Source organism: Mya arenaria, chromosome 4, assembly GCF_026914265.1.
Source record: "Mya arenaria isolate MELC-2E11 chromosome 4, ASM2691426v1".
NCBI classification, from domain to species: Eukaryota; Metazoa; Mollusca; class Bivalvia; order Myida; family Myidae; genus Mya; species Mya arenaria.
In genome coordinates this window covers 2,797,247-2,869,335 of record NC_069125.1, presented here as the reverse complement: position 1 = coordinate 2,869,335, position 72,089 = coordinate 2,797,247, and the positions used below count along the sequence as shown (strand labels likewise).

Here is a 72,089-nt window from a genome sequence, read left to right as displayed (position 1 = left end):
TTTTATTGGACGTCATTTCCAAGTAAACATACTTCATACAATGACCTGTGACGATACGATGTTGTTCAGAGAATATAACAATTAAAAGCCAATACCAAACACTTCTTTAACCAGATAACTGTTAAGTTTTCTCTTTATATTGGAATTAAATCCCAACCCTGGCCGACAAAAGGACTGTCACAGGGCGAGGAAAAACAGAATCGTGTTGATAATGGATATATCCCCGGCGACCCTCCGGATCGCTGGCTCGCTGTTTAAACTAAGTTGTTCCTAATTTGGTTCGTAAAGCGAACTGTGTTTGATAACTTGTCATTGATGTCAGTTCAAAATCTATTACATCGATCATTTTTCATCTCCAATAGTCGAGAGAGTTAGACAGAAAAGCTGCTCTGAAATTTTTTATTTTTAATAGTTCAACACCATTGGGCAAGACATATTAAATGCTGAAATACATTGTTACTTTATTTCGTGAAATAATTCTTCCAAAATAACCGAAAATGGAATTCCTCTTCCAAGGATTTTTGGTGCTTATATTCTTTCTAGACATGGGATATTCGGAGTTTACTGGTACGGATTTTATTTACTTTCTTAAAAAAATGAAAATAAACTTGAAAATATATACACATATTGTAACGTTTATAGGTAACGTGGACGTTTTTACAACTAAGCTTTATATAGAAACATCCCGTTGTCCCTGCCTTAGGACTAAAATAATCCTTGTCTTAGAGCTGACCTGATTTTCATATTTGGAGCATGAAAAAGGGTGAAACATTCACGAATGTTCAACGATATGTGTTACCTGAGATATAGTGTATAAGCAAACCACTATGGTTGGCGTTAAGAGCCATGTGGAGGCTGACAAAAAATCCCCGTACTTCGTCCATAGTGTAGTTGTTCATATCATATACATTACCATATCTTAAATATTATATTTGTATTTTTCGGGATTCTTGAATATGACTTATTGATAAGTGAATGTAGACAAACGTCTGAGCCATTGTTAAAAGCCGTTGTTGCGATCCTAGCTTCTGTGATTTGATAAAGGATTTGCATATCTCATCAGAATTCTACAGTGATAATACACTACATCAGAACAGGGTTATTTTTTTATTGGACCTTCGCCTATTTTTTTTTAATTACTTGTCTGACCCAATGTTGTTTTGTGTTAGGAAAGGACAGCGAAACAAAACACACAAACAAAATAATGGCCTAAAACTGATTCTCATAAATGCTTTGTAATTCTACGAATATAACATGAATGCTTTTTGGTTAAATACAATTATGATCAAAACCTCCTTACGTGCATGAGCGGCAAAGGAATCTGGACACTAACAATGCAAATCTGGCTAAAACGTGGTCTACATAATTGATATTGATGATTGATTTCTGTTCCTCTCATTTAGTTAACATTAAAATGAACATGTACTACAAAGAGTATGTCCATCTATCATGTGACAGTTTTCAAAGTTCAATTAGCATTTTAAGTTCGTTTATTTAAAAAAGGCACTCCATTCTTTTGTCGGCATCGTCACTTCACTCCGCTTATATTTGAAAGCTGTATCTATAGGTTCTATTTTTTCCTGGGTAGTTATTGACTGAGGACAATGCAACGTTTATTTAAACATTACAAGACCACAGAAGTGTTCTAAAATCAACAATGAGTTTAAAAGCATCGCTCAATTTACAGCTATTAGACTGAATTTTGCAATCGGAAACTCTGAACACACCCAATGATTACATTCAATATGAAATATACAGACAGGAAAATAAAGATTTAAAGTTTAGCATACGTCATTTATATTTAAATGAACTCACTCCTAGCTTTCGATCAAAATATTGTTTTACCAGTTATGAATCTGAAATCTCGTATTTTATCATTTTTACTCTATGTTTTAAAAACTGCAGAACAAAATAATAGTGGGAGGACTTAGTGCTTGTTTTACAGAATAAAATGATACAGACTACTTCGGATCTCCTGACTTATAGTAACCTAGCAGTCAGCCAGAAAACGTTCAATGTTTGTAGCCTGACTGCGAGGTCACAATAATGCAAGGTGGTCCTCAGTGGTCTGTATACGATTTCTTAAATAAGGCCAGCTCAATGCTAGTTGTGTGTTACAGCTAAGGAGACTCTAATTAAGCGTATCAGTACAAAACCAGACTGTCGTTTGAATTAGCTTGTTTGACAGATAAAGATGTCTTTTCATGTAGAAAAATATTTCATATTTGTTTTCAAAGCAATAAAGAGCTGTTTGATAAAACATAGTACAGGCCATTCCGGACCTCCTGACACTATACTGACCGCCCAGTCCGCCCACAAACATATAATGGATTTCGGCCTTTGGCTTCTGTCCGATCAATGTGAGTGGACTGACTGGTCGGTCACCTTTCTGTAAGGACACACTCAGTGGTATTTACTGTTTTAGGTAGTGTGATCACGTACGTGGGCTTAGTTGTAAAATCAAAGTGTTTAAGGCGTTGAAATGCTTTCGGCCTGCTACGTACGCATATATATACGTTTAGTTTTTTTTCATTCAGTACGCGTTCATTTTGAACCTTTTTGCGTATTCTGCTTTTTATGTTACGTTTTGTTACTGTTCGATAATTGCGTTTTCTATGATTTTAATTGCGTAATTACACAAAAACGCAGCTTATTCGCACTATATTAATCGCATCATATATCGAATATTCATTTCAGCGCTACTTTAAGCAGACTTGTAATTAGATAATTTAAATGTAAATGTAAACGTAAAAAAAGGCGTTGACCATCGCAGTTCGTTCAGCGTTGGGGTCGATACGCCCGTGTGCGCATTATTTCGGCATATATAAAAGATGCGATGTCGACCTGCCGATGATAGATTCCGAGTTACGATGATAAAGTCTACAGAAAAGCCTAAAAGGTCATCTTTGTCTTTCATGGCTAAATTATTCGTTATAAGTATATATAAGTAATTTTTGTTTCATTCTACGATCAAACCTTACGACCCCTTTCCTCCGTTTTGTTTTATGAACCAACCTTGTTTCACTTGTTGTTGCATGAATAGGATTATGATTAGAATATCATCTTACTGCTTTATCAAATATCTGACACAACAATTAAGGAACGAATTGCATGATTGATGTTATTATCGGGGTAGGAATGCAGTTAGGCTGGTTCGAATTCGGACTCCACGCGTCCATCAACCAGCCCAACTGCGTTCATATCCCCGATCATGACATCAATCACGCGTTTCATTACTTTTACTTACACCAATAGTTCATTTTCTTCTTTCCAAAATTGTTATTGAATACTTTATTTCATTAAAAAACATGACAGTACTCCTTGTCACCATGCTTTAAGTGAAACAACTTAACGAGTTTACATATTATATTGCTACAAACAAAAACAGTAGCTTTAAATCACGCTCATAAAGACGCGGTGAAAATGTGATCCATCCGAAGAGTCAAACCAAGTCTTCAGGCTGTATCTTCGGTATAATTTTGATTTTGCGGTCTTGCTTTGTTGGACTGATTCGGTTAGGTTTAAAACAAACAATGTCATTATTGTTATACTGATTGCTAATATGGAATAAAAACTGAATGACAATACTGCCAATATACAAGTCAATGTTTATCGTTTGCGATCGATCTGTTCCTGTGCACTTTTGTCCACGATGATATTGCAGATGCATACCGGGTCGTATTACAATTCCACGCAAACATTCACTATACTTAGCAGGTCCAATTGGGCAATCAGGCTTCTGTCTAAATTAATCAATCGTCTCATTAATATCATCTCCAAAAACACAATATTTATCAAATCGTCATGGGTTATTTCAAGACACTCGTGGCATAAGAATGATTTTCAACCGGAACCATTTATTAATAGGAAATATTCAAATGTAATAAAGTATTATAAAACACAATGTGCTTAAGAATCGACGTAATTGCGGATTACATTATTTAAGTATTATTTTTATTTTTTATGCTGTTCTTTAATATTCATTGATTGATCCGGGCGTCTTGAAATATGGGCCTCTTAATTGAAAAATTCACTTTTTTTCGACAATAAATAACATAGATCCCTTCAGTCTACACATTTGTTTACATGCACACAAAACTTTAACAATTTGAATTTGTTCTCAACTGACGAATGGGCCAATTTCCAATTCTGTTTAACGTTTAGTCTTAGTTGTTTTATGAATACGCCTTTGATTTAATATGTCGTTTCAAAAGTGGGACAAACGGCACATCGTGGGAGGTCGGTGTCTCCTTAAAATATAAGCAATTTTCAACTAACTCTTGTTCTTGTTTTGGTGAGCAGCCTACCGCATTTAAACATTTCCTACCGGAAAACGGCATTGACGGCCAATTGAGGTCCCAATTACATAGAATTTCAACCCGACACCATTTTAATTAGATGGCTTAACAAAGTTGGTGCAATTTATACAAGCAACGACCTGTTCTTTCAGTACAGCACAAACTATTCTTCTCTGCGAGCTCACCGGACTTATGAATGATGATATTTATTTACTGAAACTCAATGATCGAAGATTTCTGAATGGAGCTATTTAATACTCTTTGATCATCAGAGCTTAAAATCCCTTACTCGTTTGAAATCGGATATCGGCAAAAAGAAGGTGCGACCTTATACCGTTTGAACATTTGTTTTCTTCAAAAGTGAAGGTTCTAAGATATTACAGTAGACTCTGTGTGGGCTAATTAGCATTCTGTTATCAGGTACAAACGTCTTCTGATACCCTGTATCTTTGGTTAAAAGCACATTTTATTGGACGTCATTTCCAAGTAAACATACTTCATACAATGACCTGTGATGGTACGATGTTGTTCAGAGAATATAACAATTAAAAGCCAATATCAAACACTTATTTAACCAGATAACCGTTAAGTTTGCTCTTTATATTGGAATTAAACCCTAACCCTGGCCGACAAAAGGACTGTCACGGGGCGAGGAAAAACAGAATCGTGTTGATAATTGATACATCCCCTGCGAACCTCCGGTTCGCTAGCTCGCTGGTAAAACTGAGTTATTCCTAATATGGTTCGTAAAGCGAACTCTGTTAGATAACTTGTCATTCATGTCAGTTCAAAATCAACTACATCGATCATTTTTCATCTCCAATAACAAAGGCAGTTGGACAAAAACGTTGCTCTGAAAAGGTTGTTCTTTAATAGTTTAACACCATTGGGAGAAGACCTATTAAATGCTGAAAACATGGCTACTATATTTCGTGGAATAATTCTGCCAAAATAATTAAAAATGGAATTCCTCTTCCAAGGATTTTCGGTGCTAATATTTTTTCTAGACAAGGGATATTCGGAGTTTACCGGTACGGACTTTTAATTTACTTTCTTGTAAATTAATAATAATCTTGAAAATATGTTTATAAATTGTTACGCTAATTGGTCACATTGACTTTTATATTACCTAACTTTAATTAAACTTTCCTTTATCCTTTTCTTAGCACTAAACTGATGTTTGTCTTAGAACTGAACTTGAATTTCATATTTTCATGAAAAAAGTGGAACGTTCACGAATTGTCGAAGATAGTGTAGTAATATATATTGAGATATTGATACTCGCATTTAAAAATAATACATACACATGAATAGCAACCATAAATTTTAAGTGATGAACCTTTAACTACGTACTAAATAATGCATTTATGGAAAATAATAATGATAAGAATATTGTAACCATGGATTTAATAGTTGAAAACGCTTAATATTAATTGACTGGTGGGTTATAAAGGATTTACAGTGATCAACTATCGTCTCATTAGGTAGAAAAACCGTGTTTTCTGCACCTACCTTTCAAAACCAACAGGGTCTTCTTCACAGGAACCATTGTTTTCAACATTTATTTATCTTTTTTGGTATTATTAATCAATTATGTTAATAATTAAGTTACATCATATTTAGGAGTAAGAGTGAATCTTTAAGAGCCATGTGGCGGCTGATAAAAAATCACCGAACGTTGTCGTCCACGGTGTAGTTATTTATATTCTGGTCCTTCGTGATCCTTACATATAGACTAATGTTCGAGGCATTGTTAATGACCTTTGAATTTTTGATAGCTTCTGTCATATGAAAGAAGAATTGCAGACCTCATGTGAGTTCTAATGGAATTCGAAGTGATCATACACTACATCAGAATAGTTTTGTTTTATTGGACTTAAAAAAAATCCTTGTCTGACCCAAGATTTGTTTTTTTAGGAAAGGACAGCGAGACAGAAAAACACACACACACACAAAAATAGTGGCATTAATACTGTTTCTCAAAAATGCTTTGTAATATATCAATATTATAAGACTGCTCTTTGATTGAATACAATTATGATCAGAACCACCTAACGTGCATGCTAAAATTCGTTAGCAGGGAAAAAACTGGACACAAACTTTTAAAATCTGTCTAAAATGTGTTCTACATTTATTGATGAATAATTTCTGTTCTTCTCATTTAGTTCACATAAAAATGAACATGTACTTCAATTTTTTTCTCTGGCAAGTTATTGACCGGGGACAATGCAGCGTTTATTTAAACATTAAAAGACCACAGACGCGTCCTATAATCAACAATGATTTTAAAGTATCGTTCAATTTACAACTACAACAGCTATTCGACTTAATTTGGCAATCGGAAACTCTGAACACACTCAATGATTACATTCAATATGACACATACTGCAAGGAAAATAAAGATTGTTTATCTTACGCCATATATATTTATAAGAACTCACTCCCAGCTTTCGACCAAAATTTTGTTTTACCGGTTATGAATCTGAAAAGTCGTATTTTATCATTATTTTACTCTATGTTTTAAAAACTGCAGAACAAAATTATAGTTGGCGGGCTTAGTGTTTGTTTTACAGAATTAAATGTATTAAAATGTAGAAAAAAACTTCCACACACAGCTTGGAAAAATAAGATCTCATTTGTCACACATTTTGAAAATACATGTCACAGCTCCTTGGAAATTTGTGATCGAAGCCGGTTTTTTATGTACCATGATTATTTTTATGTTTGTTTGTTTGTCTGTTTATTCCTTTATGTTTTATTTTTATTTTATCTTATTATTATTTTTTCTTTCATGCTTTTCGAAGAAATATGGAGTTTTAACAGTGAAATGTGAATTTGATATTTTCACTGCATTGCCTGCAGTGAAAATATCAACTTTTGGGACAACTTTTTTCATCAATTGTAGTAACTTCCATTGGGTCTCAGTAAAACTGAATTACCTCCCTTGCCGATATACATGTACATTAAGTTGCGTCTGCAACACTTTTGACAACAGACAGAAGGTAAAGCAAATAATAATTTGTGATTTATTTCATTATCAACACAGAAAAAAAGTAAAAATGGATGAAATTAACGAAAATGACTTAGATCTCTTGTTAGTAAACATTTTTGATGCGTATGCATTTTTAAATAGTGATTTTGAAATTGAACCAGTTGATGAACACAAAGCTAGAGAATTCGTTCAAAATAATGCTGACAGATCCATGGCAGAAGAACATTCCCAAATGTCAGAAATAGTGAGTGTAAGAGAATTCAGAAATGTGAATGTTGATCATTTTCTCGAAGAAAACGTAAACAAAAATACAGTAAAAAAAACAACAGAAAGTGATCTTAAAAGTTTTTCGCCAATTTCTTTATCACAGGGGAGAACAACACAACCTTCAATTTTTCCCACCTGATCAACTAAATGACTTGATCGGCATTTTTTTGCAATCTGTAACAAAAAAATGGGGAAGAATATGAACCGACAAGTTTGAGAAGCTTTGTCAGTTCCATAGACAGACACTTGAAGGTATCACAATAAAAATTATGCATCGTAAACGACATAGAGTTTGCAAAATGCCGAAATGTGCTAAAAAGTAATCAGAAATCACTGAAAAAGCAAGGGCTTGGAAACAAACCAAAGGCCGCAGAATCCCTGACAGATCAGCACATTGAAGAAATGTATGAGGCAAAAACCCTTGGATATTTCACTGCCAAGTCATTAATTCACTCCATGTGGTTCATATGTGTCACTTTCTTCGGGATGCGCACTGGCACTGAGATCCATAATCTTAAGTGGGGTGATGTTTCTGTTGATCTCGATGAAGGCTCCGGACACGAATTCTTGCAGCTGTCTACAGAAAGACAAACAAAGACCCGTACTGGGGCAAATGCACGCGACATAAGGTATTTACATAACAGTGCCAGTCATATCATAGCTAAGAAATAAATTATATTTTGTGTAACAAAATGCTATTGAGAATTTGATTTAAATATAAAAAAAGTAAAAAAAAAAGAATTGTACCAATAATTATTATTTCTAAACAAATAACTTTTCCTTCAAAAAAGACAAAACCAACCAAGAACTTATGCTGTGCTGGGAGACCCTGCAAAAGATCCTGTTCATCTATACAGAACACAGACAAGCGCCCAGCTGAAATGCTTCAGGAAAACAGCCCGTTTTTTCTCAGCATTTGTACTTTACGTCAGGGTGGATGGTATAAGAGGTATGCAATGGGTGTTAACAAACTGTATAACATCATAAATGAAATGAAAGCAGATACCGGCTCTGACGAAGCGAGAATTACTCATTCCAGGTATATTTAACAATTTATTCAATAAAAAATATCTCACCCTCAAGTTTTTTCCAACTTATTTTCCGTAGTTGTTTACCCTTGCTGTTGCTCGTGTCAAACATTTGCTCTCGTTTGGATAGATACATTTCAAACAACAAAACAAATGCTCAAACACTTTTTCATTTCATCTTGGTCAGTTTCAGCTGTATTTTGGTATATGTTGATGTTCTTTTGCAGTGCCAGAAAACGAAAGGTTCAGAAGCTCAACGACGAAGATTTACCTCCCAACCAAATCGTACAAATTTCAGGCCATAAGAATGTAAACAGCCTGAATAATTACAGTAAATTGAACACAAACCAGTCGATGGAGATCTCGGATATTTTGTCAAATGTCAATTCCAATGGTGGACCAACTTATGCATCCAGAAGAAACTTGCCTGCATCCGATGCTGCTACGAACATGTCCCGTGGTTTCTTTGTAAACACCAATTTCATGGGAAATGTCACTTTCTATTTTAAGAATCAAGAACAAAACACTCTCTCGCAAAAGCAGCATGTGGTGTACAGAAATCCACAAATTCCTTCTCCATGTTCCAGTAAGGGGGAGAAAAGACCTGTCTACAAGAGAATCCGGCTGATATCTGATAGCGAGAGCGATTGAACTAGTTTTTAAGTTAAACATCTGTCGTTTTATTTGTAAATCCCCATTTGTTTAACTGACACTCTCGACTTGAAATATTCCATTCAGTAAACGCCGAAGCGTGCAATTCGGTTTGTATTAATGTGCTCTTTAATTGTATTTGTTTATTGTTAATAAACTCTTGTTATTTTGAAACATATGCATGAATAAAAGTTCATTAATGAATTATTTTTTGTAAAGTTTTCACTGAAACATCAATTATTACTAAACTACAGCAAAATGACTTGAATAACTAATTCGGCGAACCGGAAATGAAAAATGAGTTCACTCAATTTGCACGAGTGGCGTCCCACGGGTAGTGTCGTAAATATCACTCTTTTGAAAAAAGGGGGTTATTAAGAAATAAGTTGAAAAACTAATAAAACTCCGTAAACAAGCATTCAAGAAACAGAAAATCTGTTTATTTCAGCGTAAGATCGTATTTAATTTCACTCGTGATCATAGAAAAACTATATTTTCACAAAACTGATAAGCACTTCTTAAAAAGGAAAAATGCACATGTTTATAAAAGTGGCAACAGCGCCACCACTTTTATGAATATGTGCATTTTTCCTTTTTAAGAAGTGCTTATCAGTTCTGTTGTGTTCCGGTATAGGTACTATACATAACAGTTATGTTTGCATGCGTGAGAATGTTCTTATAGTCCATGCTGTTCAGCTTTTGACCCGGACAAAAATGATACAGAAATGATTTTTAGCATGTTGATTGGAAATGGTGTTTTACCATGAATCATAAAGTTCCCAAACATTTCTGGTTGGGAAAATTATTTTTGGGGCATTTTCTGCTTTTTTTAAATATTTTTTTTTGAGGATTTCTGGAATCTATGCATAACTCTGCAACCATTCAATCAATATTAAAACCATTTTACATGTAGGTCTAACATTGGTAGATAAAGTAATGTACATAATAATGAGGTCCTAACATCCAAGTTCAATGTCAAATTTTTGAGGTCAAAGGTCATCTTTGCGGCCATCTTGAATTGTAAAGTTTCCCAGCCGGGAACTTTTGGGAACTTTGTGTTTATGGACGCTACAGACATTGAACTGTCAGAAAACATAAGTTTCATATCTGTATCAATTTTGTCCGGTTCAGCCTGTTTTGAGGCTCAGTAGCCTTGACTATTTATTACGGGGTGTGTAAGTACCGAAATGTACTTGTATGCAACCAGATCTCAAAATATGCACAAGTCCGATTCGAGAGAAAAGCTCCTGGCACCACAGTTTGCATAATATTAAAACGAAATAGTAACCAGCCTACAGTAGAAGTGTTCTTACAGGGTACCACATTCTCCGATTTTCGAAATATGTCAGTTAAATGAAATTATCAAATCAAATATAAATCATACTCACGTTTGTTCATGTAAACATAGGGCACAGCTCCACCACGGAAGTGTCGACAGCTCTTTTTCTTTGCACCACCGTAAAGTGGTCGAGCTGGCGTTTAGAGGCCGTGTACATAGAAATCTGGGCAAAAACTTTTGAGACGCCTAGATGGAAATTATGGCAACAACTTGTAACGCAGAACGCCCATACAGAAATCTTGACAAAAACTTGCATCACAAAACTCCTTGTTGCAGTATCAGCAGCAGCAGTAGTAGTCGTAGTAGTAACAGCAGTAGTAGTAGCAGTAACAGTAGCAGCAACTAGTAGAAGAAGCAGCAGCAGCAGCAGAAGCAGTAGCAGAAGTCGTGGTAGTAGTAGCAGCAGCAGCTACTAGTAGTAGAAGCAGTAGCAGTAGCAGAAGCAGTAGCAGTAGCAGTGGTAGTAGTCGTAGTAGTAGGATCAGCAGTAGTAGCAGTAACAGAAGCAGCTACTTGTAGAAGAAGCAGAAGCAGAAGCAGTAGCAGAAATCGTAGTAGTAGTAGTAGCAGCAGCAGTAGCTGTAGTCGTAGTAGTAGAATCATGTGTATGACAGTGTAGGGTTGGCGTTTCGCCGACCAGCATATAAAAAACTACCATTTTTCCATCCTTTTCAGACTGGACCACACTATTGCTCCTAAAACCTGGGTCAACCGTCAGCCCCGTTGACGTATGGTCTGACGTCTCGAGCTCGTACAACAGTGACGTTAATATGACATTCAGCGCGTTGGTGGCCTCTGGTTCACAGGGATACCGGAACCGGCCTGTTGTCGATAACTGGGCGTCATACGCACCGGATAGGGTTAGTATAAACAATTAGATCTTAGGGTTTACAATACACACACAAATATATGTGAATTTTAGATGCCTTATGAACCCATATTATTTTGGTATCATTTGAAGGTTTTTGTGTCCAGAAAAAGAAATATACAAAACTTTTGAACTTAGTGTATTAACAATAATGGCCATCACACATTGCACAATTAAAGTGGCACTCGTTTTTAAAAACAAACATTGAGTGATAAACCTTTATCTACTTACTAAATAATGTATTTATGGAAATATTTTTTATTGATGAAAAAGATTGTAACTGTTTATCAAATATCTGAAATATGCACAACTATTAAATGACTGGTGGGTCTTAAAAGATTAACAGTGATCAACTATCGTCTCATAAGGTAGAAATACCGTGTTTTTGCACCTTTCCTTTAAATTAAACTCGGTATCCTTCATAAGAACCATTTTTTCCATATTTATTCATCCTTTTCGGTGAATCAAAACAATTGTATTAATTGTGACAGGTACATTTTATTTAGGAAATAGTTTGTCTGGAGTTTACAACGCAGTGTGTGGCAAATGGAAATGGAAATTGTCTTTATTTACTTTAACATCGATCAAATCTTATCAAAGAATGGGCACAACAATTGTATTTAAAGGTGTTCAATAAACGCTAACATGAAATATGGAGATCTAGTGATATTTTTTTTTATTTATAACACAACTTTTCTGAAACACGATTTCGTTTGAAATAAAGATTAAAAAAAATCAAACTGCATCTTTTTTATTCTTTTTTTTTACTTAATTCCCATTTTTCTTCGTCATCCCATCTCCGTCTGTACCACATGACAGGTATTCTTCCAGTGTAAGTCCCATCTTCTACTGCTTTCTTGGCCCAGTCAAATTTTTTATTCGTATACTCAGGCATAGTTTACTCTTTCAAGGTTCACTACTGAATGAAACGTCATACAAAATTATTTGTTTTATACTATATAGACTAAGTACTCAATAATTCATCCGCGATCAAGGAATAAGTTCTCGAAAACTGACCAATCAGAAACCATTATTTGAGGATTAATATTTGAGCGTCTGACCAACCTGCTTAAGAGGACACTCTTATAGCGGCTTGAGCTTTAGTCCGAACGCTTTAGTTGCCCACGTACGTAAATTTAAATATATATAATCAGTAAGCTATATCAAAGTTAAAAATAAACGGGGTCCGTGGCATCGACATTGAACATTACTACCAATTGCTCGATGAAATGACAATATCAGTTTTCAATGGGTTTAAGAACGATATAGCTAATCGGATAACTTGTTATTAATAACTGACCAATTGAGTGAATGAGTTTAATGATGTTTGACCATAAGGTTGACTTAAGTCGCGTTTCAATATCTGTGCATTGGGGACATTATTTCATCAATTTTAAATCAAACTTAATTTTGACAGGTGTTTCATCAAAAATGTCCCCTGAAAAATAAAAGATTATGCTTTATTGATTACAAAACTGCGCCATTGTTACCTTGTAGTCCTAAACCGAAGCACTTTTTGTCAAGTTTAGTGTTCCTTCTCATGCTTCCGCCAATGGGATCGCTGGAAAGATTCACGTTTAAAACCTGAAGAAGAGCTCTGACAACCAAAAAATAATTCCACAGATTTACCGCCAAAATTCTATTTATTATAAGTAACGAAAACTACCGCCATATTTTCATTAATTCATTACTTGGTTTTATTAAGTGAGTCTTTTAAGAAGCTCGCTCATGCAGATATAAAAAGCATTGTCTGGGGGCATTTCCCGCTGATCTCTAAGAAAGATCGCATTTGTTTTGGTCTTCTTTGCGTAAAGGACCAATTCCAACTAAATAAATGTAAAAAATCCAATGCATTTTCCTCTCACCCTTTTCGCCTTTCTTAACCTTTCATACCGGCTTGTCACTTGTAGCATAAAAACGTTGTTTCCAAATCAGTTTCCAAATCAGCGATAAAAACGTAAACCATCCTTAGGTCACATGTCATCGTTAAAACATCACATGTATTATGTTCATTTATATACAAGTTTCCTGTGGAATGCAGACGATGTGATCATGTAGAATACATGTTAGTCGACTTGACGAATTATATGCAGACAATATATCAAAATTATGTTGCTTGCTCGTTAATTTACTGTATATTTCGACCTTTTTGTCGGAAATAATGTCAAGAAAACTTGAGGTTTTACCTGATTTGTCGACGGCAGTTAATACAACATACACAGGTAAAGCTGCACTCTCACAGATTAACCGTTTTGAATACTATTTAATTTTTTGGTCTTGGAATGAGCCAGTGTTCGTGTAAAAGTCAGGAAACCAGTGAAAAGATTAGACCGCAGGTTTTCATACTTATAATGGAAAATTAATGTTTAATGGCTGAAAGTGTTACTAATGCTTTAAAAAACTGCAATTTTCGGACGTTTTTGCAACAATTGGCGATCTGTTCTAAAAGAAAATATCTTTTATGACTGAGTTGAAGGCATTGATGCCAAAAATCAGCTGATTCTGAGACAACAAAATAAAATAAAAATGTCATAACTGTCTATCTGTGAGAGTGCAGCTTTACCCATTTTATACATTATTGACATGTCATGCTATATCTCATCAAGTCCACATGTAAAAAATCGACAAGATTGCATGATTACATTATCCTGTGTGCTGGCGTATACCACGTGATAAAGTGCGTCATAAATGCTACGTCGGAAGGCATTATTTTGCTTCAAATGAAGACTTTAAACAAACTTCACTATTTCTTTACCAATTTAAATGAAACATAGTGTTCTCTACACCGCTTACACAGCCCCGCCTTCGATCTCTTACCAGAGTTTGATTGAGAGTTTAGTTTATTTAAACACTTCGACAAACCTTTTCACAATACGGGCGTCTGGCGGAGCAATGTCAAAACATTATTTTGGAAACAGGTCTGTCCAAGTGTTTGAGGAAACTAATCACCTATCAAACTCCGGTGATATAACGAAGGCGGGGCTCTTTATAAGCGACATAGACTGCCCTTTGTTTAATTTATAATGGTGTAGTAAAACAAAAGTTATCTTTATTTAAGGTCTTCATTAAGCAAACTGTTGCCATCCGACGTAGGATATATGACGTAATTTGTCACGTGGTACACACACACACACACTGATTATCAGTGTCATTTTAAAGTACGAAGATCCGGAAAGCGTGTCGGAACAAATATACGAAAATCGTATGAATTTTATAAATATTCGAAAATATACAATGATTTAAACGCATGGAATAAAGATGACATTATAATGAAATTGAAGCGCTTTTCTAAGTCTGAGTTAAAGGCTCGGACTCGCGACTGTTCGTAACCATGGACCCTGGGCTCAGATTCACCAACGACTTGAGTCTGAGTCTCATAATTACGAGATACTACCACACATTTGGACTAAGTATCTTTTATTTTTGACGACGTAAATCCCAATAAGGACTTAGCCTCTCCTATAAATGAGATAAAATCTCCTGATTAGGCGATACTACATTCAATTTTTATAGATTGTTCCATGGATGCCTGCTATACGAGGCATTGAGGATGAATCATTTAGTGATTATACACCTCTATACACCAATTTGCCTTCTGACACAAGATCGTCACGTGTGTCACGCGTACATCTAGTACTTTGCGGAACCAATGAGACTGCCTCATTAATTATTCCTGATTACGAGATTTTCCTAGCCAAATTGCCCACGGTACACAACGAAGCATAGCGAAGTGTGTATCGGGGATATCCGACGATGCCCACATCGATGAAGTTTTCTATGTATATCCTCAACTAACCATTATTCGCGGATGTTAGTGCTTAATCACAAAAAAAGTTGAACAAAACAAATAATTAGTTTACTGACTTCATCAAACATGCCATTTATTCATCCTTATTTCCACAAGTATTTAAACACAACTGGTCAAAAGTTCACGTAAATATTGTCAACAGAGTACAGCCACTCATACTAGGCTGCCGTCTTGATTCTAGTCCCTATATTTGCAAGCTCTGTCGTAATCTAGGTCTAAACATTTCAATGAAGCCAACACTATTTTGATCAATTGTTGTTATTTTTTTGAGTTGAGACATGTTAAAATTTCAACTTTAAACACAATATTTTACAGTTTTTTTTGTAAACCCAACATTATATCATTGCAAATTACACTTTATTCTTCTCGCAGTGGGGGAGAGAAGAACTAATCCCCCAGAAAATAAACAGTCGCTAAATGTATTTTCAGTAGGGATGCAAACGAATATTCGATCGAACGTTTGATATTCGAATGTCAAAATCGGTATTCGAATATTAGATGTTTTTTGTTTGCAAAAAACTTAAACCTTTTGCCAACAATTTTGTTGTTGCATATATTCGCCTGTCTTATATTTGCAAGAGGCGAGAACGCTATGACACTATACACGTGTCACATCTTAATAAGGGACATATCATCGGCGACTATAAACAGTACCAGTAATTTTACGAAAACTGGCTATAAGACAAGTGACATCAAACGAGTTTCAATTATTTTAGGTAAATTTTAATGACCATGCCAATAAAGAATATACGGAATCAGCTTCCTAAGTGGTGTCATGGCTGCCAATTAAACTGTGCAATATAGCTCGAATCGCCGTTATGATACGAATGGCATGTGATAGTTTTTTTCAGGGACTCTTAACATTCTTGATTCACTAAAAGCACATTTGCCTTCCTCTATTGTACAAAATCATGTAACCAGATACAAAGATTTCCGCGAATCAAGGTCGGTCGCGATGTTAGGGACGAATGTAATCGGATTCTAAGTGCTGTTCTGCTCACTTTTTGCTTTACATTTTTAAAATATTTGTTTTTGCAATTATTCTTCAGCTGGTCCAACATTAAGAAAACGGATGCAAAAAAACGCATTATAAAATAGATAAAATAGGTACACGAATGGTACACTTTGACTAAAACACAGTTTCAAGTCACACAAATTTCTATTTTCACTATGTAAACTAGCAATCGTACAGCTTATACATACGGACTCCACACACTTTGACCCCCTGATTCTTATCATCTTCAATATAACTGTTATATTTTTTTCAGGTACGCGTCAGTTATCGAAATGGCGAAGGATTCGTGCTATTTTCTGCGATTTTTAATGCAACCGGAAGTTCTGACACCGATTGGCTCGCTATGTCACATCTCGTTGGTAACCATGCATACTCACAGGTCACGTGGTCTACAGACTATATCAGGTAACTTTAAACTTAAGTAACATGATTGTAAATGTATTTATGAACTCATAAATACAAAAACATGGACACGATTTGTACTATGATCAGACAGCAATATTACACGAATAAACACACATGTACATCTAGTAATTCTCATCTCTCGATAATCTTAAATATAACATGGTAGCGGTTTTTAAACCCCAAGTACTAAACTGGGATTTGTTTACTTAAAAGATCGGAATTAATTTGACCGATAGTATATTTTCGCTAAAAGGCACAATAATCCTTAAAGGAAGAACAGTAAACAGTAAATATTAAAAGTAAAAATAGTGTGATAGCTTTAGCGTATTGTTAATTCGAATGGCCGCTATAAGGAGATGAAATCTGACGTTACTCTCATTATTGTAGCTACGGCGTTCAGCTAGCATTCACAGACTCCAGTTGGGGAGTGGAGCGTTACTCCGCCGCTGCCGTCCGCCTTCCTGACGGCACATACGTGTACGTTGTTCCGTTCAGTGGCACGCTGGATCTGCTTCCTATGACGCTTCTTGACGGTAAGTGACGCTCATAAACGGTAGGTATACGACCGGAAGTTATTTCCATTTTATTCGAGATCCATCAAAATTCTGGCGAGGTTACAATTCTGATTTCTAAGGATGGAATGATAAGAGTGTTCACCATAAAGGGCTACGGCAATAGTTCTCTGATGAACTCTTTTAACCGTTTCATTAAGTTTAATATATTTCAGTTTCATATCTTTATTAGTTTGCTATTACTTTTTGTCAAATATATAATTAAAACAGAGTTGAATAAATGAAAATAATAATAAATGAAATCAACCTGTTGGCTTCTTTGAAGTTCCAACAGATAAAAGATAAATGTATGAAGCTAGTCTTAGCGTTAAAGACAATTTTTTTAATATGTATATACTATTGGTAGCATTAACCATCAGAGATGATGAGGACTATTTAGAAATATATATATACAATTACAGTCCAAAATCGCTATGTCGACGTCGGATATCTCGACTTTCCGGTTGTGTCGACTTTTTCTCCGGTCCCGAATTTATTCCTTCTTATTCTATATAAAATAAATCTGCTTGTGTCGATTTTTCTATCTCGACTTTTTCGCTATGTCGACCTCATATTTCAGTCCCTGTGGCCGAATTTCACACATTTTCCTTGTTTCTTATGTCGAACTGTAGATCTAGTTGTAGGTGCGAAAATATTTTTGACGGTTTGCGGCATGTCGCTAAATTACCGTGCGTATTAAAATAACAAACTGTCATAATTGGAGGTTTATTGGTAAATGTGAATAATTAAAGTTGTTTGTTTATGTTTTTCATTAAAGAGCCATTCCTGACATTTTCAAGAAGTGAAACAAAATTAAGTGGTGCATACCTACATTTGCCTTGAATGTTCAAATTCTTTCCTGAAAAACATATTTAAAAGTAATAAAAATGTTTTGGAAAAGACCAATTTTTTATCCCATTTTATCATGTTTGAAATCAACAGAAATATTATCCTTATAAGACGTAGAAGCCTCTGAATCGTTTTTTAAGAAGTTTTTATAATGTTGCATTATCACAGATTAGGCGACTCGACAACTTATTTGTCACAGAATCAGTTGATCTAGGCATCAATTCTTTCATTTAAGTCATATAAGATAACTCTCAAAAGAATAGATCTCAATTGTTTGGAAAACTGCTGACAATTTTATTTTTCTTAAATCGTTAGTAACGCTTTAAGCCATCACACATCCATATTTGAGCGTAAATATTAAAAAATTGCGATCTGGTCTTTAATCAGCAGTTTTATTTTAACGGTTTTCAGAATTCTACGCATAATTTGGCTCATTCCTAGACAAAATAAAATAAAATAAATAAGTTGTCGAAATGGCCAAACTGTGTGAGTTTTAAGAGTTTTTAATCAAGTTCCTTCTCTATCAAAGATTCAGTAAGCTGCACCTACTCATACGAGCCCGACGGCGCCAATCCGTTTCTTGTGAACATGACCGTCTACAACCTGAACCGGAAGTACTGTGCTGCCGTCTGCCGGGAGAGGAACTACCCGCACGGTGCCCTCCATGTAAGGCCGTTTCCCGTTTTAAATTGGAATAAGTGAATGTTCCTTTACATTTAAAATAGATTTGAATATTCGCAAAGAAAACAATTAAGCTGCAATTTAAAAACAAAATGCTTGAACACTAATTTTTAAAATGCATTATAATGATTATACAGACAGTATAAGTCAAACCTGGATCCAATTTCTGAAACAATTGTAAGCCCTTTATAAAAGCGGCCTTATTCACTGAGGCGCTGAGCCTGAGTCTGAGAACTCTTGAAACTAATATCTTTTACATAACTATTTTTGATAAAAGATTTATGCCTGATTGTAGAGAAGATTTTTTTGTGATATATACAACACTTTTGACCATATTTGCTCCTGTAATAGCAGTTTAATACAAAGTTGATATTTGGTTTTCTGAGCCTGAGTCTCTAAGTCAGACTTAGAATGTAAGCGAATACGGGCCCGGGATTAAACTCACAACCCATTTCTGATTGGGTATAATGCACCGGCCAATTGTAACCACGCCCCACCAGGTCCGGGGATATACCGGGGGCAACGGGGGAAATGGGCCGTGTTACCTTCCAGGTAAACAAAACCTACGCATTCACTATGCACTGCGGTTGAAACCAATGCCCCTTTCCCCCGCTTTTACCGGTATACACCCGGACCTGGGGGCTGTGGTTACAATTGCATAATAAGTGTATGTCTAATCTAGTTCACCAATCTCTTCAGAACGTTACATGCGCGTGTCTAGCGGCAACTCCGACGTCTCCGTCATTTGGAGAATGCACCCATCCGTGTGAGGGTGACGTCACAGAAACGTGTGGAGGATTTAACCCCATTGTCCTACCGTTCAATTACGTCAACACGGATGGTGAGTGACGTTTAAAACGACATTGTCATTGAGAAAACGACACGGTTTTGATAAATAATTTGGAGAGTTGTTTTGATATATTTTGAACAAAGTTTAAAGCTAACATTAATGGTGACAAAATTTCTGCTGCTGCTGCTGCTGTTGCTGCTGCTGCTGCTGCTTTTGTTGCTGCTTTTGCTGCTCCTGCTTTTGCTGCTTATGTTGTTGTTGTTGTTGATGATGATGATGATGATGATGATGATGATGATGATGATGATGATGATGATGATGATGATGATGATGATGGATGCTTATATTAGTGATTGTTATCAACCTCTTTTCAATCATATCTAGGTTAGTATGTATGTAGTTTTATGTATTTCAGTAAATACCAAAGTTTTTGATGCACCATTATCAGACGGAACATCGATCACAGTTTCTGAAGCCATAGAGGTACACAGCAAAGTACATTTGAGTATAGATTCTTAATTGTGATCCAAAAATAAAGTTTGAAATATTGTCTTTGTAGGTAACATATCTTGTATAAATCTCGCCATATCGAAATTTATTTAAACTATCTTGGTAATAACTGAAATTTAAACAAAACCTATACGCCATGATACGTACTGAGAAAATTCCATGTAATCAGACGAAATTTAACATAATGTTACATTAGTATAATGAAATTAGTGGAAACGTTATATAACAGTTTCATATTCAATAATTTGCCTTCTTTCTGCGAGAAAAAAATCAAACTTCATTATCTTAATGTAGGTATCCTTTATCGCCCGCCAAGTGATTTACGGTTTCAACGTGAGTGTGACGTCACCGCTGGTTAGTGACGTCAGCGTAGAACTCGTGTTGCACTTCCGGAACGAGGCATGTAACGGGACGAATTTGTTGAATAAAACACACCAAGAGGTAAATATTTGCAGAAGTCAAATAATGACTTTTTGGTGAAAACGAAAGTGGTTTTATTTGCTTTAGGATTGCAATTTATGGTCTATTGGCCTATGAATCAGTGGGTCGATGTTGTATGTTTGGTGGGTTGATAAGGGTTAAACAACAACAAGAAACCACCGTGCTACTATGAATAAATGCTAATTCTGCCAGTGCAAACTCTTGGTAAGGATCTCGGCCATTCTGACTTAGCTGATTTTAGTGGGTAGCCTCGCTTGCTTAAGCCTCATTAAGATTGATTTAGTTGTAAGCGTCATACAGATAAGCTACACTAATAGCTGCCGTCCACTACAGCCCCAATTGTTTGCAGAAGGGTTGTCGATAAAATTTTGCTAGTTTTAAGAACCTTTCGTATCATTAATCAATAAATGGGCGAAGCTTTGCTATCGGGCCAGTTCGGCATGTATTCTCATGCGTTAGCGGCGTGACATACGAAAGGTTGCGGTATGAACCTATCCGAAGTAGCCGAATGCGACTCGGAAGAAGATAAACTTCACTTAGATTGTTCTTGAGGCAAACATCACATAGATAAGCTTCACTTAGATCGTTCTTGAGGCAAACATTACATAGATTAGCTTCACTTAGATTGTTCTTGAGGCAAGCCTCACATAGATAAGCTTCACTTAGATTGTTCTTGAGGTGAGCCTCACATAGATAAGCTTCACTTAGATTGTTCTTGAGGCAAACATCACATAGATTAGCTTCACTTAAATTGTTCTTGAGGCAAGCCTCACATAGATAAGCTTCACTTAGATTGTTCTTGAGGCAAGCCTCACATAGATAAGCTTCACTTAGATTGTTCTTGAGGTAAGCATCACATAGATAAGCTTCACAAAGATAGTTCTTGAGGCAAGCATCAAATAGATAAACTTCACTTATATTGTTCTTGAGGCAAGTCTCACATAGATAAGCTTCACTTAGATTGTTCTTGAGGCAAACATTACATAGATTAGCTTCACCTAGATTGTTCTTGGTGCAAGCTTCACATAGATAAACTTCACTTAGATTGTTCTTGAGGCAAACATCACATAGATTAGCTTCACTTAGATTGTTCTTGAGGCAAACATCACATAGACTAGCTTCACTTAGATTGTTCTTGAGGCAAGCCTCACATAGATAAGCTTCACTTAGATTGTTCTTGAGGTGAGCCTCACATAGATAAGCTTCAATTAGATTGATCTTGAGGCAAACATCACATAGATTAGCTTCACTTAAATTGTTCTTGAGGCAAGTCTCACATAGATAAGCTTCACTTAGATTGTTCTTGAGGCAAGCCTCACATAGATAAGCTTCACTTAGATTGTTCTTGAGGCAAGCATCACATAGATAAGCTTCACAAAGATAGTTCTTGAGGCAAGCATTACATAGATAAGCTTCACTTAGATTGTTCGAGAGGCGAGCCTCAAATAGATAAGCTTCACATAGATAGTTGAAGAGGCAAGCCTCACATAGATAAGCTTCACTTAGATAGTTCTTGAGGCAAGCATCACATAGATAAGCTTCACTTTGATAGTTCTTGAGGCAAGCATCACATAGATAAGCTTCACTTAGATTGTTCTTGAGGCAAGCATCACATAGATAAGCTTCACAAAGATAGTTCTTGAGGCAAGCATCACATAGATAAGCTTCACTTAGATTGTTCGAGAGGCGAGCCTCAAATAGATAAGCTTCACTTAGATAGTTCTTGAGGCAAGCATCACATAGATAAGCTTCACTTTGATAGTTCTTGAGGCAAGCATCACATAGATAAGTTTCACTTAGATAGTTCTTGAGGCAAGCATCACATAGATAAGCTTCACAAAGATAGATATTGGGGCAAGCATCACATAGATAAGCTTCACTTAGATTGTTCTTGAGGCAAGCCTCACAGAGATAAGCTTCACTTAGATTGTTTTTGAGGCAAGCCTCACAGAGATAAGCTTCACTTAGATTGTTTTTGAGGCAAGCATCACATAGATAAGCTTCACAAAGATAGATCTTGAGGCAAGCCTCACATAGATAAGCTTCACTTAGATTGTTCTTGAGGCAAGCATTACCTAGATAAGCTTCACTTAGATTGTTCTTAAGGCAAGCATCACCTAGATAAGTTTAACGTAGATTGTTCTTGAGGCAAGCCTCACAGAGATAAGCTTCACTTAGATTGTTCTAGAGGCAAGCCCCACAGAGATAAGTTTTACAAAGATAGTTCTTGGGGCAAGCATCACACGTCTCACACTGATAAGCTTTACTTAGATGTTTTAGTTGCAATCCACAGTTTTAGCTGTACATGTATCAAACATACTGGACAATATTCCCAACATGACTTAAACATGTTTTTCTTATTTGAACTGAACACGATGAGGTTCCGAAACACTACTTGTAGTGCGAGCCACTTTTTATGCACTTCGTCCTCCGGGAGCATATATGTTCAAAAAGTCCAGTCAGATCGTTACCAGAATACTTCAGAAAATGGGAAAAACACCAAATTTTGAACACATTATCTAAAGAAGAAACTAAAAAAATATAGCCCTAGACCCACTCCGAAAAATCCAAAATGGCCGACAAAATCCAAAATGGCCGCCATACATGTTTTGACATTTTAATAATTCATAAAAATAATATATCAATACAATTTCAGACCAGTTAAGTTATTTTCAGTACAGGAATTGGTCTTTATTAAAAAATGAATCATTTCGAGTAATTTATTTGGATTAAAATAAACAAATTATCTCCCCTTGTTTTAAATTTGTCATTTGCAGACGAATTTTTGTCGATAACATTTGGAGAGATAATGCTTAATTCACTGCTAATTTAAATGAATGTATGCCTTACTGCAATGTTAAGATGTAAGTTATGATATTTACCAAAAAAGCTGAAATAGTATTAAAACACGCACCAAATGATAAAAAGAATGTCGCATGGTTTTCAGACAACAAAGACTGTATGGTCAACGTTTGTATTTAATGTACTAAGAAGTTGATCAATGATCAACACTTCATAGCGATAACACTTAATGATACATATTGTTATTTTGTTAAAAATCAATAAATGATATATTTTCTAAATTCGGATAGAACTAGCTTTTAAATAAAGATGACGTAAAGTATTTAGAAATTTTATCTTTTAATTTTTCAATACGAACCCAAAATATAGTGACTAACTTTTGTGTAATGCTACATAATGTAGACTAGTTTTCGTTTACAAATACTAAGATAAGAACATATTATTACACGTTTAGAATGCGGATTAATGCGAGTGTCAGCGAAGCTTTTTTCAAACAAGAATTTTTGCAAACCACTTTTAAACTTAAAAGCAACTTTGTTACATCTCGTACATGTACATGTAGTGTTTCTCAACGGTTTTATTATCGATTTTTTAGTTCATGTTTCGATTCCTTTGACCTCATTTGTGCACCATATACCATTCAAGCAGTATATGCATTGTGTTTCTTTCAGACTTTCATAATTCCACCGAGCCCGGGTTTTTATGACCTTCAGATGGAGCCCATATTAGTACAGTGTCTATACATCAACGTGTACGAAACAGCTACTGGGAACCCACTCCCTAACACTCTGACTTTTACACCTTCCGTATTAGAGGGTAAGTTGGCACAGACATTGTTGTTTTGTGTTACTTCATTTAAGACAAGAAAAAATTGATGCATAGCATCAAGTCGGCGCAATAAAATCAGAATAAAAACGTGCATGTAGATAACCAAAAGTTATTATTTCAATGATAACACGTTGGGTATACATATGTCCGAAGGACATTATGGTTGATAATATTGTAACAATAGTTTAAGCCCGGAATGATAGATATTCTGGTTTTCCCAAGCTAATTCTACGGTACAAATAAAATTATACCAAAAATATACACACGTTACTTCGGAAACAATAGTCTAATACATGAATTTCAATAGCATGAAATTCACCTTTTAATTGTACCGGCATGCTATGTGAATTTCGGGCTTTATATATTGTACTTGTGAGGGAATGATCTTGAATTCATTCTTTCAAATGACATTTTCAAAAACAATTAATCTCAATGTTAATTTTTCTCGCTTTTTGTGGGAGATTACTGCGTAGAAGTTTTAAAAACATAAAGGATATGGTAACAGTACCGTGTAACCTTCATCTATTTGGGGGGAAGTTGGTATTTAAAATCAAAATTTTCAACAACAAAACATGATAATCAGGGCTATTATAATTAAAGGTTTCATTATCACATTTTATCGTGTAATTTATTAACTTGTCTCTTAATTGGAGCAATGTCTTCAGTAAAATCAAATAAAGTCGGCGCCGGCTAATGAAGGCATCAGGTCGTATTGTACTATTTTATTGAATATTGGTTATTGTTGACGTATTGTTGACTATATCATTACGTTAACGATACTTGACTAGATTAATATATTAGCGTATTCTTGACTAGTTCATAATGTTAACGTATTTTGACTAGTTTATAATGTTAACGTATTCTTGAGTTGTTGATAATGTTGACGTATTATTGACTTGTTGATAATGTTGACGTATTATTGACTTCTTTATAATGTTAAACGTATTTTGACTAGTTTATATTGTTAGCGTATTCTTGACTAGTTTATAATGTTAACGTATTCTTGACTTGTTGATAATGTTGACGTATTATTGACTTCTTTATAATGTTAAACGCATTTTGACTAGTTTATATTGTTAACATATTCTTGACTAGTTTATAATGTTAACGAATTATTGACTAGTTTATAATATTATTTTTGGTTAGTTTATAATGTTAACGTATTCCTCACTAGTTTGTTACTGTGTTCTTGAAGAGTTATATATGTTGACGTATTCTTGACTAGTTTTTAATGTTACTGTATTCTTGACTAGTTTATAATGTTAAACGTATTCTTGACTAGTTTATAATGTTACTGTATTCTTGACTAGTTTATAATGTTAAACGTATTCTTGACTAGTTTATAATGTTAAACGTATTCTTTACTAGTTTATAATGTTAAACGTATTTTTGGTTAGTTTATAATGTTAACGTATTCCTCACTAGTTTATAATGTTGCTGTATTCTTGACGAGTTAAATGTTCAGGTATTTTTTACTCGTTTAAAATGTGATGTATTCTATACTATATATGTTTACAATGTTAACGTATTCTTGACTAGTTTACAATGTTAACGTATTCTTGATTAGTTTAAAATGTTAACGTATTATTGACTAGTTTAAAATGTTAAACGAATTCTTGACTAGTTTATAATGTTGACGTTTTATTGACAAGATGATAATGTGAACGATACTTGATTAAATAATAATCTTATCGCATTCTTTAACATAAGTTAAATGTATAGGTAAAGTATATAAATTACCTATACATGAACACTGAAAATTGAAATGCAGCATATTTCAATAGGTTTAAATCTAAATTACGAGACGTAAGTACAATTTTTAGTTTCCTTTCAGGTGGATTCATAACCGCAGATTATTTAGTTATAGAAACCTCCTGGGAAATAGCTTCAGGTAAGATTATGGTTGTATTCGAAATTCAGAATTATTAAAAATAAAAATAGGAGAACGTCTTATTTTAACCTAAACGATCTGAACGAGACCATATGGCATTTGTATTGAAAACATCTTCCAAAAGCCTATACCATGCAAGCCATGCATCAGTTGGGTTTGCTATTCAGAGACTCGCTATTTACCATCTTCAACTACAGACCCATTATACTTGTTTATGATTTAAAACGAGTGTTTTATTTACATCTGACCAATTAACAGCGCACAAGTTTAAATTACCAACAATATATTTATAATTTCAAAGTGTGCTATGTTCTTAGAAGAATACTGCAAGTGCAAAAGCTAATTCATCAATCTACCAAAACTCGCTATGTCACATGCGATGTATCTTAGTTGCATAAGATCGAACGAGTGATCCATTATTTCAGCCAGCGTACGTCCCTTATTTGAATTTAAGAGCTTTAATAAATAAGTGATCTACTCTTTCAGCAAGCATACGTGTCTTAATTGAAGTGAAGTGAAGTCGTAAACGAGTAATTCACTATTTCAGTAGGCGTATGTGCATTAATTGAAGTTTGGCGCAGTCGTTGACGAGTGATTCACTATTTCAGTAGGCGTACGTGCCTTAATTGAAGTTAGGCGCATTCGTTGACGAGTCATTCACTATTTCAGTAGGCGTACGTGCATTAATTGAAGTTTGGCGCAGTCGTTGACGAGTAATTCACTATTTCAGTAGGCGTACGTGCATTAATTGAAGTTTGGCGCAGTCGTTGACGAGTGATTCACTATTTCAGTAGGCGTACGTGCCTTAATTGAAGTTAGGCGCATTCGTTGACGAGTCATTCACTATTTCCACAGGCGTACGTGCCTTAATTGAAGTTAGGCGCAGTCGTTGACGAGTGATTTACTATTTCAGTAGGCGTACGTGCCTTAATTGAAGTTAGGCGCAGTCGTTGACGAGTGATTCACTATTTCCACAGGCGTACGTGCATTAATTGAAGTTAGGCGCAGTCGTTGACGAGTGATTCACTATTTCAGTAGGCGTATGTGCCTTAATTGAAGTTAGGCGCAGTCGTTGACGAGTGATTCACTATTTCCACAGGCGTACGTGCATTAATTGAAGTTAGGCGCAGTCGTTGACGAGTGATTCATTATTTCAGTAGGCGTACGTGCCTTAATTGAAGTTAGGCGCAGTCGTTGACGAGTGATTCACTATTTCCACAGGCGTACGTGCATTAATTGAAGTTAGGCGCAGTCGTTGACGAGTGATTCACTATTTCCACAGGCGTACGTGCCTTAATTGAAGTTAGGCGCAGTCGTAAACGAGTAATTCACTATTTCAGTAGGCGTATGTGCCTCAATTGAAGATATGTGCAGTTGTAATCGAGTGATTCACTATTTCAGGCGAGTTATGCGAATGCGAGTGCTGGGTGTACGATCTGCTATATGGGGACTCGCCCTTTACAAACCTATCCTACACTGAGATCGAGAAAGCGCTTGAAAATGTTACTAAACAGGTAAGCTTATGGTATGAAATCTAACACTTCAAATAACAATGTACAAAACGCTCAAAGTCTTCGATAAATCCTAAACACAAATGGTGGTTATTTCCCTTTATGCAGTTATCACCGTCGTCACGCTTTATACAGTTATCACCTTGCATCACGCTTTATACAGTTATCACCTTGATGTCACGCTTTATACAGTCATCACCGTCGTCACGCTTTATACAGTTATCACCTTGCATCACGCTTTATACAGTTATCACCTTGACGTCACGCTTTATGCAGTCATCACCGTCGTCACGCTTTAACCAGTTATCACCGACGTCACGCTTTATACAGTCATCACCGTCGTCACGTTTTATACAGTTATCACCTTGACGTCACGCTTTATGCAGTCATCACCTTGACGTCACGCTTTATACAGTTATCACCTTGACGCCACGCTTTATGCAGTCATCACCGTCGTCACGCTTTATACAGTTATCACCGTCGTCACGCTTTGTACAGTTATCACCGTCGTCACGCTTTATGCAGTCATCACCGTCGTCACGCTGTATGCAGTCATCACCGTCGTCACGCTTTATACAGTTATCACCTTGACGTCACGCTTTATGCAGTCATCACCGTCGTCACGCTTTATACAGTTATTAGCTTGACGTCACGCTTTATGCAGTCATCACCGTCGTCACGCTTTATACAGTTATTATTTTGACCTCACGCTTTATACAGTTATCAGCTTGACGCCACGCTTTATGAAGTCATCACCGTCGTCACGCTTTATACAGTTATCACCGTCGTCACGCTTTATGCAGTTATCACCGTCGTCACGCTTTGTGCAGTTATCACCGTCGTCACGCTTAATACAGTTATCACCTTGACGTCACGCTTTATACAGTTATCACCGTCGTCACGCTTTATGCAGTTATCACCGTCGTCACGCTTTATACAGTTATCACCGTCGTCACGCTTTATACAGTTATCACCTTGACGTCACGCTTTATACAGTTATCACCGTCGTCACGCTTTTTACAGTTATCACCGTCGTCACGCTTTATACAGTTATCACCGTCGTCACGCTTTATACAGTTAACACCGTCGTCACGCTTTATACATTTTAACCGCCACGCCATACCATTATCATCGTGACGTCACGCTATAAACATTGATCACGCCGTCACGCAGTGCACATTTATTTCCGTGACGTCACGCTATATGAAGTAAACATCATCGTCAAGCTATAAACAGTAATCACATTGACATCACGCTATGTACATATTGATGACGTCGTCACGCCATATACATTTATCACCGTCACATCACGCTATATACATTAAACACCGACATCACGCTTTAAACAGTTATCACATTGACGTCACGCATATAGCGTGATGATGATTACAATCAAGCGGATGCTTACAACGTGTTTTTGATTTCATTTTTTTTACATAAGATTTGACACATTAAGTTTTTTAAGATTTTTTAAAATTACAATACTATTGCATTGATATCAAATAAACAATACAAATAGTAAGCTATTATCACGGTGATGGAAATCTGCTCTGCTTCTTAAGACGGATCACTGTTCACTAATCTTCCCTATCAAACAATGGGCCTCAGTTTTGACAGTTATCATTGGTGACAAGAGAGCAACAAATAAGGACCTGACTCTTGTAGAAACACATCAACAATCTCCTTTCCTTTTATCATTTCAACATCTTCAGATTGAGAAAGAATTGTCCGTGAACCGCTCTGAGCTTTCCTCAACCATCCGGAAGTTGACAAGCGCCGAGGATAATCGGACTTCCGCTGTTGCGGTTGGATACACTCTTGGTGTTGCCATGCTGACGTGCATTTTTGGTGGTATGTCTCTTTCGTGGAATTCTTATACGAAATACACAAGTTAATGTCTTGGATTTCTTATGAAATATAGAAAATTAATACAACAGATGTTGCATGTTGCTTTAAATCCTTTTTGATAATATCATAGTGTAATTTTTTATAGTTTATTCAAATACATTAAGTCCATAGGCCCAGGAGTATACATCAGTGGAATTCATAATTATATAATTATAAACAATTCTGTCAATCGGTCGTTGATCACAATATATATGAATACATGCAGATTCATTCATGCTAACAAGGTACTAACAAAACAAAAATTGTACATAGACAGTACACAGTTTATAATATAATCATGGTGAGGAGTGGTTACAAATACTATTATATTGTATTATATCACAGCATCATAAATAGAACATGGAGTTTCTAAGTTATAAATAGATGTTTTTATTATTTATTCCATGCCTGTCAGTGGTTCATTGAAAATCAACAATGCATTTTATAGATTATCCAACCGTTTAAAACTTTGAGTTTATCGAAATACAACCTTTTAGTTAACTATTTCAATAATGTTGAGCTCTTTTCTGTGTACATTTGCACACGGTTTTGACGTCATTTGACTTAACTTATGTTTTAGTGTAATATTGCAATTTATTATGCCTCATTTCTATAAAACATGTAGTAAAAACGCCAGGGCAATATTTTCGACTAACACCCCGCACTATCACCCTCTGCCGCAGTGTTACCCTCTGACGTCATGAAATTGACAATACGCGCCATGCTGGATTTGTATGTGAACAATATGATCAATAAAACTGGCATTGCAACCTTAAAATGCACTTATAATTATACCTCTCCTCGGTCGACAGTATTTACCTCAGGTGGACAATATGTACTATCACCCTCAAGGCAGTCAATATTTATACAATGTTTGACCTTTTGAATACCAAAGAAACTTACTTACTCGGTGCAGACACTCATGACATATAACCTTTGGTCCTCATTCGGTGAAACACCTTGCTTTCTTACACTAAATCAATCAATTATTTTTTATAAACGAACATACATTATAGCAAAAATAATTTTCGCCATCCCTACCTAAACTACCACCTATGACAATCATCGGTACCGGTTTAGCCTCTGTCTATAATGGAACTCTTGATTTGCCATTGCCTCAATCAATTTCAGCAATCATTTTAGCGGACCTGCCGAGGATATATGAAGGATTTAAGACATTGAGACACAATCTCCGGTCCCGTTTTTACCCCGAGACAACAGTGAACAATGTGAGCATGGAGAGGATACCCTCATTGCCTCAGCCAGACGATTAAGAGAAATGAACCATGTACCTGTTTTCCAAAAAATGGACAATAAAGATGTTAAATCTGCAAACCGAAGGACGAAAGCGAAACATAAAATTGAGAATCTGAACAAAAACCTCAAAATGACAGGAAATAAAAGCACGAGTTGTGCGTTTTCCTTGAAACCTTAGACAACCATCCTTAGACAAACACAAGAAGAAAGGCGTGGATGCAAAACGTTAATCGTAAGGTTATTTATACAATACAATACGAAACTGATAAGTTTTAATGCAGATATATATGTTTGCTGGAGTTGTGCACAACTTTTTTGCTGTTTGTTTTTTACGACACAATCTGTAATGTTTTTGCGGTGTTCGGAAAATCATTTCTTCGTTTGTTGTCTGTATTTTACTGTATACAATAAGGTGTATTAAAAAGGTTACAATAACCAAGATTAACGTTGACCCATACGCATATTTACAAATTCATGTCAAATTGAGTTGAGTTTGCAAAATCTATTTTTAAACGTTTGCATGCGCGCTCATCGTATTTCGAATACATCACTAATTCAAATCATTTTTGAGCCATTCAGATGGCAATATTTTTCAACACATACGACCCTAAATTCCATATTGATCGACGCTTTACGTGCCGTACGCGGACAGTATATTAATCCTTTCAACCCCTACCCCCTTCGGTTTTTGTTTCAAAATCGTTGTTTTTGGTATGACAAAAACTTCGACCTGTCAAAATTTTATAAGGCAATTGCGTATTTGCGTACAGTCAGCTACGTCCCAGTTTTGTGTCGTAAGAAGATAGCGGGTAATTTGTAATAATTCGATTATGGTTATACAGTGTTGATTTCCAAATTCGTCAACGTTGTGAAACTGAAGTTTAATGCTATGCAACCAGCAAAATTTTTGTATGCAGATGAAATCACTCGTCCGTTAGTCACGAGCACGAGTGAACTTATGTTTTGCCTGATAACTTAAAACATTAATTCAGATGGTTATGCTAGTCCTAAAAATGATTTCAGTACGAAAGTAGTTTTAATAACCTTTAATTAATGTTCAACATTTTTTCCTGACATCAACAGTACCACCTTGTCTCTTATGCATACAATACAATTATTAAATTGAAAACTTCAGTCGAAACTTCAAATATATACCTTGTTAAGTGGTACAGTGTGTGTATACCACGCGATAAACAGCGTCATAAATGACTCGTCGGAAGGCAATATTTTTCTTTAAATGAAAACTTTAAACAAAGTAAACTTTACTTTTTCTTCAACATTTCAAAAGGCACATATCGCAGTCTTTGTCGCTTATACTGCCCCGCCTTTGGGTTTTTAGCAGATTTTGATTGAGAGTTAGTTTCTTAAAACAATTCGACAAACCTTTTCATAAATCGCCGACTGATGGAGGACTGTCAAAACATTATTTTGGAAACAGCCTTGTTGAAGTGATCGATGAAACATATCATCTAATCAAACCCGGATATAAAAGGAAGACGGGGCTCTTTAAGCGGCAAAGACTGCCCTTTGTTTTATTTAAAATGATGAGCAAAAAGAAAAGTTATCTTTGTTTTAGGTCTTCATTTGAAGCAAAATGTTGCCTTCCGACGTAGCATTTATGACTTATTGTCACGTGTCTACACACACTGAAGGTATAAGACAAGGAAAGGGTTTTGTCTTGGCAGTTAATATAAAAGATTTCAACCATTGTATACTTTATCACTTATTTGGAGGTCCTTATGAAAAATTAATCGTTCGTCTAGCTGTGCTACGCTTTAACGTCTAATGTCCACAAAGATCTCCCAATAAATAACAACCTTTTACCTTAATTTATCATCTATGTTGTGGAACGCATTAGTTCGATTTAGTCATTTTATGTTGCATGAATTAAACGGATTTAGCTATGATGTTAGAACGTAGAATATGCGCCATTTATATTTATTTGGGAACCTTTAAAAGAAGTACACTTTCGTTTGTTATAATTACTTTAGTAAGTACTATGTGGTTTTAAGTAATATGAACTACACACAACACACACACAGCCCGAGGGTGACAATGAGGGTAGTGGGTGACAATGAGGGTAGTGGGTAACAATGAGGGTAGTGGGTAACAATGAGGGTAGTGGGTGACAATAAGGGTAGTGGGTGACTGTTGTCAATATCTAGCGTGCATTATACGTTAATAGCTTTGTAATACATCCTATTTACTGAACTAACAAGCTCCGCCTATTAAAAGTCGTTCAGGTATGGGAGTTGATGTCTATACGAAAGCAAAGGAAACACTTTCAATAATGTAACCTGTTAATCGAATGTACATGTAATCTGTTGGCAGACACAGTCGTAATGTTTTGTTAACAAAACATACTTTATACGCAAATAATATACTGCAACTTTTATTGTTTCTTTGATGCATACCAATATTTGTCCGTCCGTCAGTATGTTGATCAGGCCGGTACTATAGTGTCTAAGCTGTGACCTACTCAATTTCATTCGAATTTCGACCAAACTTCACAGGATTATACTTCAACATGGATAGATGTGTAGCGAGTACAACCGTCATCTCAAAGGTCAAGTCACACGTGTAGGTTTATGTAATAAAATATGTATTTCATAGCAATATTCTGTGACTAAAAAAATGCTTTTGAAAAATACTCCTCAAAACAAGTTAAGGACCGCAAACTGAATAAGCCTTTGTTTTTAGATTGTTTATGGACATCGATCAAACGGATGATAATTTATTATCTCTTATAAACAATTGTGAAGGTTCGCAATAGAAAATGACATCAAATAAATATCAAAGAGATCTGCGTTCGATATCTATCTTAACAATTGATTAATTACACGTAAAATGGGTGTGTAAAAATCACAACACTTTCACCAGCAACCAGCATACACCACCAAATGTTTATGCCGTGTGTGTTCACCACGAGCATCTAAGATCGGAACCTGCGAATCGACTTCCTAATCTGTGGACGGCGGACCCGTGCCCACTCCTCATTAAATGCCTGTGACAGAGCTTCCTGTGTCTGAGGAGGGAAGGGTCTCGAACTAATCGGTCTATGGAGTATGTCCCATGCTTGCTCTATTGGGGTTAAGTCGGGCGATCGGGATGGTCAGTCCATACGCTCAATACCGTCACCTTTTAAGTACGTATTGACGACCAGGTCCCAAAATCACAAAAATACTCAAGCCAGATCTCAGCCTCAGTCTCAACTCACTTAACCACATAAACGCAAAGTATGATTCAGGTGGATATAGTTTGGTATGATCGCGATGGTGGTGTTCTGTAGGTGACGGACATAGTGTCGGTGACGACGACATTTCTGTAGCGACGGACATAGTGTCGGTGACGACGACATTTCTGTTGGTGACGGACATAGTGTCGTTGACGACGACATTTCTGTAGGCGACGGACATAGTGTCGTTGACGGCAACATTTCTGTAGCGACGGACATAGTGTCGGTGACGACGACATTTCTGTTGGCGACGGACATAGTGTCGTTGACGACGACATTTCTGTAGGCGACGGTCAAAGTGTCGGTAACGACGACAATTCTGTAGGCGACAGTCATAGTGTCGGTGACGACGACATTAGTAATGATAATCATCGCGATGGTAATGTTGAATCGGGAGATGATTGTTTCCGAGGAAGGTTGTGTAGGCGACGGTGATGATGTCGGCAACGACGCCCATGGTGATGTTACTCATAGTCATGGTTGATGGGAAACAATACATACTGCTCTATAAAAATTTGTTGTTTTCTTTGTGACCAGTGCTGGAAAAACCGTCTTACACCCCCATGTTAGATGAGTCACGCGCAACAACGAGTCACATCTTTTTTCTTTTTTATTTTATGGTTTATGAAAAGTACATTATCAGTAAAAAAACGTCGCACGCGTATTTTGGTGAAATGAATGAAATGGCGTTTTCTTGTCATTTTTTCCACAAATTGATAATTTTAGATATGCAAGAAAAAATAGCCATCATGTTTTTCCGACTACGCACGTGCCCTCGGGTCGGAATTTTCGATCCGATCCGGAAACACATGATCGATACTTTTATTCTTCTACCGTTTTACAGTAAACAAACATTTAACGTGAGTTAAAAACTTTAATTTGGTTATCAACAAAACAAATTTCATTTTCAGCTTTCTTCTTCTTGCCAATGCCCATTTTTTTTAAACTGTTATGCTGTATTCATTGTCAGTCTGCAAATTTATACCCTGAAATAGAAAACACAATTCAATCTCCATTTGAAACGCTAACAAACAAATACAGAATATGATATCAACTTTCAGATGAACAGGCCAGCACGAGGCAAATTAATAGAACAGTTCACCTTAAAAAATTTAAACATAGCTGAACTTGTCAATGCTACTAGCTTGCATCACAGTCATAACGTTTAATACTCTTGTATGAACTCAATTGTTATGTTCATTCATACACATTTCTTGACTGGAAGAAATAAATGTTCTCACATTAATGCAGAAACTACACAATGTAAACATGTTTTAGATAAGAACCTCCATTTCAACCAAATGATGTCGCCTATTGGCCCTCAATAAGTACAAAGATTTAACACCAATGACGTCATAATTTGGTTCTACGTCATAATTTTATTACCCGTCTACTAAAAACCTATTTTGTAAAAGCTTAATGACTAAGAATAGGGCTTTCTCATTTTGCTCGACCCGACATTCTCAGTCATCGAAATTAGACTTTGGGTGTACAAGCCCGAGTTCCAACACAAGTGCTTAGCATGAACATTCTTAACAAGCCCTGCTATATAAAATCCAGAATTTGAGCGAGCCCGAAAAGCGTTTAACCAGTGCAGGGCTTGCGGTCTTTTGCTTATTTTGACCACCGCCTTCTTATAAAGTATAGAGTTTACAATATGTGTTTTGAATATTACATAACTGACGTTTCCAGCTCAGTAATGAACTCGCCTATCGACATTAGCGTCCAACGTTTGTGACCCGCGTTTAAACAGACATGAGGCCGATTGTTCAGAACTTTGTTAAAGTAAACAACGTTGTTCACGTCAAAGGCGTCATCGTTGTTCACGTCAAAGGCGTCATCGTTGTTCACGTCAAAGGCGTCATCGTTGTTCACGTCAAAGGCGTCTTCGTTGTTCACGTCAAAGGCGTCATCGTTGTTCACGTCAAAGGCGTCTTCGTTGTTCACGTCAAAGGCGTCATCGTTGTTCACGTCAAAGGCGACATCGTTGTTCACGTCAAAGGCGTCATCGTTGTTCACGTCAAAGGCGTCATCGTTGTTAACTTTCAAGTCACTATTGCTCTGTAAGTTTCACAGATACACTTATGATCTGCAGTATTCCTTACAAGAGGTGAGACAACTGTTTCAGCTGTACTTGTTTTATTTAAATATATGAGCACATCGCCAAATAGTTCATCTTTAAAAGTTAACAACGATGTCGTGAATCCCGTTGTTAACTCAGGGACGTGATTGACCTGGCAACTGGAGGGCTGAAACCATTTAGGCCATGGGTTCTCGGGGGTACTTTTGGGGTCAAAAGCACACAGCCGTATAAGAAAAACTGGTTTTTTAGAAGCTCCTTTGAAAGTTCTTCTGAGTATAAATTTGAAACAAACTGGAACATCAAAACTTACAATCAAAAGCACTCTATAAACTTTTTAAATCAGCTAAAAATATATTTATTTATTTATTTATTTATTTATCATTATTTTATTATTATTTTTTATTTTTTTTTTTTTTGGGGGGGGGGGGGTCCCTGGTGCCATTAGATCCGCGGAATTCCGCGAATCCGCGGACAAATCACATCCCTGTAACTTTAGCAAAGATCTGAACAATCGGGCCCATGATGTTAAATTTTAGTTCCCCGTCTGCAAAACACACGTTAAAATTGAGCAATCGTAATAAACTAGATGACATGAAGTAAATTCTTAATGAATAAGAATGGGCGGAGTGAACATAGTGAACGGGCGCTGCTTAATCATTAAGAATTTACTTCAGGTCACCTCACTGCCTGTAAACATTATTTACTCATAGATTCCCCGTTGGTGACGCAAAATCTGACGCAGTGAGTGTCTATGGATTAGTGACAGTTGGCGGACCTTGAAACACGCCCAAAAGGTGAAATTCTCTTATAGATTTAGTCTTGGACTTAATGACTGCCTACCTGTAATTTCATTAGCTTAAAATGAAGGTTGTATTCTAAAGTCAGTTAGAATATATTGTGCTGTCTTATAAACTGACAGGGATGGATCCGCTCGCTCCATAATGAAGATGTTTTATAATAAGTTCCAACTGAGATTTTGGCATTTTTGAACGTATGGCAATATTAAGAGACATTACCTGCATGCCTGCTCAGTTTAGCTCCAACCATCAACCCCAGCGCTACGCAGGTGAAGACAGACAGCATCCCTGAGTGTAATGACGCGCCAGCACTGGTTCCGGCTGCTGTAAAAACATATGCATTTTTCCTACTGTGAAAATAAAATTCTTGTTGTTAAGGAATTTGATCCCAAAAACGTTTTTGTATTGAATGGTTAGTGTACTCATTCTATTGTCTTTTCTGGTTGTTTTAACACATTATTGTTCAGGCATTGTTGTCCGGTTAGCGCAGTGGTCAACGCACTGGCTTCTCACATAGGCAATTCCCGGCCTAGGCGCATGCTAGTTTGGTTTGTGGTCACCAACTCGGACAATCGTTGTAAAATTAAATAAAGTTTAAACTAACTCGGTCAAGTGGGTTTTCTTCAGGAACTCCGGCATCCCCCACCTCATAAGACCACATTCTCGAGTAAAATCGTGCAAACGAGACGCGGAGAGTGATTGATATAAGACATCTTCCAAAAAAAAGTGCACCAACAACTCCCATGGTATATCAATAATTCAGAGTCATTTTTTATTACTGATTCTTTGCATGTTGGTGGAAAATGATCATATGAATAGCAAAATAATTTACAAAAAACACAATCTTTATTTAAAATGTATTTTTTATAACTTTTAAATTTGAAGTTGCTAATGTCACAATATGACGGAAGTTTTGACAGACTATTGTGACATTAGCAACAAGTAAAAACTGGGAAAAAGCAAGCATGGACTGAAAATAATATAATATTTCATGGATTCCTAAATTATTCTTATTGACTGGATAAAGAATATAAAAAAACATATTCAGAGAGTCTTTGCAGAAAAAGATGCCATACATTTTCAGATGTTGCTAATGTCATTTATTGACAGAACAGTATGTTGCTAATGTCATTTTTTGACGGAACAGTATGTTGCTAATGTCATGTTTTGACAGAATAATTATATGTTGCTTCTTTTGAAAGGTAAGTATTATACATTTGTATGTCCAGGGTCAAACTTTTGTCTTAAGTCATATTCATAATGATTGATAGAATGTCGCTAGTAGGCATATATAATTGTAAAATATATGTGATGTTTATTTTGACTGGTTAACAGTATATTACATTGCACATGTATGCGTCTGAAATGTTGGTTATGTACGTTCATGTGTCATTTAATGTAATAACCTCACCGTCTAGAAGCGCATGCTATGTAACAGTATACTGTTAGTCGGTATATATAATTCATGTGGGGTTATATCCTAGGGCCCATGTTCACCTGAAGTTAAGAGCACAGCTTGTTATTTTGTTTTGTATGAAATATAGGTAGTTGCTTTTTTTGGAAGGACAAGACTACATTTTAGCAAGAACTACTGCTAAGTAGAATAAGTTCTTTTTATATTTGAGAAAATATGTGTGTGCATTAATCATCTTTCTGTACATGTATACCTTTTTTCACTCAGTGTTGAATTAATCAATGTTGGTTTGCTTATTTAGTAACACAAAACACAAGGTGTCTCCAAAGTATCCACAAATACCTGTTGCTGTGTGTTGCCTCTGCTAATCATGTGTTAGAATCCTATATTCAAAATAAATCTTTGAACTGCTTATTGTTGTAGCTTTTTCTACTAGATCGTAAATAGCAGTATGTTGTAAACTTTGATTTATGTACCTTTTGACTATTCAGAGCTACAGATTATGTTTTGAGTCTATAGGGTAATTCAGCCCTTGATATTCATTTTAATTTGGTTTTCATGAATTTAAATTGGAAATGGGTAAATTGACAATTTTGTTTTATTTCATTAATTAAACTTTAATTATAATTACTTTTTTCACCCCCTCTCGTCAAAATTAATTGGGGTTTAAACAAAATAATTGGGTAATATACCCCAATACCCCCTTATCTGTAGCTCTGACTGTTAACACCTCTCTGTAGCATGCTCACTTGCTTGTAACATAGCTAGAAGGGTGGTGGTTTTGCACATTAGCCATATTAGTCATTAACCAGGCAACCATAGTGCTAAGTGGACCTGGGGGTTCAAGTGAGAAGCAAAAGATGCAATGTACAATTCATGCAGCACACTTTTTCCATTATGTGTAACCTAGAACCTTTCCCTAATCACATCATATAGTTGTCAACTAGACCTTTGTGCTTGCAGATCTATATTATCCTGCTACAAATTTGCTTTCTCAATTAAATCTCATTTGATTTGCTCATTGTTATTATACAAAAAAAACACACGTGATTTCTGAACAATACTTTAATGCCAAATTACTGAAGAAATAGAGCCAACAAAATCAAGTGCAGCTTCAGCCTGGGACACATTACAGGTGATTCAGTTTCTTCTTGATGAACTCTGAAAAAGATAATAGAAAGATAATAACGACAAACACATATATCTATCTACATGTTTGCTATTCATTGTATATGTGTATATATATATATATATATATATATATATATATATATATATATATATCTTTGATTGTTACCGCATGTCCCAAGTGTTACAGTATAATTTTTTTTATCTTACTATTGAAATTTGGGTTAACTTATCAAATGGTAATACCATACTACAATGTATGCAAAGGACCTGTTATATTAAATATTACTGTACCTGGGAATTGATACAGCACTCTTGTCCCACACATTTTTATGTCTGGTGGAGGAAGTTTGAGATCAACTACATCAGTTGCAATGACTGTGTGCTGTAGCTTGTCATCCAGAGCCCAAAAACCATTCTTCCTCGCCTTTGTGAAAAAACGAACCCATGGCCAATTGTCCACCTAAACATATTTTAAAAATCAGTATTGTTTATATACATGTATATGATACAGAAGTTTATTTTATGTTTTTCGGTGGTTTATCAAAATATAATGGTGGATTACATCCTGATAAATTCACTGTCCACTCGGTAAAAATGGTCAAACTCTGTTACCCACATTAACGCCAAAAAGTATACCGAGCATAGTTACTGAATGTCAGAAAAAGTATGATGATGTCGTAATAATGATATCATGTTTGTGGTGCTTTCTGATGACGTTTCCCGCGATTTTTTGATATTTTATTGAAATAAACCCAACAGACGTAGAGCTTGATACTTGAACAGAAAATTTGTTAATATTGATGTAATATCAAGATAATTTCACTTGTGAACACCAAAAGTAGTTATTTTCACTTGTGGCTGCACCACCTGTGCAAATATCACTTTTGGTGCCCACTCGAAATTATAACGCGATATTACACCAAAACCAACAATTATCCTCTATTTATTCTATTTTTAACAGAAAAACTGCTGATAAACTTTTAAAAGTTAAATAATCATGGAAAAAACAGATCTCAAGAACAAGTAAACAAAAAGTCAAATTGCTCATTTATTTTATATGTATACACATTTCACGTGTTTATTTGCTTCTATGTTGTGTTTCCTGCAAGTGATCAATACTTATATTCAAACAATATAAACACACCTGTATATATTATAACTCATTTGAAATAATATCTTGTAACACTAACAATAATAATATACTAACTTGTTACAGTAACAAGCAAACACTTGTAACTGTTAAAAGGTAGCTAGTTTGATTTCATACTGGAAATTGTCATATTTTATAAAACTGGCTTAAATCCATACACATTCTACGTAGAATAACAAATATAAACCAATTTTCAAAAAAAGTTTGCAAAAATTATTAGCAAAATGCACATTTTACTAGTGTCTGTAAACCGAACGTAGATTCACAATAGAAACTTCAATTTGGTTTGTATCTGTGTATTTCGAGATAAGTGCTAGTATTAATGTAAAAATGTAAATAGACAGGCAGTTCCAACTCAAGTTCAACTACGTGTTCAGTAGGTTGTCTTCCACATTTCAAAAAATATGTTTGGAACAATATTTACGGAATTTTAATCGCTAACTTGACCCACGGGGTCACGTTAAGAATCACCAGTTTTAAACAAGTTATTTGGGTGCCTGTACAAGATCTAATCACTCAGACTTGAAAAACAAGTTTTTATAAAGAAAGAGCCATATTAAATTTAGGAAATTACAGGGGTAAATATTTTAGATAAAATCAAACTAGCTACCTTTAAGAGTTAATAATATGGTAACAGAAACAAGCAAACATTTGTAACTGAACATTGACAATTTTCTACACTTACAACTGCGGGAATGAAAGATTGGCCATGCTGGATCAAAATGTAATCTCCAGTGTTATACCTGCAGTCAGTTTTAAAATTAAAGTTACATTACTGTTCCAAATGACCATGTAGCTACGGTTAACTCAAACATATTATGCACGTAAGACTATGGTCCCTAAAGTGTAAGTAAATTATATGTACCTAGCTGGAAGTTTGGTCTGGTCACTGGGTTGCTGCTGTGCCAACACAACACTGGGTGGCTGCTGTTCTGCCTCTACACTGAATGGCTGCTGTTCTGCCTCGTCACTGGATGGTCTCTGTTCTGTCTCGACAATAAATGACTGCTGCATAGACTCTTCACTGAAATTTGTAAGGAGTACGGTCCTTTATATACCATCTAAAACTTATGATATACAAATATGTTACCTTGATTCTATCAAGGTCTTAGCTAATAAAAATATTCAAGTAATAGATTTATATTCAGCTCTGCCTCTGGATTTAATGAGATTCAATATTCACAGAAAGAAGGGGCATTGAAATGAGTCTAGTAGGTATCAATACTAATTTGTTACTGTTGCATTCAGAACTTACTGTGTAAAATCGTGGTCCCTTAAGTATAAGTAAATATATACATGTATATACCTGGATGGAAGTTTGGTGAGCTGGACACTGGGTGGCTGCTGTTCTGCCTCTACACTGGGTGACTGCTGTTCTATCTCGTCAATGGATGGTCTCTGTTCTGTCTCCACACTGGGTGACTGCATTTGTCCATCCAAAATATTGTTAGTCTCAGCTAGCTATAATTTCAAAATAAACTGTCAGTTACACAAACCATTGTTGTTACTTTTTCAATCCAATTTTTCTAAATGTATACATACAATACTGACAGATATATCTTATTTATAATTCAATGTCCATATGATATATACTGCAGGCATAGGGTTAATGCTGTACATTGTATTTAGAAAAAATATGAGTTATTTTTTGACGCCTTTAGACAGAATATATATGTACATTTAAACATATTCAAACTTTGAAATGCAACAAACCACCGCTGTATAACTTTGAACCTGTTACATTTAACTTCAATTGTAATTGAAGCCAAACACTTAAATCGCTCTTTGCTTTCTGGGTTAAACCAGTACTAATTGATGCAAGTAAATTTTCTTGCTCAAAGACAAACAAAATTTGTAAAAGGTCAGACAACTTAAAACTCTAAACGAGCTTTTGAAACATGCCTGGTAAAAAAAACTAACCAAACTGGGTAAATCATTTCCATCACTAAGTATCTCATCATGGTCCAGATCGTCAAGCAAATGACCAATGAAACTGTTATCTAGTACTTCATCAGCTGTCCAGTCATCGTCAACTTCATTAAAGTCTTCAATGATGCCTAATACACTGTTGTCTGCAACATTAGATTCCATGAGTCCTTCAGATTCACCAACAAAAGTCGGGAGCAGGGCGACAAAGTGATTTGGATGCCAGTTTATTGCATGAAGATGGTCCCCATTTAAGTTTGTCCACATCACATAGACAGGTGCAAGTGCTGAAGGGTTAAAAGGATGGAAGGTCCTGTTAAGATCTGATCTTACTGTATGTCCACCATGTGTAGGATATACAGAATATACAGGCCGAGAAAGTACATTTGCCAAAGCTGCAATTTGCCAAATGCCCATATACACACCACCTCTTCTGATGTTGAGCACTTCATTCTCAAACAATTTTCTAATTGCGCAATCAGTTAGCTTTTCCCCATTGTAGTTGTCAGAATACATGGCATACCTTTTGGCAATATGCATGGGTTGATTGCCATCTTGAAGATATTCATCTAACAAATATTTATCTTGGTTCTTTATCAATTCAAGAACAATTCTTGCTCTCATTTCTACAAAGTTTTTTTGATGTCCATAAGCGAAAACACTTGCCACTCTAGGTAAACAATTCCCATCCCCATAAATTGTTGATGGATACAAATCTACAATGTCTTCAGGGATAAGTTTCAATGAATTTTTGTCTATTACCATCCCAGCTGAAATGAGAGATACTGTTGGAGGTTGTGGTAAACTTTGGAGCAAAATATTTTTGCTTTTCAAACCTCTGAATGTTTTTGGTCTCAATAATTGTTGGGTAACACTTTCAACATGCTCATTCGCTGTAAGAGGTGCACTTTCTGGCTCAACTTGGTCTTTCAGTGGTGCAATTTCTGGCTTAACTGGGTCTTTTAGTGGTGCCCTTTCATGCTCAACTTGGTCTTGAAGAGGTGCACTTTCTGACTCAATTTGGTCTTTATCTTGATTTTCCAGTTTAACTTTCTTTTGTCTACCGTGTTGCTTTAACAGCTTTTCTTGGACAATATGTTTGGTAATGTAATTTTGAACGTATGCTGTATTTAAACAGTTGGAATAATCCCCATCTTCACAATTCTTGCAGAAGCATGATAGATTTCTGACCTTTAGGACATTTTTTGTTTTTGTGTTTAGTGCCTGGTGTATTTTTCTTGTATTTACCAATGTTTTCACTTCTGTTTCTAGCCTGTCTCTAGAAATGTCTCCGTTTTCAACAAAGAAGAATTTTCTTTTTGCAAAGGTGTCATCCAGTTCCAAAGTACTTTTGGCATAATTAAACAAATCATGTGCATCATTTATCACCACCTTCCTACCAATAATCGCCCTGTCAACAGCTCTGTTAAAAACACCTGTTTCTCCGTCACAGTCTCCCTTACCGTGCTCTGAGCCGAAAAAATTGCGATTAATTTCTACATCTGCATGTGCTAAGTCTGCAAATGGACCCTTAGATTTGTACTGGGAACTACAACCATCACTGAACACTATTTTTTTTCTAGGCGTTTTTCCAAGCTGAGTTGCAAGATGTTGGTCAACTAATTGCTGGAAATGATTAACAGCGTGGTAATCATGGTTGTTATCCTCTGAGATGATGATAGAGGTTTCTCGAACTGTGCCATTTTCTCCTCGGTAGTAGCTCACTATAGGGTGTATCGTGATATGTTCAGCAGTGAAATAAGCAGACTTAATTTCATCCTGATGTTTAACTTCTCGATTTTTAGCAAAATCCAACACCTGCAATACACAGTCATTTGGCAAATTGTTTTTTATATTAATAAACTGTTGAGTCTGCCATTTTGCTATATGAAAGTGCTGGAAGAAAGTTGTTCCTTGTGCTGGTTTTTCAACATCTAAATGTACCAGTTCATGTAGCAAATCATCCTTCTTTCCTTTTTTGGTAACCAGCGCTTTCTTCACTCTTCCATCTTTGCTTGTTTTATTTTCCCATCTACCCCAGTAAATTTCCTTATCTTCAGGGACATCACTATAAAACTGATTGATTGTGTCAAGATAGTTATCAGAACATTTTTTGCAAGTTCCATTAATGCATTCTGGCTTGTAGAATCTTTCATAGTCTGGTTTCGGGCAAAGAAGAATTCCTAAGATATCTTCTTCATTCACCTTCTTTTTGCTTTTGTCCAATACAACCCTGCTGAGAGATAAAAGTTTGTACCTAACATTGATACAGTAGCTGCAACAGCAGAATTCACGATGACACGCTGCCATTTTGCGTATATTTTTTGGTCTCATGCCTGCAAATGTACCTAAGCTTACTCGCTTTGATGGGTATTCAGCATTATATTTGGAGTGAGCTGCTTGTATGGACACTTGTAACGCATGCCCTGGTCCCTCCTTAGTTGTGTATCTTCTCTGTGGAAGCACCCTTGATATGTCTTCCCGCTTATAAAATTGCTGAATCGATTTTCTGTCTACTTTGTACCTGCGTACGACACTTTTCTTCTTTGAAAGCGTGCGTCTATTTAGTTGTAGCTGGTTGGCAAGTATGCGGATGCTTGACTTCACAAGACTCTTACCTATTGTTTTCAAGGCCGATTTTCCAGTCTTAGATGACTTTAGTCTTGTCACTGTAGAAAAATCCAAACTGACACATCTTGATCTTTTAGCTTGTATCACGCCACTTTCTTCCAAAGCTTTCCTTTTTCGGGGTGTCGTTCTCTTAATTAAATTGTCAATGACTATGGCAAATTTTTTTGGAGTTGATGGCAGGGTTGCCCGAGCATTGCTCGTTACATTCCAACAAGTCTTTTTGGAGGAAAATCCACTGCTTTCTGCAACTTCAACTTGTGGAGACACAACTTTCTTCAAACTTTGTCTTTTCATAGCCTTACGTTCCCTGTCTTTTTTTCTTATCCATGCTTTCTTCTGGGTTGACAAATTAGCTCTGCTTTTACGTTTCATTTCCCGATTATAGTCTCTTTTTGTTTTAATAAGGTTTCTTGTAACTTGATTTTTGTTCACTTTCTGTTTCTTAAGTGGATTATCAATATCTATGCCTTCTTGTTTTTTCTTTTCCATATAGCGCCTTTGTCTTTCTCTTTGTAACATGAGTTGCCTTTCTTTCTTAGCCTTTACTTCTTCACTTACATCTCTTTTCACAAGTTCTTTCTTCAAATTTATTCTGTTTGCTTTAGATTGTTCTCTCTGTTTAATCAAGTAGTCTTCATATAATGCTGGATCAGTTGCCTTCAGATGTTGCCGATATACAGCACTTCTGGATTGCCCCTTTTCCATAATTTATTCTGGAAATACAAAAAAATTATCATAGATGGTGTGTTTAATATTCTGTCACACGTTCTAACTGAGCTAATCATATATAGATGTGCACGCACACACACTCCGTTTTTTTTAAAAAATAATTTAATTATCCCTAAAGATGCATTTCGCACAATGGCTCATCGGGGGAAAAGGGGAATATTACGTTATCATCATAGAAACAGCGTCATGACATATGCATCATTGTGACCATATGAGTACAAGTAATGACGTCATAGAATTAAGCGTAAGTTTAAAATATTGATAAAATGTTGTTCCTTTTGTAACCTAGCTGACACATTATTACATGGAAAATTGAAAATTTAGGTTCTATAATGCAACAATGATATACGTGTGCACTCATGTAGGAAGCCTTATATGTATGAATATAAACAATACTTAAATTGTACGAAGGTCGTGTCGACAATTTATATGTTGAAACAACGGGTGTGCCGATAATAATATATGTTGACACAACGGTCGTGCCCATATTATTCTATATCGGCACGACGGTCGTGCGGATAAGGAATATTATCGGCACGACCGTCGTGCGGATAAAGAAAATATTCCGCCCGACCGTCGTGCCGATAGCCTTTATAAATGGACTATTTCCATCTATGCATAAGCTTTTAAAGGGTTGATCACAATAGAATATTTCAGGAACAGCCCTCATTTGACTGAAAATTCAGAAATTCACAAAATACACTTTTTTAATAAATTTTCTTCATATTACTTGTTCAGAACTGATAACTATTATATTAGACAGGATTTATCAGTAACTGAATAAAATAAAGCAATTCACTTATTAGCTGATCAATACAACAAAAGAAAAGTGATCAACCCTTAAAAAGATAGCAAAAACATACTATACACTGATATATCCGAATATTGGTACTATCCGGTTACTGAACATATACACACTTGGGCAAAAAGAAAATACCATATATATTTCGAAAGTTTAATGTTGATTTAAACATGGAAAGTGGTCTTATACAACAAATATATCATTTTATTTCTGAAATCTCTTTTACTTGTGGCTTACTCCAATTGTCTGTCCAGATATGACGATTGCCAAAATATGTCCGTCCAAAATTGACGTATGAATTGTTAAATAAAAGATAGTCCGTCAAAACATGACCGTCGCAAAAGTCAGTCTGTCCAGAATGACGATAAACACAGATTTGGTCCGTCAAAATGTGACGTTCGCTATAACTACTCCGTCAATAGATGACCATCACAACAGTTTGTCTGTCAAAAATGACGATCAACATCGTGTCTGTCGGTCAAAATATGACGATCGAACCTCAAATTCAACACCGCAGCATGTATAATGGACATTTACTTCTTGTTTTGAATCCAAGTCACATAAATGTTATAAAAATTGTAAATATTGGCTCTAAATAATACAAACCCCGACAAAAAACACCAATGGAAAACAGGATGTGGCTATCGTCACTTGTTTCGATCGTAAAATAATGTTGACAGACAGTAAACTTACCGCATTTACCGCTCAGCATCACATTGTAAACAAACACGCCGCCATTGATTTGGAAAAACGAAATAACCCGGATGTAGTGAAGGCGCCACCTATGTCAAGCTTTCAACAGGGAAGGGGTAATAACTGCCGCATTAACAATGCCCCGGAGCGATCGTCATGAATAGATTTTGACAGAACTGACGCTGACATTATTAATTGCATGCAATAAACACATTTAAATATGATTGTTATATATTTTAAATGTATTAATATCCACAAACATCATTATACTGAATTGTGTGCACAGTTCTTACAGAAGCTATGTGATTATTTACGCGGGAAGGATATTTTTTTTGGTGAAGCACGAACGTCATCTATGTTGACGGAACAATTTTTTTTAAGGAATACAATAAAATGACAAAAAAATCGATCTAGCACGGATAAAAACCATGATGCAAATATAACAAATCAATATTCATCATATAGATGACAGAAATAAACATAAATGGAATCAACAAAGTTACTTAATTTTAAAAATAAACAACATTTAATAATACCATCGTTTTTTTCGGGAGTTGTGTCCGTCAATTTTTGGTCATTTTCAGATTTTATTTTTGTAAAAAAACAACATTAGAAACAATACATTTGCTTCAATTCAGTTTTTTTGTGATACACATGCCATAATATTATATGTATAAAAATCTCAGTCAATACAAATCATGTTCTTATCGAAGATACAGAACATTTCTTATTTTGACGGACAATGGTGCACTTTTTTTTGGAAGATGCCATAATGTTTACTAACTTGTTTCATAATCGTTGTAAAATATATAAGTGTTTTTAAGTGCACTTAACTGAGGCAGTTTCTCCTTGCAAATAAGTGTACATTTTTTTCCCCCAAATTATAATATTTTATGAAATACAGATTCTGTGAATGAATGAGATAAATTATAAGTTAAATCTTGATAAGACTAGCTCTTTTACAGCATAAAGTATGCATAAAAAAGTAAAAACATGGATATCTGGTAATATATTTGCTAATTCATCATGACTTCGTATTTTTCTAAAGTCATATAAAAATCCCAATTTGGAAACAACAGATGGTGAAAATAATTCCGAAAGAAGTCACTGAATAAGATTAAACTTAGCATTGTTTTTCACAATCAGAATGGACCCATTTCCCAAATGGTGGAAGAAGCACTTAGGTAACTTACCTCCCTTTTTGAGACAGAGGTCGAACACGGCCTCGTAGCCCTCGATACAAGTACAGAACAGATTATCGGCACACACCGCGTGTTCTATGCATGTGTCGTCGCCGAGACATTCGTGGTTTGCGTCTAAAATGACAATAAATAGAACAAATAGACCTTCAGGAGGTAAGAGGTATCTCGTAAAATACATTAATTTCCGTCGTTTAGGAATCAGGACAAACTGCCGTACAACTGTTGCACAATTCAGAATAGTTTGTAAAAAATACAAGCATGTTACGGTTTTGATGACAAAACTGGCTTCGATTTCAAATATTTACTTTTGCCTAATCTTTTGAACAGATAAAACATGGTTTAACACGCATAGAGTTATATGGTCATTGTTTATTTAAACGAATTATATCGGATACATTTCTTTAAGAACAATTACTCAATTGCAGATGATAATGCTAATTTTAAATCATAGTGAATAAAAAAACTTAAATATATATTTTTTATATGTGTTGATCGGATTTTTTCTTGCGCGCTTCATGGAATTTGCTCGTGTGCCCCACTGCGTTCATACAGAATGAAGGCAAGAAACAATGCGATCAATCCTTAAATATCACATGATAATGACTGTTGTCCGGTCAAAAGCTACTATAATTCAACTATTCTCGTAGTTTATGATATTTTTTTCTTTGGATAATGAATTTATAAGTCTTATATCAAAATGATTATCCAATTACATGATATCAACAAATGAAGTTGTTACAAAGTGTTTTATGGTAACACAAAACTTCATAATACTAAGCCCCTGCCCCACCCCACCGAAAACTGACAAACTAACTTCCCCTGACTTCACGGGAGACAATTGCTTCCGAGAATAGTAACTTTCGAGTACTCACAGATGACCTTGGCCGACGTTCCCGTAAAGCAAGTAGCGGCAATCACGAGACATATCAGGAAGATGCCCAATCCCGACCGATAACCTGAGACAAAATTACTCCACATTAACCAAGTTAAGAAAGCAGTGCTCCAGCTAGGCGTACATAGTATTAACAGTCATCATTGTAAGCAAAATGTTGCCTTCCGACATATTATTTATGACGTAATTTATCACGTGATACACACACACACGCACGCACGCACGTACGCACGCACGCACACGCACACACACACACACACACTGTACAAGGAACTAACATTTTTAATTGAAAGACGACGATCAACAACATTGCTTATTGTACCATGATAGACTATAAGTATCTACAATGGCTGGTCGAGAGCGTAAGATAGGCGCGAGGATTATGATGGACTTATTTTACATTTTACGAGCGGCCTTTGTAGAAGGAACCCTTTTTTTCCGGCTTTAGTTAAAGTGAAACAAAATATGATAAAAAATCATATTTTTTTTACTTTTTTACGGGTTCTTAAGATGAGTTGAATGCCCGTGGTAAAGATAAGGCTTTTAAGCAGAGCTATTAAAATATTTGTATCTATTTATAATAGGTGGCGGAAAAGTTGTTTCTTTGTATGCGTGTATTAAAGAATTCTTATACCAGTCAGAACTGTGGCCAGGAGTACCATGCAATAAGTTGTGTATGGATAAGTAGCAATGCTGTTTTAATATACACAGAGTACTTATGAACGGTAAGCCCGACGATATGGTCCAAACAGTTACTACATACACCCATGGTGATTTAAATTTTACAAAACCCGTCCTTAGCGCTGTCTGTGTATAGGTTCAATCCATTGGCTTGGGTAAAAGGTGCAGTGTTATTTCTTCGTTCTAAGTTCTTTTGCCTTTAATAAATAACTAAAATAAGTGTTTTTGATTTTTTAAGAAATAAATTGACACCTCACCTGTACGTCCACATGACTTCACTCCACGCATAAATCCTAGAGCGATGCAGGTGAAGACAGACCACAGTCCTACTTGTAATGACCCCGCCCCGCTTTCGAGGTTATCGATGGATGCTGTGAAAAACAGTAAAACGATAAGTTATATCGTCTAAATACGTGTTTGACCTACAGCTCAGTCAATGACAAGAGCTCAGATATGCATTTGCAAGAATGAACTTTACAAATACTATCTGCATGATCTTCATAATGAATATAGTTGCTGAAATATATTTTGATAAATTAACCTACATGTTTTTAGAATACTCTGACAGTAGGAAACGTCCAAAATGTCTGTCTGTTATTTGGTTATTAAAAAAAAACTTTAATTCAACAATTTCTCCCACGTCAGATATGTTGATCCAAAAATTTGGCCATGCCCGAAAATCTTATCTTGCCGTCGGGCAAAGATAAAACAAGTACAGTTAAGTACCCGTATGGAACTCCTATTTTATTGACGTCATCTCACAATTACCTCCCATGTTCAAGACCGTCGTTTGGCAATATTTAAAATCCTAATTAATTACTTCTCGCTTCAAATGGCACCATAAAAAGTTTTCACGCTCCAATGAAGAAATACTGCTGCACTCTCTGTTTCTTTTGTGAGTCTGTAATGTAAATTCCACTAGCGTGGGAGAGTTTTAACACAACGCGTGCTAACTGCTTAACGTATTCTATTCAACTGATCTTGGGCCTCAACAAATGGCGGGAATATGTAAGCATGCGCATTCAACATACACAATATAAAACACTCTCTTCAGAACTATCTTCAGAACTATTTAAAGAACGACTTGACTATTTACATAACCGGAATCACTGCGCGCATATCCATGACAACCACACATATCACATATCTGTACGCAAACTATTTTACAACGCATAAAAGAGTTCCAGGGAAAAAATACATTTTAACTTTATTTTGTTAAACTGAGGTGGGAGAAAAAGGATAGCCGCTCGTGTAAGATAGAAACTCTCGGCCTCGGAAAAAACTTATACTCTTCTTCCAAATTTGGAAGGTTCGCTTTCCATCATACTGATTCCAAAGCCTCGCTACACTTACGTACCTTTCTCTTACTAATTCAAAAACTTCGCAACACTAACCTCACCTTCTCTAACTGACAACAAAATTTTAAACATAGCTTTGGAAACACTTACCTTCCCTTCCCTTACTGATTCCAAACCCCCTCTAGACTTACCCCCCTTTCTCTTTCTGCTTCCAAACTTTTAAACATAGCCCTCGCCACACTTACCTCCTTTCATTATACTGAATCCAAAAGTATTAAGACATGATAGCCCTCGCTATACTTAGCTGCGTTTCTTATACTGATTCGAACCGTTTAACCATAGCCATCTCTACACTTAAATCCCTTCTGTTACTGATTCCAAACCCTCGCAACACTGACCTCCCTTTCTCTTACTGATGTTAAACCGTCGCTACACTTACCTCCCTTTCTCTTACTGATTCCAAACCCTCGCTACACTGACCTCCCTTTCTCTTACTGATTCCAAACCCTCGCTACACTTACCTCCCTTCTCTTACTGATTCCAAACCCTCGCTACACTGACCTCCCTTCTCTTACTGATTCCAAACCCTCGCTACACTGTACTCCCTTTCTCTTACTGATTCCAAAGCCTCGCTACACTGTACTCCCTTTCTCTTACTGATTCCAAAGCCTCGCTACACTCACCTCCCTTTCTCTTACTGATTCCAAACCCTCGCTACACTGACCTCCCTTTCTCTTACTGATTCCAAACCCTCGCTACACTGACCTCCCTTTCTCTTACTGATTCCAAACCCTCGCTACACTGACCTCCCTTTCTCTTACTGATTCCAAACCCTCGCTACACTGACCTCCCTTTCTCTTACTGATTCCAAACCCTCGCTACACTGACCTCCCTTTCTCTTACTGATTCCAAGCCCTCGCTACACTTACCTCCCTTCTCTTACTGATTCCAAGCCCTCGCTACACTTACCTCCCTTCTCTTACTGATTCCAAAGCCTCGCTACACTCACCTCCCTTTCTCTTACTGATTCCAAACCCTCTATACACTTAAATCCCTTCTAACCGTTACTAGCGGTTTAAGAAAAATGCATAAAACATAAATTTTTGAACTTGAATATAAAAATCTGCGATCTAATTTTTTTTTCAGGAGTCTTATATAACTGGTTTCCATGTATTTTCTAAAAAAAACTGGCTCGTTCGAAGACAAAAAATAAAAAAAAAGTTGTCAAAACGTTCAATCTGTGAGAGTGCAGCTTTAAACATAGCCCTGGCTACACTTACCTCCCTTTCCCTTACTTACTTCCCTTTGTCTAACTGGTACCGAACTTTTAAACATAATTTTCGCCACACTAACCTGACCCTTTCTCCTACCGATCCCAACCTTTACTACCCTTTATGATATCAACCTTTTAAACATAGCTCAGGCTACATTTATCCTCCCTTTTCAAGTTCTAATACAGATCCAACACTGAAAAAAGCGCCTTCGCAGCACACACATTCTCTTGTGATGTATATGTAAAACCCTCCACATTACTCTCGCTAAACTTACCTCCCCTGCGGATACACATGCCATACTTCGCCAAATAGCCGTCGTCACATATACAGTACGAGTTGTCAAACCAGTGTGTGTGTTGACACGTGGAATGTGCTACACATACAGTGTCCTCGTCGCACATCCAGTTCGCCGCTTTTATATAAAAAAATAAATAAAATAATCCTTGTTGTCTGCGATATTTCTCTCAATATTTTGGTTAAGTCGAAATTCGAACGAAAGCCCTTGGCTCTATGTTTCTCATAAATTTACTATTTTTTAGAAACAACAAAAACAAAACACATCAGCAAAAGCAGAGTGTACAGTACAGAACAGATCACGATACTCAGTCACTAATAGTTTTATGTTTTAAATACTAGTGACTATAATATTAGTATATAAAACATAAAACGTATATAACTAAGACACTTTTTAAAAATAAATCACTAACATTCTATCATTGTAATGCTGCTTTTGCTATCACAGTGACCAACGAGATGATTAATCATAACTTTATTGGTGTTTACAGTTAGACACTGAAAATTGCAATGTTCTCGTATTATATTTGATAAATAAAATATTCAGTAGAAAGAAAAGGCATATAGCTGATAGTATAAGGCTACTAATAACAACGAAAACATTGATATTCTAATTATAATATTACACATGTCAACATGATGTCTACAGTACAGAGGCGGTTCCAGTGCCCAGTGTCATTAAAGAAGTGAAATTATCTTAATGCAGTCAGTGTACGAAGCCCGACATGTAAACACTTGAAAGAATTGCATCGGGCTAATGCAGAAAGACCGACGTGCTTGTTGCAATTTGTGTTCTTCATGATCATAAAGATAGAAGTTATCATTCTGTGACCTTTACATTTGAATGGAAAGGAACGTTTTACGGTTTACAGCGAAATTATTCATTTGCATTGGGTGATACAAATAACGTTGGTATCGCATTATGACTGACGAAAATATTCGGTAATTATCGATAGTTTATCCGATCGCTTCCGAGTCACTCTGATTGGTCAGAGAATCGCTCCGGTGGCAATATTACAATTGTCGGTACTGGTTCTTCTAATACAGTATTGTTCTTTTTATGTTTATTCATTAATACAATGATATTGTTGTTGTTTTCCGGTGAAATGTCTTTGGCAAAGCTGAGTTAATTTCCTGGCGCACAAATCCCGACATTTTCCAGGAAATCTGAATCGCGCACACTCTAAGTTTCACATGATATTTTCATTATTTGGCTATGAATTTGTAAAAAAATAATTTTGGTCGGTATTTAAGTTAAGGTAACGTACCTGGTACATTTTTGAGTTTGTTACGACTAAGACTCTTAATAAAATGTAAAATGAAGGGATGAGTAATCTTGACTACTGTAGAAGCAGTAATGCACCAGTCAATTGTAACCACGGACCTGTAATGCACCAGTCAGTCCAGTCAATTGTAACCACGGCCCCCAGGTCCGGGGGTATACCGCGGGAAATAGGCCGTGTCTTACCTTCAAGGTGGCCCCGCAGTGCCGATTGAATGCGGTGGTTTTGTTTTCGCGCCGAAAATGGTGGGGAATGGGCCTTACCTAGGATGTCCTGGGGTTGCGGTGGGCATTTGGCGGGGATTTTACCAGCAGTTTGTCCCCACAGCCACAGCCACAGGGCGGGGATATTTACCTGCGATTGGCTGGACCGAAAATCAAAGTATCCGCTATTCCCCGCACCTTGGGGGGGGGGGGGGCGGGCGTGGTTAAAATTGACTGGTGCATAAGAACCACAGAAACCAGATATCAAGCATCTAAGCCGCCAACTGTGGACGCATAGGTTCATAAGTAGCTACAGTGAGTAAGGCCAAACAAACTTGACAAAAATATTTTTTAAAGTAAGATTTACAATTTCGTTTTTAATAAAAAATGTTTTTTTTATAAACACAGGAAAAATAGGAACTCACATTAAGTTACAAAGTTTCAAGAACAAAAAATATCATGTCAGGATCTTGACCTGTGTCTGTTGCAAATGTCAGTGTCAGTCAGAAGTGTATGTACGTTAAACTTCAGTCCGTCCTAGTACTCCTACTTATGTCTATACAGTTATGTATCAAACACAATCTTACGTGTCGGTCTTCTGCCATCAACACAGGAAGGAGAGCAGCTCAGCATGTAAAATACTGCAAAACACGCTATAATCCACAACCTTGCCATCGTCCTCGTGCGTAAAACAAAACTGCTTTGACGTCACTACATGTTATGACGTCATCCTGAAAGTTCAATAGAGGCAACTCTTGCTTTTGATAACAATACCAAACGGTCGTTAACTCCCTTGCACTGCCTTCTTTAAGAAAAAAACATACGAATAATAAATAGATCATCAGTTAATTACAGGTTAAAATATCACGAGAAGTCATGAATGTATTTTATAACTTAACCATTGTGTATCATAAATAAAACTGTTAATGTGAATAAGTACACTACAGTATGATATAAAATATGACAAGAAAAACGAACATAATTTTACATGATCATCTACTTGCACATTAACAATTTACATAATTGAGATTTATAAACACTATTTTTGTTAAGATCTACTGTTTCGTGATTTAGGGACTGCCTCAATTGATCAGAACTCAATTATAAACTTCGTTGATTTTCTCAAGTATCAACCACTTGTGTATACATGCAAAGAAACGTGAAATGTGCTCGCCGAAGATTGGACCTGATTTAAGCTGTTCTCCAACAAATTGACAGTTTTGACCTTTCTTAGTGTGTTGTCTCGGAATCAGCTAATTTGGTATTAAAGCCTTCAATTCAGTCATGTAATAGAAAATATCACTATAATTGAGAAAACTGCCGAAAACTCCATTTTGATTAAAGCGTAACTAACGTATAAAACATCAGTTTTCGAACGTATTTATTTTTATATGAAAAAAACAACACTGCGATCTGGTCTTTTGTCAGCAGTCTTGTATCACTTGTTTCCAGATATTTACGAAAATTTTGGCTCATTCTAAGTAAAAAAAAATAATTTCAAAACGGTCAATCTGTTAGAGTGCAGCTTTAAGACATAATATTGTTAACAGTTTTGAGCACAGACGTTTCAAACCAACTTTAGTAAATATTTAATATGAAATAAAAGAAACTCATTTCTTTATGTGAATTCGAAATGTCCAAAATGCTTGACAAGTCAAAGTTTGTATGTTTTTATCAAAGCTTTAATGCATTGAGACCCTTTTCACCATAAAATCCTTCTATTAAAAAATATTTGTTGAAGAAATTTGCTACCAGAATGTACATTAAAATCACTGTGTTTATTTTCAATACAAGTTTTTGTAAAATATTAACGAAGAAGCCGCACGACTTTGTTGTTCAGAATCAAGATAGTTAGTTTAACTTTAGTTTAAACATTATATATTTTACAACGATTGTGAAGAAAGCTTTTATAGCTTATACTAATTCCCTCTTATTGGCACGATGTTGCGCGAGAGTGTGGTCTTGTGTTGTGGGGAAAACCGGAGTACCCGGAGAAAACCCACTTGTCCGGCTTGATGAGAAGCGAGTGCGCTGACTACTGCGCTTACCGGACAATCAAGATAGTTTGTGTAATTACACACAAAGTCACGCCATTTACGAAGGTTCTAAATCAGCGGTAATTCAAATACACATGTCGGTCTTTCAATAATGGAAATGAAATCATTATTACAAAAATAACATTTTTTAGAAAAAAAAATGCATTGCTCTAACACTAAAGATATTATTATCATGTTATCAAATCTTTTATCATGTTATTGCAAACAGAACCAAACGGTTCTTCTCAAGTCTGAAATGAACAGGTGTATATGTTTACACTAGATTTTCTAGAACATAGGAAACACTATCGAATCTGCATCATCTTCAAGATAATCAAGAAATATAGAGTTTTCTGCGTATTTGTGATTTGGATATATATGTTTATTATAATTATTTATTTGCAACGCTTCCAGTATGAGTTTAATCAGAATATATCCTAATTAATGCTCAATATGAACATTACGGCGAATCAGTGTTTATTTTTGGGTTTGTTGCTTTTTTTCCCTGCTACGTGTTTTTGTCAAAATTTCAGAGTTCTTCAAGACGTAAGTACATGTTTTGTTCTTAATACTATTATTTTTATCCTAAAGTTACACTCAATAATAAGAAACAATGACTCCTTTATTTGTTACATTTAATTTGTCTAAAATATGATTCATTTTACGATTCGTTAGAATTTTTAGGAAATGACGTCCCTAAGACGCTTCGACCCATGACCATTTCAGTATACATAAATTCACACCTGAACACGAGGATAGGTGTACCTCATCGATCAGTATTAAATTCCAGCCGAAAAACAACAACATCCACAACAGTAACAACAACAACAACAACAACAACAACAACAACAACAATAGTAACAAGAACAACAACAACAAAAACAACATCAACAACAATAACAACAACAACAAAAACAGCAGCAACAACAACAGCAACAGCAACACCAATTATGAATTTAGAACAAACTATGTCAGTAACACACATTTGCCTTATGCTTAATTATTATCTATAGATAGCCATAATTTTAGAAGAAAACATCATAGGCATTTATGTTAGCAGTCATATCGAACCTTCTTATTCCTTTACAGAAAAGAGACGGAAAGAAAGTATTCTACAGCAATGATTTTGGTATTGTTAATAATTATTAATATAAGTATTCTCGGAATCTTCTTATATAAAAATGCCTGTTTTATGTCACATATAAAAATTGCGCTTTTCGCGTTGTGTTGTTCTTGTTGGATAGCATGTATAAACAAATAATATTTGCTTGAAATTGATTAAAAACAGTATAATTAGCATCAAAACTATTGTACACATGTATATTAATTCTTATTTTATTCAACAAATGAGAACGTTTTTACTCGCCAATGAGTGTTAATTCTTTAATTTTATACATATTGTTTAATAACTTACCCATTTGCAGGATGTTCGCTGCCAAATAAACAAATACGATTTCCGGAACTATACGAAACAGTTTCCGACGCCAGTCGAGTTCTAAGCCCACCAATCAACTTCAGCGCCACCTATCTGGAAAAAGAAGCCAATGGCGGTGCGCCTGGTGTTTTCTACCCAGGCATTTTGGTCTCCTTCTTTGAATCCGACTACTACAATTCCGGTACGAAGAAAACTTCACTTTAAAACACATACACAGCTTGCTAAATGTTTTGTTTGTAATACTGTGACATTGAATTCATTAATCCAATTAAAGATTCATATTTATCATCTGTTCAATTTCAGAGAAGACGTATATTAGTTGAGCAACAAATTCACTTTAATGTTACCTACAATCAGAAGTTTGACTTCCAATATGCTTGAACCCGATGTATTGCTTAAACGTCATTTTTCTCGGTTTCCATGATCTAAGTTGGGGATTATTTTGTTAGTATTGAGAAGATTCTGAACTATTTCAGAAAGGATAACCAGCACGCGAGGGTACGAAATATCCGTGGGACGAATAAGGAGTAGGATGTGTTTCGTGGTACAGCTTGATGAACAATGGCCAAGGGAGGCAAGAAACTTTTTTTTATTATTATACTGCGTAGATGAACACACGTTAAAGGCCTAGTTTAAGGAATGTTTGGCATGATAAATCCCTGCTGTGCATCACTTGTTTGTTGTATGGCGCCACAGCAGGTGTCCGTTTCCTGTGTATTTGTTTATTGGCTCAGGGCCATTTAGAGTTTTTCGAAACACTTTTAGAGTAGATTGTCTCATTGTTTAGCTTATAAATACAAGATAGACATTGCCAATGCATTAATTAGTTTAGAGTAATAAGTGTTTAAATAAGTTATATAACTGATATATTTCAATCACTTTTAAATCATGGTTGGGATTGTTATACCCAAACTGGGAACGATAATAGGATTTTATGTATAACATATACTATTACTCTTATTCTCGTTCTAAAGCATTGTAATGAAATTTTGTAAAGTATTCGAAAATTTAAACAAAAGAACTATTAGACAAGATTTTTTTTCATTTCTATTATAAAATCTCCAGAACTGCACAGCAGGACACGCAGATCTAAGGTCTGATAGACAACTGATGGCAATAAAGATTAAGATCAATACACAGTAGTTGTGAGAACGATAAATCTGAAAGATTTTACTAAATTGAGTCCATTGTTTAACGAGTTTATTTAATCGCGATGATGACAAAGAACCACTCATCGCATATTTCAATGTATTAGTGAAAGTTTTACAAGAAACTCTGGAATCATTTTACCTAATCATCCCGACGCCGCCGACAACACACACGACTGTTATTCCATTTTAACACACGGACAATCAAAAATGAGTTATTTAAATTGGATCGTACCCTCTAACACCTGAATTGACAAATGATTTTAATCGAGTGGAGGTGATGATGATGATGATGATGATGATGATGATGATGATGATGATGATGATGATGATGATAATGATGATGATGATGATGATGATGATGGTGTCGTTGGTGTAAGAGTGATGATGAGGAGTGGTTGATAAAGAATAGTTAGTATTATAATGTTATTAATTAGGTGATTTCATATTGGCCTAGTTATTTGTCCGTGGTTAGCTGTATTTGCCTGAGCCCGAAAGGGCGAAGGCAAATACAGCTGACCGAGGACAAATAACTGGGCCAATATGAAATCACCTAATTAATAAGTATTTTATTAATTAACTATTACCGTTTTGGTTAAAAACATTCTTATAACTTACCTTTAGTTCACATTGAAGCCGTATTTATCCCTTATTCATTCATGGTGTCTGCTTTTCTAGACTTGACTTTGCTGATTTTGACATGCATCCTTATAGTGACATTGCACATAAAGCACTGTACATTGTAAGGAAGCTTGTCTTTTCGTCTTATTTTGTAAATCGTTTGCCAAAACGTCAAATGTTTTACCTTCGTCGTCCATTTTGTCGGCGTACAAAATTATAATAGTCGTAAAATCCACCAACGGGTTAAATACAACTCAACTCAACTCAAATCAACTTTATTCAGTACATAAAGGCCTCCGGCCCAAAATACATACTATAATATATACATCATTAATTACAATACAGTGGTGTCATTGCTTAATACAAATTGTTTACAAACTTCAATCTGCTATTTTTAACAAGTAAAAAATAAATATTGCCACTTGTCGAATAACAAAACTATTATCTGACTTTAGGAGTCTGTAAAAGGCATGTAGGTCAGATCGACCCGTGTACCAGCTAAATAAAAACTGATTTCTTACAGTAGATAACCTTGGGCATATGAAAAACACATGAAATTCATCTTCTAATAAAAGCCTGTTCTCGTTGATTAAGCAGGACGCACATATTCTGTCGTTTCTGTCTATGTTAAGATGTCGGCCAACTTCGATATTTAACCGGTGACTTGAACACCTAAATCGCGCGAGCGCACGGACAAATTTATGTGACAAGTTTATGGAAAGATATTTTTCCGGATTTAGTAAGGATTTAACATGTTTATAGAGATCGCATCTTGAAGATGAATTAACGGTATCGTGCCATCCCTGAGTCATACAGTCGATTAAGCGAAATTTAAATTGCGCGTTGAAAGTATTAATGTCGCCTACGTCTTGCCATAGCCAGACGTAGCCAAATTCGTACTGAAATAATATTTTTCTAACTTTTGTTACCCAATTTATTCTTCCAATATCGTCTTGACGTTTTAACATAACGTAACAATGTTTAGGGTAGCGATGGTTTTGCATATGCAGAATTTTACTCCAGTATTTTATACATTTTGAATAATATATCACGCAAAGTGGAGCACGACCACATTCACCTAGTGCCATACAATTATTAGTACTTATATTTAGACCGAGATTTTTTTACAGAACAAACTTTGAGCTCGTTCGATTTCGGGGGCGTAACTACAACCCCAGATTTCCGCTCCATATGTCAGAATGGGGACCACCATAGAGTTAAACAGTTTAAAAAGTTCCTTGTTATTAAAACGACCAAACGGTCTTTCATAAGATTTGATAGCGAAAACTGCTTTCCTGGCCTGCAATGTTAACTGGTGTTTTGCATCTGACCAAGAAAGTTGGGGGGGTAAAAAATAGACCCATATATTTATACATAGAGGTTGCCTTAACATGTTGACCTTTGTATAACCAAGTTTCATAATTTCTCAACGGACCGCCGTTTCGAAATACAATGATTTCTGTTTTCTTTAAGTTAACAGTCATTTCAGCGTTATCACAATATTCCGATATACGGTTAAGTTGCAATTGTAAGTTAATCGCGGTTTCTGCGCAATTTGCTACGTCGTCAGCGAATAGCAGACTTAAAATGTCGGGAATATCATTTGTTATGAAAATTCCTCTATTATTATTGTCCGTTAAATAAGAACAGAGGTCGTTTTTATATAGACTAAAAATTATCGGCGAACTCAAATCTCCTTGTCTGGTACCGATGTTGCAAGTAAAGGCTTCTTATAAATTTCTCTTTTCTACTCTAACGCGCGCGGTCAAATTTGCATACATTAATACAAGAACATTTAATATTTTTCCACGAACGCCTTTACTCATCAAACTAGTAAACAATTTTTGATGAACTAACGAATCAAATGCCTTTTTAAAGTCGACAAACAATACGTAAAACCTCCCCCCCCAGGCTTTGATGTATATTTCGTTATCATTGATAGCAAACAGAAAATATTATCTATAGTAGAATTACCCGCGCGAAAACCCGCCTGCGCCTCGTCAATTACGTCGAACTCCTCCGCCCAACGTGTAAGTCGGTCATTTATTATACCAGAAAATATTTTATACATGACATTGATGAGAGAAATGCCTCTATAATTAGATGGATCGTTTCTCGAACCTGACTTGAAAATAGGCACCAAAATGCTTTCGCACCAAGCATCTGGGAATGACCCTGTATCTAAAATTTTATTAAAAAGTATCAATAATATGGGTGCTATTTGGTCACACGTGTGCTTATAAACCTCTGCCCATATCCCATCAGCGCCACATGCCTTGTCCGTTTTAAGTTTACCGATACTCCGAAACACTTCTTCGTAAGTAATAGGACAATTCAATACTGAATCCATGCCATGGTTATATATACCATCCGTGTTTATATTTAACAAGTTAAACTGACCATCTTTAAATAATAGGTCTTTAAAATACCTAAACCACTCTTCATTCTTAATATTACAAGGAATTGGATTAGTTTGGCGTGCGCTAGACTTCAATAATGACCCAAACTGTTTTGAATTGTTGCTAGCTCGTAACAGTACATTTTTACGGTTAATTTGATGCAGAATTTGTTTAGATCTACAAAGTGATTTAAACCTGTTACGCCTTATATGTAGCAAAATCCTGCTCATTATTTGTGTACCTAAAGCGACGTAAGAGTGAATACTTGTTGCGCTTCAATTCATCGCATCCGTTATCCCACCAAACGGGTTGTGATTGTATAGTAGCCTTAAATCCTTGATTTGAGCGCATATTATATGCAGACGATTTATATACATGTAATATGATCGCGACCGCCTCGTTGACGTTTTCGTTAATAGCAGTTTGAATACGTTCAAGGCTTAATTCAAGATTTATGCCAAATAAGTTAAAAAACTCAGTCGACACATTTTGTCGCCATTTATAAGTATCGTATGTCATATTTGTTTGTTGGGCATTATTGATCTGAGTCCGATAAGGGACATCGCTTCGTGCATCGCGGTATCTTATATGAGAGACGATGGGAAAGTGGTCCGATTCGTCTCGATTCATGACGCTAAAGTATGAAATATACGGAAACGGTTCTGAGGCAACAATATGATAGTCTACAACACTCTGTCCCTCATTTGCTAAACATGTTATATCCCCCGAAGTATCATCATGTAATCTACCATTTAACAAATGTACATTGTGAATACAACATAAATCAATCAATGACCTACCAAAATTATTTACTCGACCAAGATCTTTATTATTACGCGGTTGTTCAGACGTATCGCCAACGTAATCTACATGATATCCATACACATTATCTAAGTTATCTGAAGAAATGTAGTCCCGCAGATCTTTAGTTCTTGCGTTAAAATTGCCCGCTAAATAAATATAACAATCATTAAATTGATTCTTGATAAACTCTAACCTATCTCCTAGCAATACAATGCCATTCTCTCGATATTTTTATCATATATAGGTGAACTTTCTGGCGAAACATATACAATGTAGAGAATGACGTCTTTTATTAAATCAAACATGCTTGACTTAATATAAAGAACTACACCGTCTTCAAAATCACTACGTATTTGACGAATAAGACCCGATTCAACTAAGCCCGATTTAACAAAAACACTAACGCCCCCATTATTTCGAAAACAATTCGATTGATTTGTTCTGATATGGTCAAAGTGGCAATAATTGTGCAAAAAATTATCAAATTCACTTTTAAAATTACTCCATGTTTCAACTAATCCAATAATGTCAAAGCTTTGTAAATATTTATGGATTTCATGGTCATTAGTGTATTTATGCAATCCACATATATTCCATGTACAAATAGATAATCTTTTATCGTAATTTGTTGTCTCTGGGCTTCGGCCGCGTCCCTAGTCGATTCCTCCACCCCCGACGGCACCAAGAAGGGTTTCATCCGATGAGTCATCGTCATCCTGCGAAGTTCGACTCCCATCCCGGTATCGTGGCTCGTCGCCTGTAATAGTAATCGGTCGTGTATCCGGAGCCCGGTTTACCGGCCGCCCACGAGCAGCGCCGATGCGCACTATTTGTTTACTTCCCTCGTCATATTTATATACGCTGTCATCAACGATCAGTTTATCGAAGCTAAGCCTTGCGAACCTCCCATCATTACGTTCTGCCACCAAACGTTTTGAAAGTTCTCGCCTATGGCGCATTACACGTTCTGTGTAGTCCTCGTGCACAGCGTATCCTGAGCCTCGGTTGAGTAAAGTTCTGGCCTTGTTCAAAATGGTATCTTTGTCCTTGTACTTGCCGAACTTCACAATAATACTACACTTATTTCTATCCTTCCCTTTCACCCTATGAGCCCTTTCAATCTCAGCATTATCAAGCTCAGGCAAAGACAAATCATTTTTGGTAAAGTTTCTGACTTTGCTTTCGCTCGTTTCCCAATTTTCATTCATGTCGCCGTCGATACCAATAAAACGAAGATTATTCCTGCGTGAGGCCCCTTCAACATTATCCACTTTTATTGTCAAGTTCTTCAGAATTGATTTCATTTCTAAATTTTCAGTTTTCAAGAATTCATTTTCCTTCTGTAAGTTACTGATTGTGCTATTTATATCGTCAATTTTACTGTTTATAGACATCAAATCACTTCTCACCTCTGTTTTCATGGTACGTAGATAAGACATAACATCCTCATTATCACTTCCCGCCTTGGCCTGACGGGCTTTGCGCGCTGGCTCCTTACCCCGACCCCTCGGTGGCGAGAGGTCATAATCCTGGCTACCGGCACGGATGCGAACGAGAGTGTGCTCTGTCGAGTAGCCCGATGTGACCCTGGGGCAGGCCCTGGTGTAGGTCCCGGATTGAGTTCCACGTCTCCACCTACCACAATTAGTATTGACCACGCCAAAACAAGTCTTAATAATCCACTACATGCACTTCTAGTCACAATAATACCCTTCATTTTACACCTCACTTTATGCGGCATCACAAAACATCCAATGCGAGCTCTATACACTGCAATATCTACACCCATTGTTAAATTTTACTGGTTTATAATCCCTGAGCAACAACACACGTCCGCCATTATCAAGGGACACCACTCCTCCCTGTTATATCAAACCGTACAAAGTGGTTCAATCATTCAATAGGTTTAAGTATTCCAAATAACTTTATACGAAGCACATTTGTTTTAAAAAGTGAGTAATCGGAAAACAAAATGGCTACCTTGAAAAAGCAATTTCCAGCATATTTCTCATATTAGGCGAGTTTCGACAGCCAATGAAAATGATCCATTTCTCAAATCCTATATTAGGCGAGTTTTGTAGCCAATCAGAACGAAGGAAACTCATATTAGGCGAGTTTTGTTGATATTGGCCGAGTTTGGTCGATATTGAGCGAATTATGGCATATATTGTCTTCAATTGTTTGGTATTGATACCGCAGTTGTGTCTGTATCTCGTCAAATACGTAATAGTTGATTAATATATGTTTATATTAGCCTAGGTTCTTTGTCTAGACAAATAAAATATGTATGTCAGTATAAAAAAAGAACTATATGCGCCACGAAGGCATATATTTGTATTTTATTTTTTTAACAGGATCTCATCACGGTTGAGTTGTTTCCGATGCTTGGAATGACACATTATCGTGTTCACGCGACAACGCTGCCGGGGACATACGCAGAACAGGGTACTGACGTCATTGACGTGGCAACCGGAAAATGGGAGCTGAATAGTAAGTATATTTGATAATATATATGTAAGATATATCACTCGCCGTCACATACTACACAGCTTTATACAGAAAATGTGTTAACTAGTAGATTCGATCGAATTTTTCCTTCTGTTTTCAAATAAAAAGTTATCATAACTAAATTATTACCAAATACCACCATATACAAATGGAGTGATACATTTTCTGACCAATCGAAACCAAGAACTGTTATAAAACGCACGTGTAATACAAACACAGAAAGTGTATATATACGTTATACTTGCAAGGAACGTGTCGTGTTCAAAAAATGAGGTTGAAACAAAAACATTTAATATTTTCTTTTTCTTTAACAAGAAAACCTCCTTTCGCCTCCTCCTGCCCTATGGTCACCGGAAATCAGGTATTTAGTGCCCGGAAATGCGTCTGGAAAAGAGGTTGAGATCGTTTTCTCGCGTCCACCTCCGGAGTACGGATTCAAACGATACGAAATAGCATTGGCGTCAAAAACTGACGTCAATGCCATAAACGTTGTAGTGACGTCACAGTTCTTCTACATCTTTTATGGCATAACGCCTGGAGAATATAAAGTTATGGTAAGATTTTGTAACATCATTGGCGTCTTTTGTTTTCGATAATATTGTTTTGATGAATAATAGTCACTTCGTCGGGTACAGCCGGAATACTATAACGGTCTTTCTCAACGGATCATATCGTTGGAATTGCCGAAGATGTTATTAGCATTGCTGTTAAAACATTATTTCACTTATTCTTGATGTGTTTATTGTTTGTTTTTCAGATCAGACCCATAGACGAATACTTCTCCGTCTCCGACCGTTGTCTGTGCTCTTTGGGGAATGGCGCATGCGCAAACTGCCTGACAACGCGTTTAGAAACAGTCACAGTTCAAGAATGATTTAACAATACGATTGTCTTGATCCAATTCGTGATCAATTCAATTAGTTTACAACTGTATTACTCAACTGTCATGTTTCATTTTAATGAATATTAACAAGCACACATTATGGTTAGGTGATATAACCATAATTTAATTTTCTGTCCGACTTTAATAGATAATGGATCTAAGACATTATATGCAGGATGTCAATAACAATCTCAGTTTAATTAATCATGCTGAATTAAAGACGGACGGACTACTTTGCTCTGCTTGAATAATTTGTTCGCTTGGAAACGTATACAGCTGTACTATTTTTGGTGTATTTTATAAATCAAAGTACTGATAGTGCCTTTACCTGAACAAGGTGAGCGTTGATTCATTCTATGTGATACCCATAATATCATATGAATGATAGTTTGACACTGGCTTGCTCGCCCTCACGCCTATCCGTCCACTCACTTAATATGCCGACACACCCGCCTGCCAAAACACTCACTCATCAATCAAAACAAACTCACAACCGAACCGACCCATCATTTCGATTCTATGCATTCCATGAGCAGCAGAATAAAACGTACATCATAACAAAAGGTGGTATTCAGATTTAACTCAACTTGTATACTATCGTGTTATTCTATTACGTCTATCAACTTCAATTTTAAAAGAATGTGAGCACAATTGTAGTATATAAAATACCTGTGGTATCGTTCGGTTCTGGTACCCAGCTAATAGATTAAACGGTATATTAAAGTAAATTGTAAAACACAACAATTATGGCAGTGGTGTTCGAAAAGAACCCGTTGCGATTCTCGTCCGCTCTGAAAGAGGGGTGATTTTTCTGTTCTGGCTTGATTCAGATTACAGATTCAATGCAATGAAGCTCGAATTCAGTACCGCCTACGAGTATTGTTTTATTAAATTGCTTTACCAGTTTAATTGCAATTTGAATAACTTTGGCATTTTTCCGTTATATCCGGAAAAAGAAAACTTGTTTTTCAAATTGGCCGCCATTTTGATCGCTATTTATTTACAAATTGATTAAAAAAACAAATTGGCACGATTTTAACGTCTCCGGCAGATTGTGCACTGAAGTCTGTCCATTGGTGCAGCGACCAAGAACTCTTCCAGAATCCCATATTTGGGATGGGGAGGGGAATTGGGGTGCAGTAAGCTCACTTATGCTGAGTGTTCTGGTTGGATGGTAATAATATTTGTGTGCTCTCTGCTAGTGTCTTATTGGCAAGCAGCTGATTATTACGTTTTGAAGACCAATTCGTACTCAAATTTGTGAGGGACGCGTTGTTGACACTGAGATGACAGGAACTGAGTAATGAACCTTGGAAACCGTTTAAGTTTATGAATGCAGGCAAAATATAACTGGTAAAAAGTATCAACAGGTTCACTACATGTGTATTGTTCTAGTACAGAGTGAAGTGAACATTTATTTGCCGTGGGTCCGGCTGTAGGTAGAGCAGCGGATGCAGTCCAGGTAACCATGCCCATCCTTAAATGGGAGGGGTTAGATTCTGGTGTGTTATAATTTATGTTATAAATGCCCCTATAACACAAGTGACAGATTTTGACTGGTAACTAAAGTTTGGGACTACCTGAAGTGGTTTCGGCTCAGTCGGGAGGCCTCTCCCGATGGTAGCTGCAGCCAAGTTAGATACCTAGTGAATGACTGTCGATCATTTAAAACAGTCTGAAGTGGTTGACACATTTCCTGGAACCACAGGGGCAACTGGTGAGTTGCCTGAATAACAGTGTGAACCAGGAATCTCCATGTCTAACGGCAATGTTAAGTTAACGGTTAGTTCGAGGCGAGTCACTGTAAAACGGGTAAATGGAATCCGAGAAACTCTGTAAACATGAAATGCGTGGTTGAGTGACAAAACAGTTATCCGTAGCCATAGATGGGTTGTGGCATAAGATGTATTCTGAAGCTCAGTAAAAACAAAGCCAGAATAATGTTTTCTGGCAGGGCAAGAAAAAGTTTAAGGTAGCACTGTCTAAAGCATTAAAGTAGTTCCAAATTACATCTACACTTTTGTGTAGTAATGTTAGTTGTCCTACCAGCAGACTATTTTGCTTTATGGCAATGCAGTCACAACATTGCTGCAATGGAGGATGGCTTACCATCTTCCTTAAAATGGCTTACCATCTTCCTCCTATGCTGGAACCACAAAAGTTCCCACACTTTGCTTTGTGAGACGTTCTGTCTCACACTAGAGAAGAGACAAAGGGTGATACCCTCGCTGCGGGTAGCCATTGATAGTCACTGTCATCGGACAGGACATCCTTTGTGTTAACCAATATTGTAGGTGTGTGGGCGCCTTTACTGCCAGTAGCCATTGATAGTCACTGTCATCGGACAGGACATACTTTGTGTTAACCAATATTGTAGTTGTGTGGGCGCCTTTACTGCCGGTAGCCATTGATAGTCACTGTCATTGGACAGGACATCCTTTCTTTTAACCAATATTGTATATATTTGTGGGCGCCTTAAATGCCAAGACTTAGAGACAATGAAAAGTATGGAAGCTAGCTGTCTCTTGCTTGAGACAGACTCACCGTATTTCTTCATGGTCTGTCACAGGGCACGGGAGGTCCTCTCCCGGCTTCCTTAGGGTCACTTCGCAAAGTGTTGGTGAAATCCTGTGACTAGCCTTGAGGGATGTCCTACTGATTTACAATCGAAACATCTATCTGCTGTTTCGTAGGAAAAAAACATATAAAAGTTAGATCTGGATTGGTGGTTGCAGCATTACGTCTTGGAGAAATTTTCAATTTAGAATGTAAGGTAACTTTTGATTTTGGCCATATAAAACATGAATATTTCATCAATTTAATGAAAAGTACAGGAACATTCCTAGTAAAATTGTATATGCAGTTTCAGTATTTAAACAATAACCTTTGTTAAAATGAGCTATTGTGGTGTATGTCGCAATACTCATGTATCTCAGTAGTTTTCCGTATTATACCAAAATTACGTTCTCAAACTAAGTGAGACGTTCTGTCTCACTCTAGAGTAGGAGTTAAATTCTAAAACATTAATATCTTACACGGATAGAGTCGTACTGTCTCTTGAAGTATAAATACCAATTGTTTCACTCGTTTCAATGATAGCGGCCAAACGCGTATGCAGGTCGTATTCCAGAAATAATTTCTCACGTATACAAAGTGGCCGGATGTTCATCTTGAAAAGAGGCTTAGATCGTTTTCTCGCGTTTAATTCCAGATTGCGGATTCATACGATACAAAAGCAGCACTGACGTCAATCCTATCAACGTTGTTATGACGTTACAAGTGTTTTACACGTTGAATGACATGGTTGGAGAGTTAAACCTAATTACAAAACTTTAGTGATACAAGGGAAAAAGGAGCTGTAAAATTGATTTTATTTTAAAAGGATATAACCTTTGCGCTGTCATTACTCATCTAATATTTACAAAGAACATACTTCTTGCCTTTATGTCTTCATTTGGCAAGTTTCGTTTTCGATTTTTTATGCTTGATAGTTAACACATATCTGGACGACTCCGGAATACTATTACGTTCATTTCCAACGGAATATAGTACTAAGATTGTGGTCGATGAAACTGGCATTGCTGTTTCAATTATTCTTGATTTTTTAGTTATTGTTTTCAGCTCATGCCTATAGGCGGACACGTCTCCGTTTCAGACCGCTGTCTGTGCTCTTTGGAGAATGGCACATGCGCACACTGCCTGATTACATACCTGGAAATAGTCACAGTTAAAGAATGATTAAACAATTTCGATTGACTTGAACCAAGTATTGATGAATTTAATTAACTTTACACCTGTAATATTTAACTGTTTTTTTATATTTAATGAATGATAACACACACCAATTATTATTATGTGATATAATCTGAATTAAATTTTCTGTCCGACTCAAATGTATAAAGGATCTCAGACACAAACTCATTTGAGAACTCATTTTAGAACTGTTCTATAAAAGCCGGACAACTTTGCTATTTTTAAACAAAATGTTCGTGTGGAAACGTATACAGTTGTACTAGTTTTGGTATCTTTTATAAATACATTGCGTTATATCTTGATATTATTGAAATTTGGTTTATGACCAAAGAAAGATGTGCACTAGATCCCACAAAATGATTTTTACAAAATATACTTTCAAAGCCTTTTTACATACCCTGAGTTATGATTATAAATATTGGACCATTAGTTCTAATGCAATGCACATTTTTAAATTTTGTATAGTCTCCCTTTACTTAGTTATGTATTCTGACAAACTATCCACAACTGAAATTCAGTTACTTCCCTTGACGTATAAGTGTAGATATATATTTACCCTCATTTGAATTATGATCAAAACATGTTTATATTCACACTTAAACCATTCAGCCGCGTCTTTTATGTTTTTGCACTTACATTGGTCATGTCTCATATATGTAATTCAGCGCGGTGTATAAGGAGATATCTCTTTCGTTAATATCAGCGTATAGAAGAAAAAATGCAACAATATTCCCCGTCTTGTTCTGTGTGAGAAAAAATGTCACTTGGAAGATATTGTTCATCAATGATAAGTAACGTTAAAATTGGCCTTGTGTTTTGGACTTTTCAGAGATTTTGCTTATTGAATTGTTACAGAAATGTGAATCGACAACAGAACACACATTTATACTTAACTGTTTCTTAATGTTGGATAGCTCTAGAAAATGGTAACTGACTATGTAACGATATGACGCCACAAGTCAAACACTACTATGTTTGATACATAGGTAGCATGGTCGTTATTGCAAAAGCAGATATTTGCGAAACACTTTTACAGTACAAATAAACGTTCTAGTGAAGGTCGTTTCGGAAATATCTTTTTCTATATGTACATGTGGGCTGAGCGAATTTTCATAACGAAGCCTTTTTTCGCGGTTGTGCTAATCATTTATCTAGCCCGAGCCTCCTTTAACCTGTTTTTATTGAGCCTTTAGTGCTAAATTAACTGAAGGTACGCTTTGTAATGCACCAGTCAATGGTTACAAAGGCCCGGGGAATAGCGGGAACTTTGACTTGCGGTGCATCCAATCACAGGTAAAATCCCCGCTCTGCGGAGACAAACTGCTTGTAACTGCCGGGACATCCTAGGTAAGGCCCCCCCGCCACATTCACTCAGCACGGCCCACCTGGAAGGTAAACACACGGCTCATTTCCCCCGCTATCTCCGGACCTGGGAGGGGGAGGGGGCGTGGTTACAATTGACTGGTGCATAACGTAAGAATGCAGAGTAAGATCAACACGCTGAGGACGGAAGACATGTAGTGAGAGTGGAATATTTGTAAGATGGTGCTTAAGATAAGTGTTGACGAGCAAAAACGACATTTTCAAATTATATAGAAGTAAAGTCATGTCGGTATTAACTCAGCATCACAATCTTTGCTTGCTTTCGTTTGAGTCCGTTCCAGTATATGATATATACAATAGTACAAAATATAATGTAGCAATATGTGTTTGAATGAGATATGTTTAAACATACATTACCGTTATGACCGCTACCGCCACGTCAACCATTATTATATTTTAACGAAGTATTCCCGAACGAAGCCACCATTTTATAATACTCACTATTACGTTATATTTTTGTTTTACCGTCAACTTTGGCGTTAACGTTATTATTCTCATTATGAACATGGTATTTATCATCCAGTCCATCCGCCTCTTCCTCCTCATATTCTTCAATATCATAAATTATTTCGTTGGCGAATTCAAGATTCAAGTCTAGAGAGGGCTAAGAAAAGTATGCCTAAATTTAGTCTTCAATGCTTCCCCCCCGGCCCTAAATCTGCTGGTGACCTCTTCCTGCTTGACCTAGATTTATATCATATATCATTATAAGTATTGGTTACATCTTTGAGA

General features: G+C 36.2%; 3 protein-coding genes and 1 pseudogene across 3 annotated transcripts; 3 read left to right on the top strand and 1 right to left on the bottom strand.

The window, feature by feature from the left end:
- The first annotated feature begins 7,959 nt into the window (after positions 1-7,959).
- On the top strand, positions 7,960-9,236 carry LOC128232943 (uncharacterized; annotated as a pseudogene).
- Positions 9,237-16,609: 7,373 nt separating this feature from the next.
- On the top strand, positions 16,610-30,896 carry LOC128232939 (uncharacterized). The gene is made up of 11 exons (XM_052946750.1): positions 16,610-16,671; positions 17,059-17,204; positions 18,601-18,737; positions 19,452-19,593; positions 19,958-20,025; positions 20,347-20,493; positions 23,967-24,111; positions 25,958-26,014; positions 27,416-27,528; positions 29,238-29,376; positions 30,544-30,896. The coding sequence occupies exons 1-11, from the start codon at positions 16,610-16,612 to the stop codon at positions 30,684-30,686; spliced, it is 1,299 nt and encodes a 432-aa protein (XP_052802710.1). The 3' UTR covers positions 30,687-30,896.
- A 2,298-nt stretch (positions 30,897-33,194) lies between these two features.
- Positions 33,195-55,074, bottom strand: LOC128231600 (uncharacterized). The gene is made up of 8 exons (XM_052944623.1): positions 54,975-55,074; positions 52,882-53,019; positions 50,293-50,406; positions 49,335-49,418; positions 48,454-48,576; positions 37,004-37,108; positions 34,824-34,890; positions 33,195-34,433 (listed from the first exon to the last, which is right to left on the bottom strand). Exons 1-7 carry the CDS (start codon positions 55,060-55,062, stop codon positions 34,871-34,873), a joined length of 672 nt encoding a protein of 223 aa, XP_052800583.1. The 5' UTR covers positions 55,063-55,074; the 3' UTR covers positions 33,195-34,433; positions 34,824-34,870.
- Positions 55,075-56,716: 1,642 nt separating this feature from the next.
- Positions 56,717-66,539, top strand: LOC128231596 (uncharacterized). Its single transcript, XM_052944618.1, has 7 exons — positions 56,717-56,969; positions 57,513-57,552; positions 57,848-58,039; positions 58,335-58,432; positions 65,185-65,320; positions 65,654-65,892; positions 66,096-66,539. Exons 1-7 carry the CDS (start codon positions 56,868-56,870, stop codon positions 66,210-66,212), a joined length of 924 nt encoding a protein of 307 aa, XP_052800578.1. The 5' UTR covers positions 56,717-56,867; the 3' UTR covers positions 66,213-66,539.
- Positions 66,540-72,089: the final 5,550 nt, after the last annotated feature.

What these genes read in the sequence shown, in the direction of transcription:
- LOC128232939 (XM_052946750.1), top strand. Translation starts at nt 16,610, where the DNA reads ATGTCACATCTCGTTGGTAACCATGCATACTCACAGGTCACGTGGTCT. An exon ending in TGAATAAAACACACCAAGAG is followed by an intron (nt 20,494 to 23,966) that starts GTAAATATTTGC and finishes TGTTTCTTTCAG; the next exon opens with ACTTTCATAATTCCACCGAG. An exon ending in TTGAAAATGTTACTAAACAG is followed by an intron (nt 27,529 to 29,237) that starts GTAAGCTTATGG and finishes CAACATCTTCAG; the next exon opens with ATTGAGAAAGAATTGTCCGT.
- LOC128231600 (XM_052944623.1), bottom strand. Translation starts at nt 55,062, where the DNA reads ATGGCAAGGTTGTGGATTATAGCGTGTTTTGCAGTATTTTACATGCTG. An exon ending in GAAGTCATGTGGACGTACAG is followed by an intron (nt 49,419 to 50,292) that starts GTGAGGTGTCAA and finishes ATTTTGTCTCAG; the next exon opens with GTTATCGGTCGGGATTGGGC. An exon ending in TAAACTGAGCAGGCATGCAG is followed by an intron (nt 34,891 to 37,003) that starts GTAATGTCTCTT and finishes TTTCTATTTCAG; the next exon opens with GGTATAAATTTGCAGACTGA.
- LOC128231596 (XM_052944618.1), top strand. Translation starts at nt 56,868, where the DNA reads ATGCTCAATATGAACATTACGGCGAATCAGTGTTTATTTTTGGGTTTG. An exon ending in ATTCTACAGCAATGATTTTG is followed by an intron (nt 57,553 to 57,847) that starts GTATTGTTAATA and finishes ACCCATTTGCAG; the next exon opens with GATGTTCGCTGCCAAATAAA. An exon ending in CGGAAAATGGGAGCTGAATA is followed by an intron (nt 65,321 to 65,653) that starts GTAAGTATATTT and finishes TTCTTTAACAAG; the next exon opens with AAAACCTCCTTTCGCCTCCT.